Source organism: Homo sapiens, chromosome 8 (assembly GCF_000001405.40).
Source record: "Homo sapiens chromosome 8, GRCh38.p14 Primary Assembly".
Lineage (NCBI taxonomy): Eukaryota > Metazoa > Chordata > Mammalia > Primates > Hominidae > Homo > Homo sapiens.
The window spans coordinates 34482003-34554091 of NC_000008.11; the positions used below are offsets into that span (position 1 = coordinate 34482003).

General features: G+C 38.9%; 2 annotated features.

The window, feature by feature from the left end:
* Positions 26004-26173: an enhancer, noted in NCBI's record as "experimental_103270 CRE fragment used in MPRA reporter constructs". NCBI's record gives its function as "activates a minimal promoter by MPRAs in K562 erythroleukemia cells, with activity observed for both the introgressed and non-introgressed 8:34365609 variant alleles {active_cell/tissue: K562}" and the evidence as "EXISTENCE:reporter gene assay evidence [ECO:0000049][PMID:34662402]".
* Positions 26858-27027: an enhancer, noted in NCBI's record as "experimental_103276 CRE fragment used in MPRA reporter constructs". NCBI's record gives its function as "activates a minimal promoter by MPRAs in K562 erythroleukemia cells, with activity observed for the non-introgressed 8:34366463 variant allele {active_cell/tissue: K562}" and the evidence as "EXISTENCE:reporter gene assay evidence [ECO:0000049][PMID:34662402]".

Below are 72089 nucleotides of genomic sequence, written 5' to 3' on the forward strand. Positions count from 1 at the left end.
TTACCAATCTTTATTGTTTACCTTTTGAAGAAATATTTAGCTTGCTTTATTACTGTTTATTTTGGCTACTTAAGTAAAGACAACAGTGGCTGCTAAGAACTCACTGACGTATACACACATCAAGGCTGTGCTGATGACTTCTTTTATTTACTCCAGGAAGCCCCTACCCACACTCATCAGTTGAGGTATGTTGGTACAAAGTAAATTAATTTACAACAGTAGTCGCTAATTTTTTTTTATTTCTCAGAGCACAAGAATATAAACTGCACATACTTATACATACAGACATACGTATAGTTGTCCACTTTTAATTTCACTATGATTTTAAAATAAGCAAGCAGTGTTATTAGTTTTATAATTTTTATAGAACATTTTAATACAAAAGACGAAGGATATACTCAGAATAAATGGCAGCTATCTATTGAACAAATTTAATTACGAAAAATTCATTAAATTGACCTCATTTTCTCATGCCACACACATTTGAAAAATTAATTATGGATTGGCATCAATCCTTGGTTGGCATTTGTGATATTATGACCCGTGGCACAGATACTTGGCCCAGGGTAAATTTACCCTCTCTCTTCTCTTTCTGTTTCACTTTTTTATTTTATTCTGTCTGCTCCTCTTCTTCCATTTTTCCTCCTTTGTGTCTCCCATGACTTGGGATACAAGAGACACAATTCATATGTTCTCACATCAAGGTTGCTGACAGCTGTATTAGAAGCTTTTCCTGAGTTGTTAAAATATGTGCTATCTAGACAAGATCAGGTGAGTTCAGGTATTTTCAGCGAAATAACTCAGAAACAGAAAGTCAAATGCCATGTGTTCTCACTTACAAGTGGGAGCTAAATAATGTGTATACATGGACACAGAGTGTGGAAAAATAGACATTGGAGACTCTGAAGAATGGGATGGTGGCAGGGGTGAGGGATGAGAAATTACCTAATGGGTGCAATATACATTATTCAGGTGATGCTTACACTAAAACTCAAACTTCACTGCTACACCATATATCCATGGGACAAAACAACACTTGTGCCCCCTAAATATATACAAAGAAAAAATAAACCTAAAAAGTAAATTAGAAAATATGTCCTATCTATGTTGCTATTCAGTTAAACAATGAGACAAGCTTTCAGTCCTAGGCTAGGAATGACTAAGTGAAAACTCATTTGGGGTAGAGGGTGAGAAATGCTCAGTGCTGAGATAGGACTGAAGAGCTAAGTGTAAAGCTGGGGTGAGGGCATGGGACGTTTTGGAAAGTCAGCTATCTAGAAAACAGAACTGACACCAAAGTCCAGGCAAGACAGTATTAAAGGCAGACAAGAATCATAGAGCAGGTGTGGACACTAGGGCTGCAGTGAAAACAACTGGGAGTAACATACAAGAATAGGGATTGTTTGTGATTTGTACCTGCTATTTTTGAATTCTCAAGGTTTCCGACACTGTCTTCAAAATCACATTAAAAGGAAATGAGCCCCAAAACATTGGCTATATTTTTATTTTAATTGAGTTTAGTAACCTTTTATAATTTACAAAAATTCTGAGCAGCCTGAGAGTCTTCTTAAGTTAATTCTCTTCAAACGGTGATTATTTTCCACTGCCTTTGGAATGTTCCATTTGGTTATCATGTGAGCACAGTAACATCTGACTGTCTCAACCAGTTAACCCAGTCTACTCGGCACTCCTTCCTTATTTCCCTTTTCAACAAATACTATTCTTATTCTCTTAGTCAGCCATAGGTAAAAGTTCATGCTTCACTTGGACTCCTCACCCCACTTCACACCTGACCCACAATATTTGTTGCTATGTGTGCTTGATTCCATATTTTTGTATCATTATTAAAATCACCTTCCCTCTCAGCATGTCCACTTTGACTCTAACTTAGGGCATGATTCCCTCTTGCCTGCATTTTTAACAATACTGGTTTTATGTGTTGCTTTTTCTTCAGTCAACTGTTATATTAATCTTTCTGAAGTTCAATTTTAAACATATTATTTCAACTTCAGTGTCTCCTTATTGCCTATGAGACAAGACTCGAATTTATCAGCCTAATGCTTAATATCTTCACGATTGATTTTATCTTCTCATTCCAATCTTACTTTGACTAGAGGATTCTTATCACCATAGAAAAATGCTTTTATTTTTCATCTTACAAAAAAAACCTGCAAAAGAAAGGAAAATCATGTGTGGATCAACTATCTCCCTAACTCTATGCTTGTCTCTTTCTATCTGTTCTCAACACAGCAGATAGGCTGATCATTTAAAAATACAAATCTAATCAGTCTCCTCTTCTGGTCACACCCCTCCAGTGGCTTCCTATTTTTTTTTTTATGAAGTCTTGCTTTATTGCCCAGGATGGAGTGCAGTGGCGCAATCCTGGCTCACTGCAACCTTTGCCTCCCAGGTTCAAGCAATCCTCATGCCTCAGCCTCCTGAGTAGCTGCGACTGTAGACATACACTACTACATCCAATTAATTTTGTATTTTTTGTAGTGACAGGGCTTCGCCTTGTTGACCAGGCTGGTCTTGAACTCCTGACCTCAAGTGGTCTGTCCATCTCAGCCTCCCAAAGTGCTGGGATTACAGGCGTGAGCCACCGCCCCCAGCCCCTCTGATGGCTTCCTAATGGTCTCAGAGTAAAAGTCCCTCTCTTCCACAAGGCCCTCCATGAACTGGCCTCTGGTATCCTTGTTGCCCTCATTTACTGTCAGGTCTTATTACCCTCCTATTCCAGGCTTGCTTCCAGTTTTGGGCTTCTGCATTGGCTTTTTTTTCTTTTTTATTCAGATTAGGATGATTTTCACTCACACATCTATTAATACATGATTAGCTCAGGTTTTGATTCAAAAGTCACCTTCCTAGTCAACTTTTCTCCCAACATTTTGTTTCGTTTTTTGTGTTCCTATCTTTCTTTTTATAATCTTCTCCTATAATATGTATTTCAAACTGTAGACCTTGTGTAGTATCTGGCAACTCAGTAGACTCATGACAAGAGTTTTTGTCTGTGGTGTCCACTCCTATACCCTAGAACCTAGAATAGAGTCTAGCACATTGTGAGTATTCAACAGCTAACTGTTGAATAAATAAATATACTTTCTGCCAGGCATGGTGACTCATGCCTGTAATCCCAGCACTTTGGGAGGCCCAGGTGGGTGGATCACTTGAGGGCAGGAGTTTGAGACCAACCTGGCCAACTTAGCGAAACCCCATCTCTACTAAAAATACAAAAGTTAGCCGGGTGTGGTGGCAGGTGCCTGTAATCCCAACTAATGGGAGGCCGAGGCATGAGGCTAAGGCATGAGAATTGCTTGAACCTGGAGGCAGAGATTACAGTGAGCTGAGATCCTGTCACTGCACTCCAGCCTGGGTAACAGAGCAAGACTCTGTCTCAAAAAAAATAAGAAATAAAAAATAAATGTACTTTCTACTATTTACCCTTTGCTCCAGAAAAAGATAGACATGCTGTTCGCAGATGCACATTGTACCTTTTGCATGTTAGGTTTGGGTCTTTTATTTTCTTATATCACTTGTATGTATTTCTTCCTGATTTTTTTTATGATTCTTTTCATTTCTTTCATTTTTTGGCAACCTAAACATACAGAGAACGCCTCAAGAAGCTTTGTGTATTTCCATTTCTTTAGTTGCCCCTCTCCCCACCTCATTATGATAATTAAGCTACTGAAGTTGTGTGGCCTAAAGAGATAAAGGGGGTAGTTAAGACCATGGCATTCCCATAGCCTTTCACATCCACAGCCCCACCCCCACCTCGATTTCTACCACAGCTATCTAATATACTTGGATTACACACACATGTGTGTGCACACACAAACACACACACACACACACATACAGATAGACAACTTTTCTCTGGCAAAATTATTGTTCTTAAAGATATTTTAAAAAACTGAATACATGACTTAAATGAGTCCCCAAATTTTCAGTTTCCAGTTTTCTTTTGAACCAAATTCCAGAGCCCATCTATGATTCTTTTTTCAACTTGATGATTTCCAAGTTATGATCCCTGTCTAGGTTTAAGTTTTCCAAATAAAATTATAGATAACAGAGCTGCAAAGATGCTTTTTGAATTCCTGTCCAGTATCGTCTTTTCACAGATGATAAAAATAGGTCCTAAGAAGGACTGATTTGTTCACATTCACACACTTAGTAGGAAATTCAAAAGATCAAAAATCAGGTATTGGTTTCAAGAAAAATGCACATTCTGTACTCTATTTTGCCAAATTAATCAGTATTTTCTTTTACCTAAAATTTTAGTATGAAATGTACATTCCTCAGTCCATTGAGAAGCAGAACTTAACTCAAGTTCAATCAAGGATTTACCAATATGCTGCTTTTTACAGGTTAAGGTTCCTAGCAGCTATTTTAATAGCAGAAGATTTCTATTTGTGTTTGGTCTAGCCGAGATGCTGGTTTTAAAGTCTGTATTACAGTGATATAGTGGTAAAGAGATAATAAGAAAGCAATGGAAAACAAAGTCTGTGAAGGTGAATTGTATAGGAGATGTGTGAGAAAAAATTAGTTACCTATCAAGCCCAGAAGAATCAAAATGATGTAGAATGGTCAGTAGGGTTCAAAAGAAAGATCATGGACTTTAGAAACATCCATGTGACTTAACTTCCTTCTCTGTCATCTACAGTGTGTGACCTTGGACAAGCTACTTAATATTTCTCAGCTTTGGTTTCTCATCAAACATTAAAATGGCAACAACGATAGCTGTATAGATTAAATTAGATAAATTATGTAAGGGACGCCACTTCAGAGTACTCTTTTAATAAATGGTGGGTATTGGTAATTGAGTAACACAACTAGACTAATAATATAACATTAGCAGAGAATATATTCCATTATTAATATGACTTCTAATGTCAGACACACAGACCGAATAATCTTACCTGGCTTTGCTATAAAAGGTTGCATCAGTTGTATCTTTATGATGAAACTCTAATGGCCCTGAGACTTCCCATACCGGTATATCTGCCTCTGCCAGTCTTAATGAGGAGATGCCTAGCACATAACATAGACCACATTTTTGTTTTCCTATCTTTAAGTTGAAATATATGTGGCATCTATCATTTAATATTCCTCGCTTGCAACCTTGTAAGGCTCTTCTGAGGATGCATGACTGTGTTTTATTTTATTTGTTTAGTTTAGGCAGAAGGAACAAAGCAGACAAGTCTACCCATGCCATCAGTTTTCTGAGCCAAAATCAAATGCCTCAGCAAGATTAATGTGATTTATATGCAGATTCCTGAAAGGAAGAGGGAAATGCTGACCTCCTGTTCCACTCACTGGAATCTCCCTGGACTCTGGAATAGGGAGTTTAAAATATTAATGCCTTGAATAATAAATTACAGTACATAGTAAATGAGGTACGAGCACAACAATTTTAATTAGTTTTAGGCACATTTTAATGATTGTTTGGCCATTAACTTCAGTAAACATAAAAATGCACAGGAAAAGATGTATGAGCTCCTTATTACTTAGCTTTGTTTTAACTGAAGGCTTTGCAAAGATGTATATCATTTTAATTTTGGTTCCAGAGGCTTTTATGTAAATTAATTGCATTGGAGAATTGGCAAGAACATTTTATTCAATTTGGAACAGCAGTGATTATAAGCTTCACATTAATATAACAACAATTTAACAATGGCTGATAGATGGGCCACAGCCATGCAATTATCAAAAGTGAGCCACTCTCTTGATCTCTAATTAGGTCTATAAGCAAATAGAGTTTTGCCGGCACTAATTGCCATATTAAAGCTGGCAGTGAGGTAGTAAGTGCTCTCATGTTAAGGTAGTCAGCACAGGGTGCTGTTTATCCAAAGATTTTTCCATTTTCTGATTTAATCAGATACGTAATTCAATTATGTATGTTGTTGAAATAGATATTTAAGTGAATTGGAAAGCATTCTCCCCCTTGATCTACACAACCATGCATCTTGTTAACTGCAGACATCAGTGTTTTAAGTCTAAAACATAAGTGGTAGGCTACACTTTTTTTTTTCTCACTGTCATTACTACCTGTTCAGATGTCTGTCCTGTCATACCTCTGACTCAGTACCTAGGATGTCTGGTGCTATGTGCCAGACAGATGTGTGCATGGAAGAAGATGTACAATGCCTTGATTTGTTGCTCCATTTTAGCAGGCATTAAAAAGCACTCAAAAGGGATTTGGAAGGCATTTGAGCACCAGGCTAGATATTGTGGGACCAATTTTAAAGAACCCAGAAAATCCCTTTATTCCTTTCAGTCTTTGTCTAAAATCTTGGTCCATTGTGCAGCAAAGGCTATTTGTTTTATTTTCTACTTCAGCTTATTCCAATGTGTACATCAATAACATTAAAAAAAGAGATTTTCATTTAGGGATCTGTGTGAGTTTAAACTAAATCTGGAAAAGGCAATTTTCTAGGGAAGAGCCTAAAAGAAAAAGTCAACCCAGGGAGATTGCTAAGAAAGTAGATTTTAAGTGTTCTCACCACAGAAAAAATGATAAGTATGTGAGGGAATGCATATGTTAATTATCTCAATTTAGCCGTTTTATGGTGTATTACATACATAAAAACATCATGTTTTACACTATAAATATATACAACTTTTATTTGTCAATTTTTAAAAAAAGACCCTATAATGGTAGTTTTCTAAAAGGAAACCAACTTTTTAAAAAAATATGACTCTAATTGAAAAGAACAAATTATCCTACCCCCATCCAAAATAGCAATTGAGAGACATGAGTGTCTTTGGTAAATAACTTCATAGAATCCTATCGAGGAATAATTCCAAATCTTTGATCAGGACTTTTATGTCCATGGTAGTGGTCATGAAGAGAAATAAGCCACAAAGACCCCATAGGGTAAAATTTGAAAGCAGAAGATGAATATTTGTGCAAGAGTATGTGAACTATTCAAACCATTGTATAGAGAGACATCTTGAAACATATGAGACAGTTAGAAAGACATATATTCTTTTTACTTTTATTGGTTTGTGCTTTACTGTCACTGATAATTACTATTTATTACAGGAAATTGTGCATGTTTGTATTTGTGTGTATTTGCATTTGATTTAACTGTTAGTCACAGGACAATTAAGAGTATGAATTTATGTGCCTATAACTCACACAGGGAGGGAGATCTCAAAGGAGGCTCAGACTCAGCATTTCTGGGTCACGCATAGAATAGCTGTGCTACTTAAGAAGGCAAAGTCCTCCTCTGAGCTATTCTTGAGGCTTGAGGTAACAATGACCAGCTGTGACGAAGCTGACAAAAGCATTATGTCCTCCTGTTCACTACCTTGACTTACTGGCCCAGGCCTATGGAACCCACTGCTACCCTCCAGATAGTGGATAGAGTTCCCAGAAGACAGGTATCAATTTACACAGTACAGATTAGAAGAATGAAATCATCCCAGAAAGAGAAAGGAACCCTGATATGGTTTGGCTCTGTGTACCCACCCAAATCTCATCTTGTAGCTCCCATAATTCCCATGTGTTGTGGGAGGGACCCAGTGGGAGATAATGGAATCATGGGGAGCAGATCTTTCCCCTGCTGTTCTCATGATAGTGAATGAGTCTCATGAGATCTGATGGTTTTAAAAACGGGAATTTCCCTGCGCAAGCTCTCTCTCTTTGCCTGCTGCCATCCATGTAAGACGTGACTTGCTCCCCCTTGCCTTCTGCCATGATTGTAAGTTCCCCAGCCATGTGGAACTGTAAGTCCACTAAACCTCTTTCTTGTCTAAATTGCCTAGTCTTGGGTATGTCTTTTTCAGCAGTGTGAAAATGGAATAATACAAACCCTAAGGTGAGGGAAATGAGGTTAAGAAGATGAGTGTCTCCAGAAGAATATCCCAGCAAGGGATCAGCTTCTTAGCTGCTTTTCCAGAATGATGGGTAAAGCAATAGCAGGCACACAGTTTCAATTTTTCTCCTTGGTTGCAGTTCACCCAAATTATCCCAGTCCTTGGGTGAAATCATTAATACCCATATATCCTTGTAGAATTGTGTTGTGGGGAATGAGAAACAGCAAAGAGAACTATGGCCTGTCCTAAACCTGAGGTCTGGCCCTCATGAAAACATGTCATCCTGTTGAGGGCCTGTGTCCAGAAAACCTCCCAGATGCTAACTGGCAGCAGAGTGATCAGCTAGCCATGCAGCTGAGAGAGGGAGAGGGGCAGCTTCTTGCAGAATCATTCTGGAGGGTCTGCTGGAGTCAGGTAAGCCTTGCAGGTAGTTGGGGAGAAGCAGGATGCTATGCTTCTCTCCAGGTTACGTAATTTCAGGACTTAAAAATAAACATTCAACATGGGCACGTGTGTGTGTGTGTGTAGCAGAAAGGGCACCTAATTTGGGGCAAGCATCATTCCAAGTGTTATATTTGGAATAGGTCCAAATTTGATTGCTTTTTGCAGAGTATTATTATTTTCTTGTGATTGATGCCTGTGACCAAGAAAAGACCAGTACTTGTAGCTTGGTGACAATTCAGGCAACTTGGTCTTTACGATAACTAAGAAAGCCCTCCCTTTGTATTTTAATATAAATTTAAAAATTATTAACTTCTTTTTTGACTTCTTATTGCATGCCAGAATCTTTGTCAAATATGCATATATGTCTGGATGTGTGTATATGTAATAATTAATTTAATTCTTACACTATCTCTAAAATGTTAGTATTATTATCTCTGTAAATAAAGAAACTGAGGTGAAAGGAGGGTAAATTGCTGTTCAAGAACTCAGGGCTGGCTGATCCCCCAAACCATGCATCTTTTTTTCTAGCAGGTTGCTTTCCTGTTACATATCTGGTGTAGCTTGAGGCATATTACATTTTTAAGAAAACTGTGCCTGCGACCATTTATAAATGCCAATATCTTATCCTCCTGTCAGCTAGCCACAGAGTTGTTCTTACCCACAGGTAAACAGAGCCATACAGTTGTGACCTATGGGGCACTAAAATGCTTGTTATTCCCTCAAACCTACCAGGAAGTCTAAAAATCTAATACTTTAAAAGTCTAATATTATAACATGATGTCTTAGGAAGGTATCATTATGGATTACTGGAAACAACACTGTCTCACAAAGGTCAGAATAGCCAGGTTCTTGGGCTTCAGGCTCCTCATTGATAAAAGAGTTTCTAGAACCAATAGTCTTCAAATTTCCCTCTTGTTACAAAGTTCAATATGTGTTTGATGTTATTTGTATTAAGATTTTGTGTCTTTTTGGAAAGATGACATATTAACCACAGATTACAAGGACTGATATCTGCATATTAATTTCTTACCATCACCTAACAAAGAGCAATCCCTTAAGCAAAATGGTAGAAGGGTACGTAATCACCGTGAGCTTATATTGTAGGAAAAGAGTGAAAGAGTAGTCAGTTGTTGTAGGAGGGTAGTTAAGACATCATAGAATGCAACTCTGTGCTTCTTAGAAAATGTGTGATATCTGTGGGTGTCAAGAAGATGAAATACAAAGCAGCAGAAAAATATATGCCTGAGCAACAGTCTCCACTCATAGGAAAGAGAGGTGGGCAGTACAGGTTGCCTTATTTAGAAAACTGTACCTTGAAGTGGTCCTGACTAGGAATGATGCTCAGGAAGCCTAACAATGGAGAGTTTCAGCTCAGAGTCTTGATTCCAGTTTGTATTTAATTCTGCCTTGCTTGATGTCTGCTTTTTTATAAGTCCTTCACCTATGGGCCAGTAGTAACTTGCACAGCCAGAAATTCCTGATGCTGAGAACCAGCCAAGAAGTCAAGAAGCCACTGAAAGTTGGACTCTTGGCTTCATGCCTCCTGCTCTAGTCTTATGTTAGTACCTGAGAGGTCTAGCAAGGTCTCCATCCCCAAATCCTATTGCCAACTTACTTGGCAAGAGACATGCATCACTGGATTAAGGCTAAATGGTCATCTTTTTCATTTTAATGTTCTTGCCCTTAATTAATAGTTTAGTCTTTCAGGCCTTCATTTGTTACACTTAAATGAATTTTGTAATTAGCTTTGCATCTCAGGTTTGTTTCTCCATTTAAGTCTAGAAAAGCAGCCAATTAGTTCTATTTTCCCATTCTGTCTCACTTTTTTAGAACAATTTCCCAATGTCTAATTGCTTAAGTACAACTAATATAATCCAACGAGATCATAAACTGGGCACTGCTTAGTGCCCACGAAGTACTTAGTGCCTCACTAAGTAAGCTGGCACTTGGTTAAAAGATTATTGAATTTATCAAGCATTTGGCCCAGTACAGCTCCTAACAAATGCATTTTGAGGATATGACAGTCCTGGTGAGTGAGTTAAGACTCATTATTTGGGTTGCTACTGCCCTTGCATGAAAACTGTGATTGTTGTCAAGTCCATTAGCTGCTTTACAAAACAAGAGCTGTCATTTCATTAAGCTGCCTTACACATATCAACAGCTCCAGGGTGAATTCTGGTCACTTCTTGTCTATGTCACAATTCTTTCTGAAAGCTGACTTCCCCTGGTGTGTGCCGGCAGCCTACAAGTCTTCATTGTATAAGGAGATTCCATGAATCTAACAGAAGAAGAAGCAACTGGTTTAAAAATCACTGAAAGGCCAAGGCGGGCAGATTACGTGAGGTCAGGAGTTCAAGACCAGCCTGGCCAACATGGTGAAACCCTGTCTCTACTAAAAATACAAAAAATGAGCTGGGTGTGGTGGCACGCCTGTAGTCCCAGCTACTCGGGAGCCTGAGGTAGGAGAATCGCTTGAACCCAGGAGGCAGAGGTTGCAGTAAGCCGAGATCATGTCACTGCATTCCAGCCTGGACAACAGAGCAAGGCTCCATCACAAAACAAACAAACAAACAAAAAAAATCATAGAAAGTTTGATTTTAAAAATTTTGCCTTCTTAGTCAAGTATCAATTAGTAAAGAAAGAACAAAAAAATTGAAATTAGAGCATTACGTGATAAACTCAGTTCACTTTTTGGTTAAGAGTAGAGCAGGCAGTGTATTTCAGAAATCTACTTTGCAATCCAGTGTTCTTTCTGAGAAATCACACACTGTCCCTCTGATGGCCTTCATGTCTTAATTTCTTTAGATCTTCATTTACTTAATAAATATATACCGAGTCCTTCTTTTATGCCAGGTATTATTTCAGAGCTGGAGTTATGTCAGTGAACAAGACTGAGTTCCTGCCTTCACAGAACTTAAGTTCTAGCTAGATAGACCAATCAATATAAAGTATGATATTACATGATGTTAAGTAAAATAAACCAGGGTAATGGGGATAGAGTATAATGAAGTGCCCTTTAAGATAAGGGGTTAGAAAAGGCCTCTTTGAGGCTGCCTTGTGAGGGCAGTGCTTTAGCTGAACTGAGGGTAAACAACAAGCCACGCAGAGAGGAAAATTGCAAAGACCCCGAGGAAAAAATAAATTCTGTATGTTTGTGTTCACGAATTAGCAATGAGGCCAGTGTGTTCGGAACAGTGAAGGTTGCTTAGAATAGTAGGAGATAAGTGCATATTTATAGATAATGATTATTTCTGCTTCCTCTATGAGTAGAATTGCAATTCCACTGAATGCAGAAAGAGAACATTTATCCTATTAAGAAGACTGATAAGTGGCTTCATAATCTGGAAATATTAAATTTTCTCAATGATAAAAGACCAATTCAAACCCACATGACTACTGAGGCCAATATTGTCTTTTAATTTCAACCTAAATTGGCTGAGCGCCAACTGTGTGTGAGGCTCTGGAAGACACACAGTGAAGCAGAAACTAACATTCTTTCTTTACAAATGAGTGCCCAAAAAGTAAAAAAAAAAAAAATAGAACAAGTAGGAGAAAACATTAAAAAGACAGAATATGAGGTATCATCGAAGATGTCAAAAGTGCTGAGATGTTCAGTGGGAGGATGGAATGTAGCTTGCTGAAAGATGCAGACAGGTGTGATAAAGAAAGGTGCCATACCGACTGGGAGTAAATGAAGAGCAAGACATTGACCCGTAAGAGACAGGTTACCTGGGAACTGTTACAAGCTGAGGAAATAGTATTAGTAAAGGCAGGAATGTGGGTAAGAGAGATACTTGTCTTGGAACAGAGTCCAACTAGTTGGAACATAGGATAAGGGAATATGGTCGATAAAGTCAACAAATTAATGCAGAGCTTTAATACTTTAATTAGGAACTTGACCCTAATTAATTAGGCACTACAGAGCTATTAAAGGTTTTGCATCAGAGAGGCAATGATGACAAAGAGAATGAGTTACATTCCCTTTGTCCTTTATGCAGTTATCATTGAGGAATTTAGGCATATTGGTGCTTTTCTAACTTTTTTAAACTTTGAAACTTTCTTGCCCATTGAAATATTTCAAAAAGACTCAAATCTATAGACAGGTAAAAATAGAATTTATTTGTTTTGAAATAGGATACAAATTCCTGACTTCTTAACCCCTTTCTTTACATCTCAAGATGTCCCAAAGGCATTTTCAAGGAAACTTAGAACTATGAGAAAAACAGTTTGAAAACCATTGAACCAAAGCATCTTGAATCTACTTTCATTTTCTAACCACTTTTTAGGAGAGATTAACTTTCATTTGGTAAAATGTTGCATTAACTTTTCCTTCTCTTAAAAGGTATTTCTTTCAAAAATCAATGCGTTGTCAGCACACACACAACTTATACCCCATCCACTGTAATATCTGAGATTGGATCATGAAGCTCACAGCTACCTAGATAACCGAGGCCAAGTAGAAGATTCAAGTCAATCAGATTAATAGCTTATAAGAGGCTTCAGAACCTTAGGATAATATAATTTGAATTTTAAAAGTGGTTTCCCTGGCTCTAAAAAAACTTAAGGAAGTGTCAGCCAAGAGTTAATACGATCCATTCTTTTTAAAAGGTTATTTTCCCAGGAGGGGCTCACTTCTGTTTTTACAAACATGAATCTTCTGAGTACCTGAAAATGGAAGTGAGGATGAGGTCAGTAGAGATCTTATTTTGGTAGATGAGCCCATCAAAAAGAGCAGAAATGAATTTAGACTCACCTACTTCTCCACTATACACATCTTAACATAGAGCCTGGGTGTGAATTAACAGCAAAACATTTATTTGTGCATCAATCTGTTCAAATTTGTCGCTCTGGTTCAAAAAGAGAGAAAATTGAAGAATTTCTGCATTCTCACAAATGTTATTCTCTTCATTTTTCACAGTTGCTTCTGTACACTCTTCAACTGTGCTGACTTCCCCCAGAGAATTCAGACACCTCTCTAAAAAGATGCCTGTTGTGGGAGTCGGAGGGTTGCAGTGAGCTGCGATCACGCCACTGCACTCCAGCCTGGTAACAAAGCGAGACTCCATCTCAAACAAACAAACAAACAAAAAATGCCTGTTTTGGGAGTCGGAGGGTTGCAGTGAGCTGCGATCACGCCACTGCACTCCAGCCTGGTAACAAAGCGAGACTCCATCTCAAAAAAAAAAAAAAAAAATGCCTGTAGTGGTTGCTATCAATTCTGGGTGCCTGGCAGAACACCCCTTTACATACCAGCCTCCCCTGTGGAGTTGGTGTAAGATTGAAGAAGTACGATGAGAAGATGGCATAACTTCATGCTTGTGGAGCAACGGTGGGCTTCGATCTGCTCTGTCTCATTCTAACAATTATTTCTGCACATGAACACATGTCCTCTCCAGTGGGCTCTGCAGTTTGCTCTTCAAAACTTATTCTACCAGCCTCCAATTCTGAAGCAGAGAAATGGCTTGAAGAATAAATCTTAGGCTGAATCTTTATTGGCCTTTGTCTTTCCCATATCAAGAATGGTCCAATGAGTCCCAAAAGGGCAGACTTTGTGGTTTGTGTAGCTTTGACATGTTTATTCCAGGGCTCAACTTACACCTGACTTGAAGATTTATTTTTCTTTCTTTCCAAAAGCGAGGATGGCTGTTTAAATGAAAATGAGGTAGCCCAAGGAAGAAGATGTAAGTTAGAGACTGTGTTTTGCTTTGCCAGGACAGTAAAATATTAACAGATAAAATCAGGAATTCTAGGCTCAGGGCCAGGCATAATTACTTACTAATTCCATAATATTTTAGATAGCTTAAGTTTCTTGAACATCTACTGCTTTCTCAGTGAATTGGGAAAGAAAATAGTTTCTGCCTCACAGGATTATAGTGTACCTTATATGATTAAGCTGTTCTGAACCCACTTGGAAAAGTCTAAAATTTAAACAGCTAAGTAAAAACACATTTAAACATGGGAAATGTGTGGTGGTATCATTTTGAAACACCTTTCAACAAGACACCAGAGATTTAAATAGAATTGCCCATGCATCCACTTTTCTCACATCGAATTGGGAAAGGGGCCAGAAGAGAGGAGTATGTGAATGAAGTTGAACAAAATTAATGGATTCTCAATGAGCAGATCCAGATCTTATCAGTGTTTGCCACAGAAGCAGGAAACTGGCAGCACTTGTGTTATGGATGAAGCAAAACAGGGTGGAGAGGAAGAGGACATTGCCACTTGTTGATCCATGGAAAAGATCAGAAGATTAACCAAAAGCTACACTAGTGGTATTTGAACTGCTCTTGACTGACCCTTCTTAGAAACCTCCATGACATGTGGACATATGGCAGAAAGAAAGGGTGCAGAGATGTGGAGGATAAACCAGCAGAGCTCTGAGATCCTCCAGTGGGTAGCTCTACTTATCAATTTTACATATTAAGCTTCCAGTTTTGTTTGAAAAAATGGTAAACAATCCCCAAAGAAAAGCTCTCTATTCTTCAATGTCTGCCTAAATGACACCATTGACAACTATATCACCGCATCTTGGGAAAATTCCTTACATCTAGGGAATAGCCAAAGCTATTAGGGAATTTTCATTATATTGAAAGGACATCTCTTTTTTGTACATATTGATCTTATTTCCATCATTCAGGCATGACACCTGTATTAGTCCGTTTTCATACTGCTATAAAGAACTGCCTGAGACTGGGTAATTTATAAAGGAAAGATGTTTAATTGACTGGCAATTCAGCATGGCTGGGGAGGCCTCAGGAAACTTACAATCATGGTGGAAGGTGAAGGGGAAGCAAGTCACCTTCTTCACAGGGTGGCAGGAAGAAGTGCCAAATGAGAAGGGGAAGAGCCCTTAATAAAACCATCAGATCTCCTGAGAACTCACTCACTATCATGAGAACAGCATGGGGAAAACCCCCTCCATGATTCAATTACCTCCAACGGGTCTCTCCCTTGACACATGGGGATTATGGGGATTACAATTCAAGATGAGATTTGGGTGGTGACACAAAATCTAACCATCTAACACCTACAGAAATCATCTATTCCCTCTTTTCCATGATGGGTTTTCAACTATTTGAAGTCTGTTAACTTGCTGTTTCTGCATTTCTTCTTAATGCTAGGATTCCAGTAACCCCTTTTCAGATGACATTGTTTTGAATCTCCTCACGGCTCTGCTTTCTCTACTATAAAAGTTCCTGAGTTTGTGTACATGCCTATGCAGTGCACTTATTTTAAAACAAATTGATTGATATTGCCTATCTAAAATGAGACAAGCTAGAATATTGAATGCCTTGATTTGGGTGGACATTGGCAAACATTTGAAATCCAGAAATCTATTGCAATCAGTCTCTTTTTATGTTCTATGATTTACCACCCTCATTGTCTCAAATTCCAGTAAATTTTTGTAAGGATTAATATCCTTACTGACAATTCTGAAAAAAATTCAGTGCCTCTGCTTTCATGGTCACCAGGAGCCCTGAGCATCTATTAACTCTAAATTTTAATTGCATGATGATTGTCCTAATGTCCTTTGTTGCCTGTGCTTTCCTTCTAATATCTTATTAGCCCTGATGTGAACTTAGCACCTTTTCTATTCTTTCATCACACTTCTACATCAGAACACATTCACATAAAATGTTTTGTTTGTATCAGACTTTATGATTTTAGCAGATGGAGCGGCTTGCTTTAAACAATGTTGATTCCTTAAAAAAAAACTTTTTTTTTTTAAGTTAAACAACAGGCTCCTTGGCCATTTCTAAGAGACCTTCAGCTTTTGGACCTCGTGTTCGGATCCCTTTTCCTCCTCTGTCTTTGCCTTTCTCTTTCAGCAGCAAAGCCACATAGCCCTCATTTTCTTCTTTAGAGCAATTTTGTTCTCTTTATTTCTTATCCTCAAACTTAGCTGATGTCTCTGTTAAAGTTTTGAAATTTTTATTTGGAAGAACCCATCAAGTTATATTTCTGCTAAAGTGGTTTTTCCAGTTCTTATTTATGAGAAGGGCTGTTTTATTAAGCACAAATTTTATTAATATAGTTTAAGTGCCATCACACATTTGGGGGGTTACTTCTATTTAATATTTTCATCAGTCAAATTAAGTGTATAATTTAGCATGGAGATTTGTACCTATCGGGAGTGTCCTAAGAATAAACATGTTCAGGTAATGTAAAGCAATCACATTGGCTGATTTGAATTTTATTTTCTGGCCTCGGGCCACATGATGGTGAAAGGATTAAATGTAAGTTACACTAGCAAGCAACAGAAGAGAAAAACTGGATAATTCAGCTATAAAATCACTGATTCGAGCATACCACCTCCATGGTCTCTGAGGAGCTGCGGAAATACTGTTCACAGCACTTTCTTTCAGAAGCAGTTCTTCCAGACCTGCTACAACAGCTGATTGTGATGTTCAGCAGGGAAACTCAGGCAGATGTTGCATAAGGTCCTTTTTCTCACCTCCTACAGGAGTGCAATATGAATTAAAAGAACATTTATATTGTTAAACCCACCAAAAACGAAATACTGTCCCCAAGCCTCATGGTACAGAGCTACAGAGGCTAAACATAGCTTGATTTTTCAAGCGAAGGGTCTCTCAATATCTGTGTTTGAATATTAAGAGAGGGAGGAATAACAGAGGAAAGAGAGTTACTGTGAAAGAAAAGTATATTCAGGTAATTAAGTACATACAGAGAATGACAGTCAGAATTTTAAATTAACAAGCCCAACATTACTGGAAAGGAATGTGTCTCTTTCTGTGGCCTTGGCTTACTCCCAATGTAGAAGCACTATCTGCCTAAAATTATCAGCTACAGTGGAGTCTGTTCCGTGGTCTCCGTGTGCAGCACAATCATCCAAGGTCTATGCTTGATGGCCCCTGTAATACCATGTTACTGGAGGGAAACACTAAAATATCTATTTATATATACCTTTGATCTCATTATATTACTTTTCTTTTATAGCTTATTTAACGTACATATTCCACAGTGCATTTATATCACTTACAAATAAACGTGTGTAGATGTATACACACCCATGCACTTAATTTTTTTGCAATAAGGAATTTATAATAAAAGTAATTTTGAATACCACTATTTTAAAGGATTTATGGAGTCATCAGGTATCTGTTTACAAATGGGATTGAAAATACTCTGGTGAAAAAACTCAATCTCACTTTGGCTGTATCTGAAAGTTCAATGGAAACTACATGGCAAATCCTTTAGAACTGGCCTAGATTTTTTTTTTCTTGCTTAAGGACTTGTACAGATAGAGATCACTTTCCAGACACCTACTTAGGAATAAGCCCTTTTGTAACAGCTTGAGAAGAAAATGGTTTTCTGGGGTTCTTAGGAAATGGGACTGGTACAAAGGAAGGATGCTAACGTCTTTAAAAAGACAAGCTCTTTTTACATTGTAAATAAATGGGTGATTTTCATGATTTTTACCTTTGCTTTGTTAAGTTGTCACCTATTTGGACACTCTCAACCTACATATGGAGTTGAAACCGTGAGCATCAACCCATATTCCAAGGCTCCGCAGGAACTCCGTATATGATGGAAGATCAGACACGTCACGGTCAACTACAGAGGCATGCATTTTCCTAATAACCAGTTCTCACCAAAGAAGCTAAGTATATCTACAGGCAGAGCATGATGTGGTGACAACTAATGTTTTAGTTTTAAAACTATTCACGGCTGAGGCATCAAAGTCTGTTGTCATGAATAATGTAGTTCTGCAAATGATGTGAATTGATGGGACAGTTTTATTGTGAATGTCAGGTTTAGGCTTAGGTCAGAATTTCAGTTTTACTTTTTTTTTTTTTTGAACATAAATATTAGCATAGAAATTTGCTACATCCCTACCCCCTGAAACAAAAAGGAGAAAATAAAATTTTGCTGATTTCAGAAACCTGGCAAATATATTTTTTAAAGTTAGGGTGAAACTTGGTTTTTACTTGTAAGTCTGAGCATTCTTTAACTTGGTTTACCCTAAAATAAAACGGGCAATGACTCTAGGTTGGATGAGGCCAGATTCATGAAGACCTGGGCCTTCCCAAGGGATGACATTTTTACTTCCTACAACTGGGAAAATCAACAGAAATTTGAAATTGCTTCTCTGGGCCATAAAATAACAAGGGATCTGAGTTTATCTACCTTGATTACCACAGAATTAAATAAACTAAAAATAGCTTGGTTAGGAGACTGATAGAAAAATACCCTGGGAAGGTCTTTTTTTATGGGAATCTTTTGGGCATGAATGACAAGACTGTCATTGATTTATGACTCTTTGTTACTGAGATGAGCATGGCCAGGCCAGTTCTATCAGCAAGAAGGCAAACTACTTAATCATATTCATATCCTCTTGATTTATTTTCAATTGCCATCACTGCTTTTTTTTTTTTTTTTTGCATTTGGTTTGGTTTGGTTTGAATGTCAGCCATCCCTCATGACCTAGGTTACAAAGGAAAAACAAAAAGAGAGGCTTTATAGGAACTTGAACATGGAATAGCTCTTTCCCTGTACTCCAGTGGTGAGTAAAGTCAAAATAAATCAGGAATAAATTCTGACAGCCAATGAGCAGGCCTCAAATTGGCCCTGAGCCATTCCATAGTTGTTTTATAATTACATCTTCACATACAGCAGATTTACATGTGTTAAGATTCATTTAGAAATGGCACATGGGCACCTGCAATTTGGCATTCCAGTTAGAGCCCTAGTGTATCACACACTTGATTAATAAACTCTGAAGTGCTGAAATGATTCTGTGTCATTAATCATATTCTCTTCTACCTCTGTATTACCTGAAATCATTAGAGGAGAAAGCCTGAAGTGCAATCAGCTACCAGCATGTTAATGCAATGACTGGACTCTTAGCTCCAAACAGGCTAAAGAAAATAAGTGGGAAATTACACTATATCTGGTTTTCATGTCGGGAAGATTGTGCTGCAACCCTTCTTTAAAACATGGGACATCTTATGAAAATCACCTTTTAATAATACCTAACAGAATTTATGACTACAGACAGACAGACAGATAGACAGTTTCACCTACTAGAATAAACATCAGAAGAGCTCACTGCTTTGTGGAGAAGGAAGTCCCCAGTAAGAATTCAGTTTTTGCCTAACAGCTGAAAGGGATCATGAAAAAACAGTAAGTTCTTCAACATCATCAGTTACCTGATTCATATTTGCACATATGTAATTCACTCCATCAGTCAGTGCTTACCAGGAGATAACACAGGCTTTTGAGGTATAGATCCATGTGTCTATTTTTCATTTAGATCGATTAGACTTATAGTCTGGATGTTTAAAGAGATTGCAGCAAAATTCAGGACATATCTGGTACAAGACCACACAATGTACATCGGCTGGTCGATGGAGACTTCTTCCCTATCAGGAATGCACTGAATTATTGTATACCTAAGAATTGATGTCTACTTGAGAAACTATAAATGAGTATAGGCTTTTACAAGGCAAAGGCAAAGAATGAAGAAATCTTTCAAATAAGACAAGATAAATCACTATGAGTTCTGGATCATAATATTGAAAGGGATTTTAATATTCAGACTGAAGTTGGGTAGAGATATTTACTTTGAATCAAATAACTTTTCTGCACATTATTTCTTATAATCTAAATAGTAAATCTTTCTATGTCAAGGATCCTGAAAGAGCAACCCTATTCCCTAATTTTCAAGAAGATTTGTTAGTGGAATTATTCCTTAAATGTTCTCCTGGCTGAACAGATCACCCAGCCTGTGATGCATCGGGCTACAATTGCTTGGTATATATGTTGAATAATATGATGAAATATGCTATTTTCCCCTATTTTTCCTATATTATTGAATTGGCCCTGGAAATTACTCAGGCTAAGAATGGAAAAATGCCATATTAGATATATACATACCTGTATTAGTCTGTTCTCATTCTGCTAATAAAGACATACCCAAGACTCGGTAATTTATAAAGGAAAGTTTAATTCACAGTTCCACATGGGTGGGAAGGCCTCACAATTATGCAGAAGGTGAAAGGCACATGTTACATGGTGGCAGGCAAGAGAGAATGAGAATCAAGTGAAATGGGTTTCCCCTTATAAAACCATCGGATCTCATGAGACTTTATTCACTACCATGAGAACAGCATGTTGGAATCTGCCCCCATGATTCAATTATCTCCTACCGGGTCCCTCCTACAGCATGTGGGAATTATGGGAGGTACAGTTCAAAATGAGATTTGGGTGGGGACACAGCCAAACCATATCAACACCTCATGACAATACTCACAAAAACTCAGTAGTTCAATTCTGAGGTCTTCTCTCATTATTTGTAAAGTGAAGGACTTGGGCCAGGTGATCTCTGAGATTGTGTCCAGTTGACATGCCCCAGGAATCTTCACCGAATGCACAGAGATATAAATTCCATGAGGGCAAAGACTTTGGTAATCCTGTCCACCACAATTTTTCAAAGGAAATTTACATCCATTACTTTACCTGTTTCCCACATTAATCCTGTCAGGCAGTTGTATCAGAAACTGCTATATTTATTTTGCAGAAGGGAAACCTGAAACTAGGAAGTGAAGTGACTTTCCAAATCTCACACATCAGTGGCTAAGCCAGGACCTGAACCCATGTGTTTTATGCCCGGCTGTTGTCTAGTGGGCACCACCATCAAACACACTGAGTTGTATCTTTGGCCTAGAGCCACTGGTGTCCTGGGAAACGTTAAACAATCTGATTCCCAAGGGGGTTCAGAAATGAATACACATCTATGTACATAGATAGAGTTGTATGTATACATATATGCATACACATTTATTATCGGTTTTACTGACATGAAGGATGTATAACACATTTACAAATAATATAAAATTATATAATAATTTTTAAGCTATAGGTCATATAGCCATTGATTCCTGAAGAATGCCTTTATTGATCTCTATTAGAATTTTGCATTTGAAGCCAAGCTACGGTTGCAGTTCAACTCTGATTTGACAAATAGAGTTTCTTCCCAATCTACTAGCAATTTCCCAAAAAATGTATGGTCATTACATTTGATGTGCTGTACTGTTAAACAATTTCTAACCCTTATATAATTATATTGGTTAAACTGAAACCTTTTTCAGCTTCCACTAAGACAACTTCCTATTTGTTGTGTTTGTTGATTTCAGAGTTGGAAATACTCCATGGCCAAGATCAAGCCACCAATGTGACATTACCAAGTAGAGTCGGGATGAGATGCACAGTAATGCACTGTCATATAGTATTTCCATTCTAGAGATACAACAGACATAAATAAACTCAACACCATAGGTAATAATAAAATGTAATGAAATAATTAGGAAGTAATGAGTTTCAAACATTTATTATCTTTGACTTTAATATAAATTATTTTATTGTAAGCTTATATAACTTAAGTTTTAAAAATGACTGTTTAACAACCAGTTTGAGTTTGCAACATTTCTGAAAAGTTAATAATTGTCTTTGTTACAAACAGAGCCATAGATACGTGAACATTTTTCACTTCCCAAGTAATCCTATGCTTTTACAGCCCTAGGTATTGTAGAGTTCAAATGGAAATTTCTTTGCCCATTCTGAGGTATACTTAATCATAAGGTGCATATGATATTTCTATGTTTGTGGTTATCGTTGATGTGCAGCCAGATACTACGTGCAAATTTGGAAATGTTGAACTCTCTGACTGAGGTTCTATGAGAACACAATGGAAAATAATTGCGTTTGCTTCCCCATCCTGCCATCATTCTGACCTGGCATCCTCTCCTCTTACCATATAGATAGACTTCCTGGCTTAGCTAGCTTCCTCTTTCCTGGTTCACTCTCTAGGAATCTGAAGAGTGGCTTTCTGACTTTCTACCTAATACCATTCTAAGCACCAGTCCTTCCCACCTGTCCTTCTAAGACCCTGGCACGATACATTTATAAATGAAAGCTTATTAATCTCTACTCCTATTGCCATGCAAAATCACAAACCAAACCAACAAATATTAAAGTGAAATATTGCATCAGTTGCATCTAAGTGCAACATTTTGATTACATAATGAAGTTGAGGTCTGTGGATGACTGAGAATAGAACGATAATTACAAAGAACAGCAGTTTCTCCTTTCAGAGGCCTATAGGCCATCATCAGACAATAAGTCTCTTTCTATAACTAAAGACTTGCCCACCACATAATACTGTTCCCAAAGCTCTATCTTCAATTCCCTTCCCTTTCAGTAATATCCAAAACCAAGTGTGGTGAGGGGAGCTTACATCTGTTTCTGTTTAGAAATTTAATGCCTGCAGTGGGCAGGATTCTAAGATAGCCCTAAAATTCTCATCCCTTTTGTACATACCTTGTGGAATCCTCTCCCCTTGAGTGAGTGAGGAACCAATGACTATGACAGGATATTACTCCTGTGATTTGCTACTAATCAGGTGACTTGAGTTAATTCAAAGAGATTATTCTGGGTGAGACTGACCTGATCAGAAGGCCCTTTGAAAGAAGGTGATGTGGAGTAGATGGATGGTTACCAGAGGCTGCGAAGGGTAGTGGGGGAACTGGTGAGGGGTGAGGGGAGGTGGGGATGGTTAATGCATTCAAAATATAGAAAGAATGAATAATGCATACTGTTTGATGGCACAACATGGAGGCTATAGTCAATAATAACTTAATTGTACATTTTTAAATAACTGAAAGAGTGTAATTGGATTGTTCGTAACACAAAGGATAGATGCTTGAGGGGATGGATACCCCATTCTCCATGATGTGATTATTTCACATTGCATGCCTGTATCAAAACATCTCATGTACCTCATAAATGTATACATCTACTGTGTATCCACAAAATTTAAAGAATACAATTTTTTTAAAGAAAATGATATGTCAGGAAAACGTGTTCCTGTTAGCCTGGAAGAAAACAAATAGCCATGCTTTAAACTACCTCTGGGGTCCGTGTGGCATGACATAGTGGGTGGCTTCAGGAGCTGAGAGAAGCCTCTGGCTAAGAAAGAGCAAGAAAACAGGGATGTCAGTCACAGGGCTTCAAGGAAGTGAATTCTGCTAACTGTTGCTTGGAAAAGGATCTTTACCCTCACATGAGAATTCCAGCCTTGGCTAGAACCTTGATTTCAGTCTGGTGAAAACATGAGTAGAAGACTCAGCTAACAAGTGTTTGGACTCCTGACCCTGGAAACTATAAAATAATATATCTGTGTGATTTTAAACCTCTATGTTTTGTTATGCATCAATAGAAAACTAATAAATGGTCTGAGGCTCCCACGAACCTTAACTCCTTTAATCCACCCATAGGTCTCAGAAGTCCCAACTAGGCTTCAGTCTTGGCACTCTCTTTCAATGGACCTAGTATTGCTTAGGTCTTTTTGATTATATCATCCTTAAATCAATAATAAAATTAATTTTAACAAAATCTAAAATTATTTTTATGAGTGTATAATGCAATATAATCATGTGCAAGTATGTAATAGTTAGTGTAGCTTTAGTTCAAAACTAACTTTTGAAGGGGATAAAATATATTATAATATCTAACCACCATTGATCTGTGAAGGGCCTATATGTGTTGAACACAAGATACTTACCTGTGACTGTTTCTAATCCCACTATGGCGTCTCCAAATGACTCATGTGCTAGCTTCTCACATTTTGAATAAGTGTGCACTGAATGTCATCCCCTCTTTTTTAACTAGAGGGCATCGGTGCTGTGTCTAAATTCTCCCCTCTCTCATAATCATCATTTACTCCCTATCCTCTGCATACTTTTCATTAATATAGAAGCATATTATTTTTCTCCTGTCTTCATAACAATACCTCTCTTTTCAACCCCTTCAGCTACTACTCTTTTCCCATAAACTGAAACTGCCCAGAAGAGTTGGCTAAATTTTCTACAATTCTTCCTCTTTCATTCTTCTTCTTGCATATACATCAGTCAGACTTCCATCCCCAATATCTCACCCCATCTACTCTTAACAAGAGCTCCAGTCCTCAATCTGACTTAGTGGTATTTGACCAATTTAATTACTCCCTTCCCCTGGGAAAGTTTTCTTCACGTGGCTTCCTGCACACAACTCTCCCAGTGTTGCTCTTCTCATTGACTCTTATTTCTCAGCCTCCTATGCTGATTCCTCTTCATTTCCTTAACTTCTAAAATTAGGCTTGCTCAGAGTGTCAGATTTTGGGTCACTTCTTTTTACCTACATTTGGTGATCTTATCCAATCCTACTCTGATGACTCAAGTTCGTATCTTTATGGCTCTCACCTCTGAATTGTAGACTTGCATATTCTATTACTTATAGATACCACTACTGCAATGTTTAATAGTAACCTCAAACTTCGTGTACCTAAAATCACGCTTTTGCTTTTCCCTCTAAACCTAAATTTCCTGTGGTCTTTCCCATTTTGTCATATAGCATCTCAATCATTCTAGGTTCACAGGCAAAAAAAGAAAAAAAAGTCACCTTGGCTTCTTGACTCCTTTTTTTTAACGTCCACATAGAATCTGCTAGCGAATCCTGATTGCTACCTCCGAAATGTATCCAGAATCTGATCTCCTATTAACACGAACGCTGTCATCATTCTGTTTCAAGCGATGATCATTATCACAGTGGTCTTCAAGGTGATTTTCAGCTTCTGCCTTCATCTTCCTACAACTTGTTGTCAAACACAGTAGCCAAAAAAAATCTTTAAAAACATAATTTAGATTACTTTATAGTTAATGTTCTCCAACGTTTCTTATATCCATTAAGATAAAAGCCCAAATCATTAAAATGGGCCGTATTACAATAGCTCAAAAGGATTGCTTCCCACCCCCGTATTGCACTGTCTCAGACCTCCTCCTTTTCTGTTATTCTTCCCTCCTTTCTGGTCACTGAACTCTTCTCTCTGTCTTGCTGTTCCCTATGCCTGGAATGTTCTGTCTTCACATCTCTTTATCTCCTTCAGATCTTTGCTTTCTTCTCACTGAGGATTTTACTAACCATTCTTTTTAAAATCATAATCATTCACTACACCCTGACACCTCTTCTCCTATCTTGCTTTATTTTTTCCATATGTAACACAATCTGATATGCTAAAAATGTATTTCATTTATTTATTGACTGTCCCCTTACCCACATTAAATGAAAAGCTCCTTCAGAGCAGGCATTTTAGCCTATTCAGTTAACTGTATATCCCCAACATGGAAAAAGGAGTTGGCACATGGTAGGTGCTCAGCAAATATTTGGACTTTCCTTAATAGCTAGAAATTACAACATATCACAAATTATTGCAATTTAGAAACACTGAATTCTAATGAATTCATAATTTACAAATGATTTTTCAATTAACACTTAGCCTTTTAGTTAATAAATGGAGGTCATGTTGAAAACTGATCTCTGAAGACACCCCTGAATCTCGCCTTATCAACGTTGTTATTAGAAAATAAGATAGGCCAGGCGCGGTAGCTCACGAGTATAATCCCAGCACTTTGGGAGGCCGAGGTGGGCGGATCATGAGCTCAGGAGTTCAAGACCAGCCTGGCCAAGATGATGAAACCCGGTCTCAAAAAAAAAAAAAAAAGCTAAGTGTGGTGGCACTTGCCTGTAATCCCAGCTACCTGGGAGGCTGAGCCAGAGAATTGCTTGAACCCAGGAGGCAGAGTTGCAGTGAGCCAAGATCGTGCCACTCTACTCCAGCCAGAGCAACAGAGTGAGACATCATCTAAAAAAAAAGAAAAGAAAAGAAAATAGGATAAATACATAAAATTCAAAAATTATCTATCACACAAAACCGAAGAAGTTATCATGGTAAAAATTGTTGATGATTTATTCGTACTCCATTAATCTCTTCTTTCTTCCCAACATAGGCACCATTTTATTCAAAGAATGGTGACTCTATTCTTGCCTACAGATGTGGATATAATTAGTCTAAGAAAGATTCTATTTCTTTGCCAGAGATGTTCCAAAATGGGCACATCATCCTAATCTGATCAGTGAGACATTGGATGAGATTTGCTGGAAGCTTCTAGGAAAATCTTTAACTTCTAAAGGAGAGCCATAGAAAGCTTCTCTTGCCTTCCTGTATGTGATCAAGAAAGCAGTAGCTCTGATTTTACTTGGCAGCTGCCATAGAATCATGAGAGTACATTATTTCATGACTAATCTGTAGGAAGCACATCAGAGAGGAAGAACAAACCTGAAACTCTGATGACAGTGTTAAAGTCCTGCATCAATAAATTTTGAAGCTCACTCAATCTCTACCTTAATGAACTAAGTTTCCTTATTTTAGTAAGTTTTACAGAGGTAGTTGGTACCTGGAGCTAAAGGCATTCTAATTGTGAGAGCTAAAATATAAGCCATCAGAGAAAATTCTGAAAAATTTCTAACACACCAGTATTACAGGACAAAATTCACAGAAGCAAATTTAGCAAGAAATTTAAATTTCAACATATACATTACCAATCAGTTACCTAAAGGTAGGAGTGACCAGACTTAATAGCATTCACGTCAAAAGTATTTAACAGCTTTTATTGATGTAAACTGAATATAAACCAGCAAAGAGATGCAACTGTAATAAATTCAGCTATAATCTAAGGCCAAATTAATAGAAATATAATCAATACAGAATAATTTCTGGACCTTCATAATTCATGCACAGGGCAATACTTCATTGGAAAGTAAATTTTAAAAATAAAAATCATCAAGCAATTAAAAGTGATTTAAAGGAAGCCCAGTCCTCTCTTGTACCTTTGCATTTAAACATTGGAGGGGATTCATTTCAAATAAAGTACTTCCTAAAGTCATATTTTCTCATACCTGTCTTGCTAAACCTCTTTGAGTCTTCACCTGCTTAGAAGTCTCTATTCCTTTTCCCTCTTAGGCTTATTCTTATTTCTAATTTCCCTTCTACACTCCTCAATGTCTCTCTTAATTCTCACTCTCTCCTCTCCTACTCCTATATTATTATTCATATTTTCTATTTATTAGTAATTCAATCTTTTCAATAAAAAATCTGTCACCATTGAAAATGCTTAGGTTAGATTATGTCTCCTCCATCTCCTCTCTACTGATTAGTTTTATTAATACAATAAAATTATTTACTGACAAGAAAGAAGGAAATGTGGAAAAAAATTGTCAAAATAGATGGAATAACCAGCATGACTATTCAGAGCTAGATAGCTTTGGGAACTATTTCAATAATATCCAGTTTAAGGGATGGTAATTCCTTCATATCCTGAGACTCTAATGTTTCCTTTGGAGAATATAATATTCCATTTTCAGTATCATATCTTAACAGGGATATTAAAATATTAGTGAATATTCAAGAAAAAGTGATGTGATGCTGTATCAGTATGTTTAATAAGAAATGATGGAAGACACTGGAAAGGCTTGCTTTAGAAAAGTGCTTTGTGTTAGAGTTTTCTGCTATAATGAAAATCTTCTGTGGTGTTCAGCATTGTAGCCATTAGTATCAAGTGGGTATTGAATTCTTGAAATATGGCCACCGTAACTTTTAAATCTTATTTAATTTTATTTTATTTACATTTACATGGAAATAACCACTATATAACTCAAGAGTTTCACCAGAGAAACAATACAGTAGGATATGTAGCTCACTATCTATCTATCACCTATCTATCTATATCTATCTATCCACCTACGTATGTATGTATCTATGTATGTATGTATGCATGTATCTATATACCTATGCATCTATCTATGTATCTATCCATCTATATATGTATGTATGTATGTATGTATCTATGTATCTATCTAGAGCTTTACTGCAAGGAATTGGCTTATATTGGGGGCTGGCTAGGCAAGTTAAAAACCTATAAAGAAGGGCTGTTTGGAAACTCCTGGGCAGGAGTTAAAGCTGCATTCCACAGCACAATCTGTTCTTCTCCAGGGAAACCTCATTTCTGCTCTTCAAACCTTTCAACTGATTAGATGAGGCCTAAACATATTATCCCAAGATAATCTCCCTTACTTAACCATATTTGCAAAATACTTTCACAGTAACACCTAGATTAGTGTTTGATTGAATAAGTGATAGCTAAAGCCTAACTAAATTGACACATAAAACTAACCATCATAGCCATATAGGTTGGTGGCTACCATATTGGACAGTGTGGGTCTAGAAAAAAGGAAATTGAGGTTGGGCATGACAGATGACACTACATATTAAAATAACAGTGATAAAAATTGGGAACAGCTTTATATGTTCTGATAGTGGATTGGATGCACAAACCTAAAGGTTGAAACATCCTCTTCAAATTATTGAGAGAAAGAATTAATAGTCTTAAAATATCCAAAATTAGAATAGATCACCTGGCAAAATATTGAGCCCCTAGTTCCCAGAATTCAGAATGGGTGATTATAGGAAGAATTTTTTTACCCAGTATGGAATGGCTACCTGTCTTGGATGTTGAAGAAGGAATTATTTTAATGGGCTGGGCTTGAGCTATAACATTTTAAGACTCCATAATTTTCAGAGGTATAGAATCAAAAAGCTTAAATATATATAGGCAGACTTCCAATCAGGAAGTTATATGTAGGAAAAAGTTGAAATATGACTCTTTTTGGCATGCCTCCTTAGATGACAGGCTTGGGTTAAACATTTGTGAAACAAGGCAAGATATATAATAAAGAGATGATATGTTATTTCAAAGTTGAACATTGATAATGACTTACTTTCACTCTTACCTCAAAGCATGACACAGCACAATGAGACTGGTTAGTTTGGTAAGAAAGTAGATTTTGCAATCAAACTTAGACTAAGCTGAAATTAAAGGTATTATTTTTTCCTATAAATTGTAACAATAGCACACACAAAATGATGCTATAAAGTTTGCCTTAGTGCTCTGCGATTCTTTCACTTCTGCTTCTTGTAATTTTGTCACCATATTCCACATAAAACAAGCAAAATTCTAATTCTTCTTGTCTTGTTAAATCTTCTCTCAAGAAAGAACTTGAAACTCATTCATATACAAAACAGATGTGACTAATAATAGATTAAAATGTAATATTTTCTCTGCAATTTCAAGGTTTGATATACTGAAGTCTAATTATTGTATTTTGTAAATGATAATGTAGTGAGGTTCAGTAAAGAAAAATACATGGTGTATTTAAGATTAGGCAGTTGTTTACTAGTTGAGCCAGGGCTGGAACATAAGCCCCCCACTCACCATACCATATGCCCTTTCAACTACACTAGCTTTTAAGGTGATTATGTTGTATCAGAGATTAAAAAATACAAGTGAATAAATCCTCTTTCAAAAATGTATGTCTTTAGCAAGCAGGCAAGGGCTACATTTTAGGAAGGAAGTCTCTGGGCATTGAGTGAATCATCCTTTTGCTCCTGCCATCACACTATGCTGGATAGTTACTTCTTTCTTAAGATACATCTGTGAATCAAAATAGATGTACATACACAGGTTTTTCTTCCAATTTTCTGTGCTGCCTTAGTTGGTAGTTGGTAGGACAGGCTGGTTGGAAGAGTGAGGGTGGGGGAGCTCTTCAGTGGGGATTGAAGCATCCACAGTTAAGCAATGGTGGAAAGATCCATGAAATTGGCAATACTCAAGCCATTCTACAGAAATTCAAATTATGATACTTGGGGGATGGAGATTAGGTGATTTTTTTGTTTGTCCTTGCTCCAAATGAAGAGGTAAATCCAAATGCTGGAATATCAGCAGGGTTAGGCTTGTGTCCAGAAAACCCTGTTCAGGCCCGATTAGAATTCAAAGCCACAGGAATCTTGGGGAGTGTGTAAAGGGCTATTTAGTATGCAATGTTCACTAGAGTGTGTAAGACAGCCAAAGCTGTTCAGTTTATACTTCATCAGGAATTACCTCCTGTGTTCTCCTGCTCACAGCTGTAGAATATTTTCTTCTCCTTCTTTCTTTTTTTCTTTACCTCCCTCCCTCCCTTTCTGCCTCCCTCCCAACCCCCTTTCTTTCCTTCTGTTCTTCCCTACCTCCCACCCTTTCTTCCCTCCTTCCTTCTTTCCATCCTTCCTTTTGCTTTAAGGGTTTCTGTATCTACTATGGAATTATATAATTATACACACACACACACACACACATATCACACACACACATACACACACACAATCTTACAAGTGGAATAGAAGAATACAAGTAAAGACTAAAGAGAAGAGACTAAAATCTTACTTCATACCATTCATGCTTCCCACCTTAATTTAACTTATTTTAGAGCTCCTATTTTCATAGTAAATACTTTGTCTATGAAATTGATTATTGCCTATAGCTTGGGGTTCTCAGATTTTGTTCTATGACTTGTACCTGAAACCTGTGCAATCCTGGGACAAGTCTCTTGACATTCTGATGTCCTGTACTCTCTTGAGTTCATATTACGGGCAATCAAGAGAAGGTGTATAAAAGAATCTAGAAATATGCAGATATATTTCTGATAAACACATTGCTACTTTATGAAAACAAATTTCATTTTGCATTTGAGGAGGATACACTTATATATAGAATACTTTCTTTTCTCATTAATTGGCAGGTTAAAATATCACAGATATTTGATTTACATTTGGGAAATTAAAAATACATTAACATATTTAGAATCTATTTGTTTAACCTAGCATTTTCTAAACTTAATGCTCCATTTAACTTTTTTTTTTTTTTCGGAGTTACACTCATGTTGCCCAGGCTGGAGTGCAATGGTACGACCTCAGATCACTCCAACCTCCATCTCCCAGGTTCAAGCGATTCTCCTGCCTCAGCCTCTGGAGTAGCTGGGATTACAGGCACCAGCCACCATGCCCGCCTAATTTTCTGTATTTTTAGTAGAGATGGGGTTTCACCATGTTGCCCAGGCTGGTCTCCAATTCCTGACCTCAAGTGATCCACCTGCTTTGGCCTCCCAAAGTGTTGGGATTACAGGCATGAGCCACAGCGCCCAGCCTCCACTTAACTTTTTATTTCTATACCTTTTTTTTTTTTTTTTTTGAGATGGAGTCTCGCTCTGTCTCCCAGGCTGGAGTGCAGTGGCATGATATAGGTTCACTGCAATCTCTGCCTCCCGGTTTCAAGCATTTCTCCTGCCTCAGGCTCCCGAGTAGCTGGGATTACAGGTGCAAGCCAACACACCCTGAGAATTTTGTATTTTCAGTAGAGATGAAGTATCACCATGTTGGCCAGGCTGGTCTTGAACCCTTGGCATCAAGTGATCTGCCTGCCTCGGCCTCCCAAAGCACTGTAATTACAGGCTTGTGCTACCGGGTCCAGCATCTATAGCATCTTTTAATCCATAGCACTTACTTAAATTTCACAGGATATTAAATTAATGTAACTCACTTTTGGAAATTCTGGCCTACAAGAAAGATTTGAAGAAGCCTGTTGAATGGTGAGGTTATAGGTTAGTACCATTTTGTTGTTGTACTTTATAAATTATTTGCATTGAATACAAACCAGTTTTGCAACATGAGAAAATGGAGTAGAAATCTCTTGTTTTGCAACATGAGAAAATGGAATAGAAATCTCTCTTGTGATTCAAACTTGAGCTCATGTCCCTTAAGTCCTCCAAGGCCCATCATATCACCTTCCCTGGTTTTGCACAGCCTTTGATTTCCTTACATCCCCTAACCTCTTAGAGTTAAGATGCTAAGGGAATCCTGCACTTCAGCTTCCTTTGTCATGCGTCAAAAGGAAACTGTGATCTCAAGGTAAAACACACTGAAACTTAATCAGCCATTTATGCCTGGGACAGACTTATACATTAACATTTTTCTTTTAACTAGCTCTGGAAATGAAGAAAAAATATTTTGACCACAGGTGAAGAGGGTTGAATCAATTACTCCTCTCAGCTCATTGGCGCAGGGTTGTTACTGACCAGCCCCCTCTCATCCACATATCACCTTCTGTTTAGAACACTCTTGTGCAGGGTAACCTTTTGTAAGAATCCAGAGCCTTCTGTGGTCTCTCCACAATCCAGCTGTCAGATCCCAAGCTCCTCATTGATGACTATTCCAGCCCATGTAGGTTGGTTTACTAGATGGAGCTCCAACATCCTTTGTATTTTGTGGCATCTAAAACTTTCTCTTTTCCCCCTCCGTTTTGTTCATCTTTTCTTCTATCCTCTCCTCTTCTCCACCTATATTATCTGTTTATCTTATAATATCAAATTCAAGTCCCGCATTTATCCCACACATTATATCTCTTTGATCTGTCCAATTGTGCCAGTAGGAAAGGTCTACCTATAATGATCTGTGTTAAATAACTACACACACTCACACACACACACACAGACACACACTTGCACATGCAAATTATATGGGCTATTTTCCTCTGTCAAATAAACTGGCTTGCTCCTAATCCCAGGTGAGGGGGCAGGCACTCTCCCTATGATGGTTCAGCATGTGTTTGCTATGTGACATTTGCCCTGTATGTATTTGCTATATGACATTATCTCCTGTGCTTCTGTGAAATGTAATTTCAACTGCTGGAGTTTTGCCAGCTTATCGCTGCCACTAGCCAGTGGGGACACCTCACAGAAAGGACTATATATAAGCCGATCAAAGAACAAAGCACAGAAGACTTATAAATAGGAAGTTCTACATCCTGTAGAGGCCAAAGAGGTCAATCCTCACAAAAATCCTCTGGCATTAATCAATTGTCAGGCACTGCGTTGTAATCAAGAGTTGGCTTGCAAATAAAAATAAATAAAGTAATAGAACTTGTAAGAAGAATTGGCTTGGACTCAACAGGCTGCGACCTCAGAAGCCAGTAAGAACTTTGGACCAGGATATTCTCCAAATACAGCCAGAGTAACAGGTTGAAATACAGAAGTCCTTCCATTGATTCTGCCACATTTATCTCATTCTCATTGTTTAACCTAAAAGATATCTTCTACTATTAGACATCAAAGTTCGAGTGGTTACCTGTATGGGCAGGGTGGCAGTTTTCACACATCCTGGAAAGAGAATATTGAGATTTATTCTTTAGTCACTGTGTTTAATTGAGAGATTCTTGAACCCCGATTTAAGAAAAAACAGAAGCTGGCCAGGCATAGTGGCTCACACCTGTAATACCAGCACTTTGGGAGGCCGAGGCAGATGGATCACAAAGTCAAGAGATTGAGACCATCCTGGCCAACATGGTGAAACCCTGTCTCTACTAAAATACAAAAATTAGCTGGGCATAGTGGCACACACCTGTAGTCCCAGCTACTCGAGAGGCTGAGGCAGGAGAATTGCTTGAACCCAGGAGGCGGAGGTTGCCGTGAGCTGAGATCGCGCCACTGCACTCCAGCCTGGAAACAGAGTGAGGCTTCGGAGAAAAAAAAAACAAAAAAACAAAAACAGAAGCTAAGAGGGAGTCGCATGTACATTTGCATATTTTAGAGACCTAAGTCAGTAACACAACTACAAGAGCTAAATAACCGGGCAGCCTCTAAAAAGAGTCCTTAGAAAGTATGGCCTAGGAAGAGAACTCCAGACCTTTTGCATCCCTTGAACAAATATCCTGTATGTATTGGAAACATATGTTCGACATCAGATTTAGAATTTGTTATACTGTCAACAGCCCTGGGAAAGGAACTCTGAATTTTATCAAGAAAAGTCAGAGAGAGAAACCTCATGGTCCTCAAAATGGTTAACAGACAAGAAATCAGACCTGGTCACTTCCAATCCCTTATGTATTTTCTGTGTTTAGCCATTTCTATTATGAACTTAGTTTCCTGGAATTCATTATCCATTTGTCTTGTGGACACACTCAGTCTGTGATCCCCAAACCTAGGTAAACCCAACTTCTATGTACTTTCTTTTAACCTCAAATACTATGTCCAAACAGAATGAATCACTCTGGCCCATTCTGGCCCATTCTGCTCCTCCTAGAGACTTCCTTATTATTCTAAATGGTGCTACCATCCTCACTCTTGACTTTGTATAGCTCAGCATCCTGCCTAACCCCCTCCTTCATTCAGAAAAACTTAAACTTACACGGGAATAGGCTGGGAGCAGTGGCTCACACCTGTAATCCCAGCACTTTGGGAGGCCGAGAAGAGCAGATTGCCCAAGGTCAAGGGGTTGGAGACCAGCCTGGGCAACATGGCAAAACCCCATCTCTATGAAAAAATACAAAAAAACAACAAAAAATAGCCAGAGTGGTGGTGCGTGCCTGTAGTCCCAGCTACTCAGGAGGCTGAGGCATGAGAATCGCTTGAACCCGGGAGGCAGAGGTTGCAGTAAGCCAAGATTATGCCACTGCACTCCAGCCTGGGTGACAGAGAGAGACTTTGTCTCCAAAAACAAAAAACAAAAAAATAAAAGAAAAAAAACTTATATTGGAATAAAAATCATTGTCTAAGTGTAATAATATTAAACAAGTCCTCTCCATGAGGAACCTTTCATGAGGGTCTTGTTCTTCCATGCTTTTACTACACTGATCACTGTTGAAATTTCCAAGCCTTCAGATGAGTGTAAAAGGGAGTAATTTTAAAAAGACATACTGCCATGCAAATAAATCACAATATTTAGACCTTCCTTCTACACAATGATGGCAGGGGCTGAAGCAGGTGCAAAGGAGAGCGATTATCTTCGCTTACAGCCTGACTGACAGTCATAGAATTCATTGATTCTTTTGTATGACAAGTTACAAAGAGGATGGCTGTACTGAATATTTGCTCCTTGCAAATGTACAACATGGAATCTTGAAATGAGGCTTTGGCAGAACCATGGTGCAGAATCTTGTGCATTAATCAAACATAGCAGTTTCCTTGTTGCACCTAGCTCTCTGCTATTCTCCCAGAAAGTCAAAGTGCAAGCTGCCACAAAGCTATAGCCATCCCACCAACTTGACAAAAAGAGTGAATACATTTCAGTTACAAGGCAGCAGGGGCTACCTTCCTAGCAAGTCAGAAGTTTGGGAGCTGTTGAGCCCTCCTCATCTTAGAGTCTGTGCCCAGAGAGGACCCTTGGGTCAGACTCTTTTCTGCTGTAGTTGTTGTTTATCTTCCTGTGTGTTTATGCAAAGACAGGTGGGCTTGACTCGTGCACCACTGCAATTAATCTGGAAAAAGGACAAAATCAAATTTCAGGCTGTGCAGCTGGTTACATAATCTTCTGGAGCCCATAATCAGTTTTCTTTCTTTTCTTTTTTTTTTTTTTTTCCAAATTTCCCAGGGTTAAGGTAAGACCCAGGCACAGAGCAGCAAATCCAAGGCACTACTCAGTGATATCACTGAATCTTAGAGATGGAAGGAAGCTCAAGAAATTGAACAGACAACTCCAGCCCCCAAACGTTCCCTGGACTGGCATGCTAAACCAGAACCTACTATGACGATTTGGAATTCTGAAAAGCCTCACCTCTGATTCTCTAAACCTGCAATGATTTAACTAAAGCCCCAGACTATTCTGCAGAAAAGTATCTGCTAGAGTTTCATTCCCATAAATCTTGAACTCTTCCCACGGTAGCTGGAGAATTAGTAGTCCATCAGAAGAGGTAAAATTTATGAACCTCTTCGAGCTCACCCCAAGTACCAAAGAGAGGGGAAGTAATTCAATGAATAGCAAACTCCTTCTCAAAATTTGCCCTGAGGTTGGGAATTCTTCTGGGTGAAGGGACAGGGGTTCCCTTTGGGATTGAGCTGAGAAGATGGAGTTCTTACCCAGTTAGGCTGAGTGTAAGTTGGTAGCACAGAAATGAGTGTCTCATTGCTCATGCAGAAAAGTGCTGCCTGTGATACTGTTTATTCTAATGACCTTCACACTGAAGGGCTGTTAGTCTGCAAATGTGATACTTTCTTATCCAAAATGTGGCAAAATACTGGTGTGGAGCAAGAACTGGAACTCATTCTCCTTTGAAAAGTAATCAAATTCACAACATCCTTTAAAATAAATACACAGAAGAAACCAAGTTTTAAATAGGCATATGTTTGCCTAGAAGCAAAATAAAACATTTGAGTTTTCCCTCTCTCTGTGCCTAATTCAAATTTTGCTTGGCAGTGTTCAGATCCCACGGAGGTAACCTCCAAAGATTTTAATGTACTAGAAAGGAAGCTTTAAGAGTAATGATCCAGTTTCTCAGCTGGCAAATATTTTCTGACTCTGGACAGACCTCCCCTGATTCAGACCCTTCTGCTCACTGAAACAGAAGCATGATGGGTTCCAGTTTTGCGCTTTGGTCTGGGGAGGTGGCAGCCACACTGTTGCTCCAAGGCAGCTGTTAGCTCTTGAATTTACTTGGCAAGTGGCTGCCAACACAAGGTGCTGGGATAGATTTCATAGTACCCGCCACCACTTTATTCAATGCACAGCAGGCAAAGCTGAAGCATGCAGAGTCTCTGTAAAATGAGGCTTGCCAATCCCCACGTGTCTTTTGGCTCCTAGAAGCAAGCTGATTGATCATTAAGAGGACTGTCTGCTTTTTCCCATTTCACTCCCTGCTTTGGGATGTCTCCCCACAAAACTGCCTACAGTAAAAGTTCCTAAAAATATTTCAAACACATGCATCAAATTTGGCAGAATTGGGGAAGTCAGTAATGACCCCTATTTTCCCAGCACTTATAAGCTCCCCTCCACATACACACACATGCATACACATGCAACACACACACTCCCCCAGGAACAGTTGTAATGCACTCTTTTATAGACCATCATACTCATTGAGCTTTTGTTCGGGAATATTAGTGCAGATGCCAGTAGGAAGCTCCAGGAAGGAAAGACAAATAAAAGATTCCATCCTAAGCAACAAAAGTAAACCAGGCGTGGTGGCTCAGGCCTGTAATCCCAGCAATTTGGGAGACTGAGGCAGGTGGATCACTTGAGGCCGGGAGTTCGAGACCAGCTTGGCCAACATGGTGAAACCCCATCTCTACTTAAAATACAAAAAAGTTAGCCAGATGTGGTGGCAAGCACCTGTAATTCCAGTTACTTGGGAGGCTGAGGCAGGAGAATTGCTTGAAACCAGGAGGCAGAGGTTGCAGTGAGCCGAGATCACGCCACTGTATTCCAGTCTAGGCAAGAGAGTGAGATTCCATCTCAAAAAAAAAAAGTCTGCAATATAGAATTCAGATACTGAAAGAATTAAAATAAATTTCCAAAATATGTATTACCATTTTAGATCTAAATTTTACAAACTTTTGTGTGTGCATGTGAGTGTGTGTGTGTGTATACATCGATACACACATATATAAATAAGCTCCTTGACTTACAAGGGGAGTTCTTACATCCTGATAAACTCAACATACATTGAAAATGTTGTAAGTTGAAAAGGCATTTAATACACCTAATATACCAAACATCATAGCTTAGCCTAACCTATCTTAAATGTGCTCAGAACACTTATATTAGCATACAGTTGGGCAAAATCATCTAACATAAAACCTGTTTTATGCTAAAGTTTTGAACATCTTATGTAATTCATTGAATACTGAAAAAGAAAAACAGAATAGGTGTATGGGTACTCACCATTAATGTACACAGTTGAAAGCACATTGGGCCTGAAGAATGATTGAAGCATTGGGCTAAAATTAATTGCTGGATGGTGGGGGCGCTACAACAACAGAGTCATCAATTTCTGTCTGTTCTGATAAAGTTCAAGAATCCTTCGTAGAAGGCATGGGGGCATCAACACTTGTTGATGGTTTAGCAGGTATAGCATCCTTTAGAAAGATGCCAAGTATTAGTTGTTCACCCTCCTGATCGCGTGATTGACTGGAATGTGTGGCTCACAGCAGCTGCCCAGCATTAAAAGAGAGTATCCTACTACTAGTCTGGGAAAAGACTAAAATCCAAAACTCTAAGTATGGTTTCTACCGAAGGCATTTTTTTTTTTTGCATCATCATAGAGTAGAAAAATTGTAAGTCAAGCCATCGTAAGTCAAGACCATCTGTATATATATTTTAAATAATGTTATACAGTGGTAATACATATTCAATGCCATAAAAATTAAGAGGACCAAAATGAAGAAAAATCCCCCTACTGTCTAGAAATTACCACTAGACATATGTGTATGATTATGACAGCAGTTAGACCAATCATCCCCAATTTTTTGTCTATAAAATTTTGTTTCCACTTTTTTTATTAAAATATGTCATGAAATTTTCTCCTGTCACACAGAATAGTTTTCATTGTATTTGGAATTACTACACAGCTTTTGATAATATGGATGTGTCATAAGCCACTTTAGTCACACCTACTGTTGGATATTTAGTAGCTTCCAAATTTTTACCATCATAATTTATACTGTGATAATTTTTCTTCTCTCTCTCTGTCTGTGTGTGTGTTTATGTGTGTGTATACATACATATATATGTATACACTATATATATGATGAATACCATAGAACCATACATATATATATATGTATACACACCCATATACACACACACTTATGAACTGTAGTACATAAAATGCTCATTTCTCAGTACTCTTAGAAACACATAATATTATAATATAGCATAATCTTTTTCAGATTCCTAAGTGAAAAGTATAAATTTTGAGGTCAGTGTATATTTCTTATTAGGAGTAAGTTTGAATGGTTTTTCAGGTCCCTAACATACATGTTTCTGTGTTTATATATTTCCTTTTTGGTTTATAGCACATTTCTCTATTACCAGTTTTTTTCTTCAAATTATATGTAAGAACTTGATATATATTAAGAATATACATTTTTCTTTTACATATTTTGCTGTTTTTTCAAGCTTACCATTTGTCATTTAACATTTTAATGTACACTTGACAATGCATCATTTTTAATTAGACAGTGATAGAGTGAAGAATATTGACCTTTACCTTTACATCTCCAATCTTTGATATTGTGCTTAGAAAATCCTTTCCAATCTCCAGGCCTGGTGGCTCACGCCTGTAATCTCAGCACTTTGGGAGGCAAGAAGGGTGGATCACGAGGTCAGGAGTTCGAGACCAGCCTGACCAACACAGTGAAACCCCATCTCTATGGAAAATACAGAAATTAGCCGGGCATGGTGGCACATACCTGTAATCCCACCTAGTCAGGAGGCTGAGGCAGGAGAATCGCTTGAACCTGGGAGGCAGAGGTTGCAGTAGGCCGAGATTGTGCCCACTGCACTCCAGCCTGGGCCACAGAGCAAGACTCCATCTCAAAAAAAAAAAAAAAAGAAAAAAGAAAACCCTTCCTAATCACATTTTACAACCATTTCCTAGACTTTTAGATACTTTAATGTGTTTTAATTTTAAATATTTTGAACAACTAAAATATTCTTGAGTATAAGATAAGCTTATAATAAAACAAATAGTTACTGAGGACTTATTAAGTGGCTAATGATATAGTGAGTCAGTTAGAGAAGTGAATGGATTCAGTAATGTGGCTTTGTTAATTGTCAGTTAGCATGTATTGCAATATAATGTGGAAATATTCTGTTTTCACCTTTAAAAGTGAGGATAACCACTATTCCACCAGAGCAGGCTAAAAATATTTTATCACTATGCATTTTACTATAAAACACTTCTTGATAAGGCTGAATGACACTAAAGCCACAGTCATTGTTCTTATTTACCCATTAATAAAACATTTGATTCTCTGTCCTCCATTTAATATTAATATGTATGTAGTTATGTGGAGAAAGCATTACTCACCAAAATTTTTTTTTTAGGAAAGCCTAGTTATAGACTGAAGAAATGCTTCCCTCTATAAACAAATATAAACCTGGACAAAGTGTGTGAGGCACCTGTCTGCATGCATTGAATAACAGGCAGTCCAGAATTGTGTTCCTTGAGAGATGGTGTACAGATATTCTGAGCCCAAAATATTTCCAGGCTTTCAACCCTGGAGCATGTTTCCTATCCTGGGGCAGGAATGGTAGAGTCAAAGGAGTGTTGAAGTCTCACTGAGCTTAGGAAGCGGAGTTTGAAGTGCTGAATTTTCAAGTGAAGTGGCTGGAACTTGCAGAGCAGAATGTTAGAAAGAAGGAATTTTCACCAGTTGGAAGGTAGCTGGCCAAGGAGTTCACATGAAGGTTTATCATGGATCCTTCATGGCAAATAGCTGGCTGTTCATAAGCAGGGAGGAATTCTGTAAGATGTCAAAAATCAGTATCTGCAGGTCTAAGACATAAAATGACACACCAGAAATAGCACAGGCCTTGGAGATGTTTGCATTCTGGCTCAGTGAAAGTAAAGAGACGTTGCTGAACCCCTGAGTTATTTAGCAGGGACATCATAATGACCACAGGACAAAGACTTAGGATTGAAGATAAATTTAAGTGAGCCCTCTCTAACAAAGAATTAAACTAAGTGAAAAAATTACTTAGTAAAACAAAACTTATAACCTTTTGACAGAAGACCGCAGAATCATAAATCCTTACAGCACATTATTCACAATGTTCATGTGCAATTCAAAATCAACACACATGTGAAGAAACTGGAAGATAGCATCCCTTCCCCAAAAAGCAGTCCATAGAAACAAAACATAAGATAAGCCAGATGTTGGGATTAGCAGCCAAGGACTAAAAAGTCACTGTTATAAAGATTTTCAAAGGCATAAAGGAAAACATAATCATGATGATAATAATAGATGGAGAATTTTGGCAGATAAATAGGAAGTATAAAGGAAAATTTATATCTGAAATTATTATATGTGAAAAGAAACATTCATGGATTCTCTTAGAATGGAAGACAGTAAACTTGATGACAGATCAATAGAAATAATCCACTTTGACATTTATAAAGCACCACATTTATCAACTGAAGAAGTCATATTCATTTTGATTCTAAATGGAACCAAGAAATATACTATATAATAACCCCCCCAAATATCGACGCATTTCAAAATATTAGAATCTTACAGAATATTTGTATAGTCTAGAGTGACAGTAATTTAGAAATCAAGAGCATTAAGAGATTTAGAAAATTCCCCCACATATTTTGAAGGCAAATGATACACTTCAGTGCAGGAATTGATTTCTCTGTCGTATGACGTTTCCATAATTTTTTAAGAATGTCCTGATTTTGTGGTACCATGAATTGTTCCAGATTTTTCTTATACTTTCCTTGCCCATATACAGGAATCAGAATTTTTTTCCAAGGACTCCTCATTCGTTTACTTATAGAATGGCGTTTAGAAGTCAAGCCCATTAGCACTAGAATGCCATTACTCTTTGAGCCTCTCAGCAGAGAGAATTACATATGCCTGTACATACATATAAACATTCATTTTTATATCCATCCATCTGTATTCACCTTAAAAAACATTGGTGTAGTTCTAACTTTTTTAATGATGTCAGAGACATCTTTCTTAAGTTCTAATTGCCTTCATTGTCGCCAACAATTAGACGGGAAGACCAGCTTTGCTCTTAATTTTAAGTTTGGGAAGGCAGCCCTTACTCTAATTTTGTTCCTTATTCTTTTCTTTTAGGCTCATCAGAAATATCCATACATTAAGCCAACCATTCAGATCTTTACAAAAGTGGATGGAATGTTGACGTACACACTGCATTAGGGTAGGTAAGTAAGTGATAAATAGCACAATGTGAAGTTCTACACTTTCCATATTCAAGCCATCCTCTTACCTACTTCCCAAGATAACTGATTTTTATTTGTACTTTTATTCTACTTCCTATTTCAAAAAAATAGAGGGTCTTTTGGCTGAACATCTATGTGTATATATCCCTGCTCCAGAAGAAGGTGTAAACCAGGCTGTCATCATTACTGATTATTCCATGTGGTCAGTTTTTTCCCTTGTCACTATTGTCATCACCTCGCCTCACACTCTCTCTTCATGCAACCATAAACCTCTTCTGCTCACATGCCTTAGCAAAATTATCGGTGGCCAACTAGTTGCTATCATGAGAATATTTCAGTTCTCCTCTTGCCCCACGTCTCTGCGGTATTTGATCGTGCTCTCCTTCAGAGCTGTTGCATGCATAGATTTTGTGCACATGGCTGTTATGAACTGCAGCACACCCTCCTTATTAAGATCCTCCTACCCCCACACCTCACACACCATAATCTTTTTAAACTATTCTATTCTTCCTTTGAGATTTCCTAGCTTTTCAAGTTGAAGGCTTTGTCTGACACAAACTTGAGAAGCACCCTGAATCGCTGAAGCTTGCATACTTTTCACATCTACCCTATGTCTAAATTCTGATAATCCTATCTATGGTTTCAAATTCATTCTCTCTTCTGTATCTGCATAGTCACTATCCTGAGGCAGGCAGTCATCACCTCTAGACTGGATTAGGGACTCCTCAATGTTCTCACTATCTTTCATTTCCCCCTAAATCCTATCCTTTACCCTGCCATCAATGTGATTTTATACTACATACATCTGATCAATTCACCCTACTGCTCAAAAAGTTTTCATGGCATTTCTTTGCTTACAAAATTTATATCTAAACTTTTCTGCAAGTTTTCTAATATTTTTGAGACTTGTCTGTTTTTTGCCTACTCCTTTTGACTGTTTAGAACCTCCTTGCTCTTCCTACTCCTCACTCGTTAGTTAGTGCTCTTAATACTCTCATTTTTGACTTCCATGACTCTGTCAATCTTTTTTGCCATGGGGTGAAATTCCTTAGGTTTAGGTCAATCACTTACCTGTGATGAGCCTACATTTACAAACATGTACATATATATTTCTAATCTGCATATGATGATCTTTGTATATTCTGAAAGGGATAAGAATGAACAGTTAGATGGGGAAGAGATTCCTTCTCTAAAAGAGAATGACCCTTTCAGCAAAGAAGAAAACTATATAGGGAAGTGGTTTCAGAGGCTTGGTATAGATGTAAAAGGGAGATTAGGGAAGGATATTAAAATCTGAGATTAGTTTCCAGTTGAATTTGAAAAAAATTGATAAATTTTCTTTGATTTGTCTTTGTCACCTAAAATTCACTTTGCAATTCTGAACAACAAGACACTGACCTCAGTCAACATTGGCTCTCTCTCTTAGGTTTTGCAGCAAAATTTCTTCCCCAACCCCCTTCACGCCACCAGGGTGGGATCTGTGGCTTGGTGTAATCCTAGCTATCGTCAGTTAATCATACCTCCTTAATTCATTTCATGGGCAAAGCATTAAGCACAACTGAACCTGTGATCACTTACATGCCGTTAGGCTATTTCTGCTTATTCAGCTCATCTTTTGGTTTTGCAGCCTTTCTCTTGAATACATTTCCTCTGAGTAGTTCTGGTTAAAACAAAACTTAAGGCAAACTAAAACAAGAGTAAAGCAAACTGAAGAGATTACGATTTAAAAACAGAGGAGAGGGTGATATGCCATATGGCCAGCTCAGCATGGCCTTATTGTACACACAAAAGCATTTTATAGTGGCTTCTATAGCATACAAACAGCCTTGTCCATGACTCCAGCTGCCTATTCCCCCAAATAGCTCCAGAGGGCATCCCTGTGAGACGGTATGGCATGTAGGGAGTTTGGCATTTGCTGGCGGGAGACAACCCCACACCAGAGTCTGAATCCCATAGTTTTCCAGGCTGTAGGGGGAAAGCAGTAAGTACTGAGAACCGTAGTTGTGATAGAGTCTGTAGCTTGGGGATTGAAGACTCTCCCAAAGTCTTCAATACACACATCACTGGGCCTGGTCTGAGGAAACAGCTGTGCTGTTAAAAGAGTAAGTGCATACTGCTGTGGGGCTTTTAATTGAAGAGGCATAACATTAGACCAGATGAGGACCCACCATAATTAGAAGACAGACTACTTAACGGCCAGTAGCCATGGCCTTGAATGGGGAATGGGAATTCAGCTACTTGGCATTTCTCTCACTATAGATCATAATGGATTAATTAGAAATGCACAAAGACAAAAACATGCCCAAGGTAAACATAAAGCCACATGGAATTGCACTGAACAGCATTATGAGCACTGCAGCCCAGAGTTTGCAGCACTCCCATCTGAGTGTTGGAATGAAGGCCATAACAAGCACACCCAGCTCTGTTCTGCCCTTTTACTGAGCCTTAAATTTGAAGAGGGGCAGCAGCTTCACAACCCAATCACGTTAGACTTCTACAGAAAGAAGATGCAGAACATATTCTTCCTCTTCGGTGCCTACGTCAACGATAGTTGTTTTATTTTCTTTCACCTTTCTTTCCTGCCACATCATTTCCTGGGCTTATTCTGCCTCCTGAAATAGCTAAATTTTTCACCTTGCCCACCCACAAAAGCAAGTTGATGGTTTGCAGATAGTTTTACACCATGCAGAAGAAAACACAGCCATTCTTTGCAACATCTCATTTAGTCTCAGGCATAGCAAAAATCATGTAATAGAAAGAGCAGGACTTGTGGTCAGGTTTCCCTGGATTCACATTCAAATACTGCAATGTACCAGCATAAATTATGTATTACTTATCTTCTGTTAAAATGGAGTTAAGGGACAACATACTGTGCAGGGTTGTTATGAGAAATAAAGAAAGCAACACCATCTAAAACACCCAACACAAAAGCACCTTACACATGGCCTGATACCTAATGAAAGTTCGGTGTCAGTTTCCTTTCTACTCAGTTTTTGGTATGAAGTGGTCAAAAGTGATAGGATTATCTGTCCATAATTGAAAAGCTGAAACATATTGTAAATCCTTCCTCTTAGTATAGCCCCAATTGCATATTTTACAACTGCCCTCAAGGAGCTCAACAGATGGATTTTAGCAGTTTCTTTCTGTCATTTATTGGAGAGGGAAGAGGTTAAGGAACACAAGATGACTGAAAAGCAAAGAGAATGAATTGATCTGCACACCTGATTGTTAATGCCTCAGTAAATGGTGGGCTTGGTTCTACCCTGTAGAGATATAAATGGCTACCTCCAGAAGTCACAGGTGTTTGTCACCCTAATGGCACTCAAGCAGAGGCCCAACAGACTCTTGGAAGACATTGTAGAAAGGATGTGTTTGTAGATGGAACATGATCTAAATGTGGACCTACAAGGTTTCTTGTGACTGGAAATTTGGTGCTTTTATCACTTGAGTCAAGCAATAAATAGAAGCATAGTCTTAGGAACTGAAGAATCAGAGGTCACTCTCTGATTATTTAGTGTTTTGTATGTAACACAGAGAGTAGAAGACTTCACACAAACTGACTTTGAATGATTTTTACCAAGTGTCTAAGTTATTTATAGTGGAAGAAGTCAAGTCACAAAGGCTCTGAATTACAATATGGAAGGATCATTTCTGGCTTCCAATTGCCTTGGAAATATCAGAGCGAATATTAAGAGCCATGTACATAAAGATTCTTGCAAAGATAGGACTTCATTTATGTTCTTGGTGGGGTCGGCTATGTCCCTTTAAGGTGTCTCATTAAGCGGAAATTTGACAAAACATCAAAGTCCAAAACTTGGGGCCAGAAATTTGTACTTTGTGAGTCTTGCATTGGGATGACTGTGATTTATCTCCAGGAGGTACTAGTTAAATTCAAATATGATAATTGGGAAAAAGAGAAATCAATACCTAGACATCTGTTTTTTAATATAGACTTTTTGAGATGAGAAGGCATGTACTGGTGCCAAAAAAATGTGCTGAAATTTAACACATTAGAACAGCCAGAAGAATATAAACTCAAATGTGTAGCAATTCAGGCCTACTGCCTTGGAGAGTGGAGAGGTTTAATCATGTCACTAGCAATATTTCTTTGGAGGATTTATATCACATTGGCTTTCTATTGTACCAGATAGATACCACTGTATATGTTTATTTGGCTTTTTTTGTTTATTTGAGACATGGGTAGATGCACAAGATAAACTATATAAAAAATGGATGATTTCTATCATTTCTTTTATTTATTTATTTATTTATTTATTTATTTATTTATTTATTTTTACTTGATCATTCTTGGGTGTTTCTCGCAGAGGGGGAGTTGGCAGGGTCATAGGACAATAGTGGAGGGAAGGTCAGCAGATAAACAAGTGAACAAAGGTCTCTGGTTTTCCTAGGCAGAGGACCCTGCAGCCTTCCGCAGTGTTTGTATCCCTGGGTACTTGAGATTAGGGAGTGGCGATGATTCTTAACGAGCATGCTGCCTTCAAGCATCTGTTTAACAAAGCACATCTTGCACCACCCTTAATCCATTTAACCCTGAGTGGACACAGCACATGTTTCAGAGAGCACAGGGTTGGGGGTAAGGTCACCGATCAACAGGATCCCAAGGCAGAAGAATTTTTCTTGGTACAGAACAAAATGAAAAGTCTCCCATGTCTACTTCTTTCTACACAGACACGGCAACCATCCGATTTCCCAATCTTTTCCCCACCTTTCCCCCCTTTCTATTCCACAAAACCGCCATTGTCATCCCAGCCCGTTCTCAATGAGCTGTTGGGTACACCTCCCAGACGGGGCGGCTGGCCGGGCAGAGGGGCTCCTCACTTCCCAGGAGGGGCGGCCTGGCAGAGGCGCCCCTCACCTCCCGGACGGGGTGGCTGGCCGGGTGGGCTGACCCCCCCACCTCCCTCCCGGACGGGGCAGCTGGCCGGGCAGAGGGGCTCCTCACTTCCCAGTACCTCACTTCCCAGTAGGGGCAGCTGGGCAGAGGCGCCCCTCACTTCCCGGATTGGGCGGCTGGCCAGGCAGAGGGGCTCCTCACTTCCCAGTAGGGGCGGCTGGGCAGAGGCCCCCCTCACCTCCCGGACGGGGCGGCTGGCCGGGCGGGGGGGCTGACCCCCCACCTCCCTCCCAGATGGGGCGCCTGGCCGGGCAGAGGGGCTCCTCACTTCCCAGTAGGGGCGGCTGGGCAGAGGCCCCCCTCACCTCCCAGACGGGGCGGCTGGCCGGGTGGGGGGCTGACCCCCCCCCACCTCCCTCCCGGATGGGGTGGCTGGCTGGGCAGAGGGGCTCCTCACTTCCCAGTAGAAGCGGCCGGGCAGAGGCCCCCTCACCTCCCGGACGGGGCAGCTGGCCGGTGGCTGACCCCCCCCCACCTCCCTCCCAGATGGGGTGGCTGGCCGGGCAGAGGGGCTCCTCACTTCCCAGTAGGGGCGGCTGGGCAGAGGCACCCCTCACCTCCCGGACGGGGTGGCTGGCCGGGCGGGGGGCTGACCCCCCCACCTCCCTCCCAGACGGGGCGGCTGGCCTGGCGGGGGCTGACCCCCACCTCCCTCCCGGACGGGGTGGCTGCCGGGCAGAGACGCTCCTCACTTCCCAGACAGGGTGGCTGCCGGGTGTAGGGGCTCCTCACTTCTCAGATGGGGCGGCTGCCGGGCGGAGGGGCTCCTCACTTCTCAGATGGGGCGGTTGCCAGGCGGAGGGTCTCCTCACTTCTCAGATGGGGCGGCCGGGCAGAGACACTCCTCACCTCCCAGACGGGGCCGCGGCCGGGCGCTCTCACATCCCAGATGGGGCGGCGGGGCAGAGGCGCTCCCCACATCTCAGGCGATGGGTGGCCGGGCAGAGACACTCCTTACTTCCTAGGTGGGATGGCGGCTGGGAAGAGGTGCTCCTCACTTCCTAGATGGGATGGCGGCCGGGCAGAGACGCTCCTCACTTCCTAGACGGGATGGTGGCCGGGAAGAGGCGCTCCTCACTTTCCAGACTGGGCAGCCAGGCAGAGGGGCTCCTCACGTCCCAGACGATGGGCGGCCAGGCAGAGACGCTCCTCACTTCCCAGACGGGGTGGCGGCCGGGCAGAGGCTGCAATCTCGGCACTTTGGGAGGCCAAGGCAGGCAGCTGGGAGGTGGAGGTTGTAGCGAGCCGAGATCACGCCACTGCACTCCAGCCTGGGCACCATTGAGCACTGAGTGAACCAGACTCCGTCTGCAATCCCGGCACCTCGGGAGTCCGAGGCTGGCGGATCACTCGCGGTTAGGAGCTGGAGACCAGCCCAGCCAACACAGTGAAACCCCGTCTCCACCAAAAAAGTACGAAAACCAGTCAGGCGTGGCGGCGCACGCCTGTAATCGCAGGCACTCGGCAGGCTGAGGCAGGAGAATCAGGCAGGGAGGTTGCAGTGAGCCGAGATGGCAGCAGTACAGTCCAGCTTCGGCTCGGCATCAGAGGGAGACAGTGGAAAGAGAGGGAGAGGGAGGCCGTGGGCCGTGGGCCATGGGGAGAGGGAGAGGGAGAGGGAGAGGATTTCTATCATTTCTTATTTGAAAAGAAGCTAGATGGACTAATATATTCCAGATCTATGTATCAAGTATCAGTAGCATTTCATGTTAGCAATTTAATAAGGTACCAGGAAACTCCTCTCCTGTATCTCTGGATATATGTCTATTTTCGGTAATAAAGACTGGGATACAAATTGAAATTTACATGGAAGAGTTTAAACATTAAGTCAGCATTAGTTCTTCAAAGTTTGTGTACGCTTATTCAAAATAAAAATTGTACTAAACCACTAGATAATGAGTCCCAATGAGAAAGTAGGCACTTGAATTGAATATACACAGAATGGAAAATTTTAGAATTCAGGAACTTGAAGGAGCTGGTACTGTGGGTATTATTTGCACAATCTGGGTAGAGTTTTAATAAACCAGTGGTATCATGTGTGCTTTAGCTCAGAATATTCCTAGGGCAAAGGTGAGAAGACAGGATATCCAGGTTCAGTAGGATGTCAGAGGAGGGACAGAAAAGAGGAAATAGGAAGGCCTAGAAAACACATCTTAACCATTTTAATGAACTTTGTATCTTGACTCTGAACTGTGCAAAGAAAATCATCTTCTCTATTTTCTCTGGCTTTCCAGAGAGTGGCTATTTTGATTACAGATTTTTTAAGTGTGGCTGCTACACACAGAGATGAAGATTTTGAGTCTACAGTCACGCGTGGCCCACTGCCCAGCTCCTACTCTACACTCTCAATGTTCCACAGGAGCTCTCCAGCACACACACACTCCCTAATAAGTGCAGATGGACAGCAACTCCCTTTAACGCTGCTTGACATATTGTATTTATACAGGTGGAGACAGCAGTTAAATAAAATATGTGAGTTTCATAATCCTTAAATGTCTTCTCTCTTCCTCTCCCCCAGTGTGCTCTGTGTGTTGGACACAAGACTGTTTTCCATAGAAAATAACCACACTGTCCTTTTTAATGTTTTTATACCACAATACCTCTAGGCACTAGTCCACCTTCTAGAAGAAAAACCTAATAAAACCTCAGGAAGTGATTTAATTAGAGCAGAGGAAAAGAGTACTGAGTGAGATAGGGCCAAGGCTGAAATAGCAGAGGGGTGGGGGGATAGCAGGGAAGGAGTTGGGCACTCAGAAAGGCAGTGGAAGACAAACACACTGGCTGATTTAGTAGATGAGGGCAGGGCCCTCTAAGCTACAAACAGAGCAAGGATGATGCAAGAACGTGAGGAAGAGACATTATCAATACGTGGTACCAAGGGTTCCCTAACTGGCATTGTCCCTCTAATTCGAGGCATCTGGACTTCTTTCCTTACCAAAGAACTCCATTATAATTTATAACATGTTATTTTCTTTATTCCAGTAAAAGAGGCATTAATAATCACTCTCTGGTCCATGTTAGAGAGTATCTTTTTTTTAAACAAAGACATAAGCCCAATCTAATAAGAGCAGAATCTCAGTAATTGCTACCATGGTGTTCTATGCAAATGCTGCCTACTAGACTTATCTATCTGGCTTATGACACAGCAATATATAACATTTTTTCAAGTATTCTTTCATGTAACAGAAATTTATAAGCACCTACTCTGTGTAAAAGACATGATACTGCCCTTGAGGAAGTTACAGTCTGTTGTGAGAAATTGAAATGGGAATTACTATAATAAAAAGATGGCAAAGCAACACTGACTTTTTTACCGGGTTAAGGACAGGAAGGAGGGACCACATTCATTTTTTATGTCTGAAAGCAGAGGAAAAGTCACCAAATCCATCTCAGAAGAGGTAACTCATAAGATGGGTTTCAAAGGACACAAAGGATTTTGCTAGATTAAAAAATAAAATAAAAATAAAATACTTTCCTTGAGACAGAAATGTGTATGACCAATGGCATAGATGTGTTGGAGAAATACGAGTGGATTGATGTGGCTAAGCATAGGATGTGATATAAAGAGGGATGAGGTCTGTCAGGAGATATGCCTTGAATGGTATATTGAAACCAGATTGCAAATAAACCTATGGCTAAATATTGTGAACTACATCCTTTAGCAACAAGCAGTCAAAGAAGGGCTGGGAGCAGGCATAGAATCACCAGAACTGGGTGTTAGAAAGTGCACAGGCAGCTGGTAGAGGACCATGAGGGTGTGGCTGGAAGCAGGGAGAACAGTTGAGGCAGAAGTGGTGTCCCAGGAAAAAGACTGGACACTGAAACAGGAAAGTTGGCAGAGGCAGTTGGACACATGAAAGTCCATCTAATTCAACTCAGAAGTTTGACTTTGGAGTCCTGTTGGAATACTCTGAGTCATGGTAAAGAAATATATAACTGGATGGGAGAAAACAAGAACATGTCTTACAAAAGAGAGGAGAAACATGCATGAGCTTCAGGTGAAAGCTGTGAAAAAGTTGGCTTGCTCTGTTTGAGAATATGCATCTTTCTGACTCTGGCCTTTGGAGTCAAAACACATGGTTTGCAATCCATTTCTATCACTGGGCAACTTGGGCAAGTGACTTAACATTTCTATGCTTTATGTTGCTCATCTGTAAAGCGAAAATTACCCCAGTACTTTTCATCAAAAGTGAGAATGTTATGAGGATTAAATGAAATAATACACATAAAGTGCTGAGAAGAGCGTCTGGTTCATCTCAAAAAATCAGTTGTTAAAAGCAGCAGTAGGCATTATTAATCACAAAGACACATTGATAGTCAGTTCATCTTATCCTAAAACATTCAGATAATCTGTTTTTCTTTTTCCAGCCGACATGCAATCCCAAGAGGATCAATTAAAGATAGAAGCAGCTTTTTTTAAAAAAGAGAGTCACTTTTTTGGACCCAGAAATGTTATATTCCAAAAGTTTATTTCATCAGTGGAAGGGGAAGAGATCAATGCCCTCAGAAACTTGTGCAGTTGGGCATCATCTAAATCCCCAGCCTCAATACCCCTGAGGACATAGAGATTCTTGACACCCAGGCAAACACTAATCACATTAGCAAAAAAGCAATGCTTATTATGGCTGACAGCATTGTCCCAAATTATAGGGAAGCAGGGAGGGAGATAAAGATAAAGAAAGGAAAGTAGAAGGAGAAATTCTTTGTTAAAACTCTAATCAGCAGGAAGACCTTCTGAGCAACTAAAAAGAAATTAATATGAGAGAAGAATCTTGATGTGCAGCTACAGCCTCAAAAACAGGATGCAATTAAGTGCTTCTAACAAGGCTCCAGTAGTCTGATGGTAAATGTGGAAAGACCAGCTAATGAAATGTCATGGGGACATTGCTTATAATAATCATATGCCCTGGATGCCAAATGGCACTTTACCTGCTGGAGAAACAGTTACAGAGGAAAAGAACAAAAGCCTACCAGCTGTTAGGAAATAGAACAGAATGAGCTCAAGGCCCTAGGGGAAGGTGGAAAATTAACCCAGCCTCTGTCTTGTTATATTTTCTTTACCACTGTGCTTTTCTCTTCTGGATTTAAAATTGTGTATTTCCAACCAGATAGGGGGGTCTTTTAGAAAAATAGTATTGGACTTGGTGTCTGGACACCAAAATTGGAAATCAGGTGGAGGTAAGATTGTATAGAGCCAGGGAAGTCGTTTATCTTTCAAGACTTTAAAATAACTACCCTTATTATTTGCTTTGTTATTTCCCTTGAATATACAATTTACATTCCCTAGTGGCCAGTTAACTTACTTTAGGCTTCTGACTTATTCAGATCTTTCGTCAAATGAAACCATGTCAGAGAGCTCTTCACTGAATACCTTTATTCAAAATAGTCCTTACACAATCCCCCAGGGACTCTCTAGCCCATTACCCTGCTTCATTTTCTTCACAACATTTTTCAAATCATAAAAATATTATGTTTGTTATTTACTAATACATTATTTTTCTGCCCACTGTGATACAACCTCCATGAGAACAGAAAACATGCACCTCTATTTTGTACACCACAATATCCTCAGTCAGTTGTGCAGTAACAGAATGTATTCAATGGTCTAGATACACTTTGAATGAATTTTTTATCCATAAATGTACATAATTTCTTAATGCTTTCTAGCACTGCTACTCTACTTTCCACTCCCAGATTATTGGATTATCACATACCTTCTCCTCTCTCCTCATCAAGTCTACATGCCTCTTGGTTTTGTTTCTTTAAATTCAACTTCCTTTTCTTTTACAATGACCCTCTTTTAAGTCAAAACATTTTGACTTTTCTGTTCAAAATCTTCACACAAACGCTTCATTCTCCTGCTCTGTTCATTTTTCCTTCTCTACATCATCATTCCCATCAATATATAAATGTGCTGTTACTCCCAGCCATAAAAACAAAGAAAACCACACCCTCTCCAACAACCACCCCATTACAGCACTTGTCAGGGTTACAGAAAATCATTTTCTATAGTGGGCCTTACTCACTGTTTTACTTTATGTCCAATTTTCCTAAAAACTATATCAACCAGGACTTACTCTTCCCCTCTTTTATGAAACACATCACCAAGACCATCAGTGTCCTCCATGCTGTAGAATCCAACAGGCTGTCCTAGGTCCTCATCTTACTTGGCCACCCAGTGACGCCTGACAATTGAACAATTCCTCCTTTTTAAAAAAATCAATGTATTGAGATATAATTAATGTACCATAAAATGCATCCAACTTGATGAATTTTGACAAATGAATGCTCACATGTAATCTGCATTAACTACCAACACAATCAAGGTATTGTCCTCCCCCAAAGTTTTTGTCTGTCCCAGTTAATTTTTCCCCACACTCAAGGCAGTCATTTATCTGTTTTCTGTCACTGTAAATTAGATGTGTTTTTACATATTTTATATAAGTGGGAGTTACACAGTATGTACTTTTTTGCATCTGCCTGTGCTCATCAGCATATTCATTCATTTTATTGCATTAATCAGTAGTTCATTACTTTTTAATGCTGAAGAGCATTTTATTGCTTGAATACACCACTTTTTAAAATTAATTGTACTGCTGATGAACATTTGGATTATTTTTATTGTGGGATTATCAGGAATGAACAGAATGCACATGTATGCATAAACATTTTCAGATGGACAGAGGTACTAGTTTCTATTGGATAAATACCTAGGAATTGAATTCTGGGTCATCAGGTAGGTTCATGTTTACCTGTAAAAGAAATTGTTGGAGGGTCGCTTCCAAGACGGCTGAATATGAACAGCTCCAGTCTACAGCTCCCAGTGAGATTGACACAGAAGATGGGTGATTTCTGCATTTCCAACTGAGGTACCTGGTTTATCTCAGTGGGACTGGTTGGACAGTGGGTGCAGCCCATGGAGGGTGAGCTGAAGCAGGGTGGGGCATCACTTCACCTGGGAAGTGCAAGGGGTCAGGGGATTTCCCTTTCCTAGCCAAGGAAAGCCATGAGTGACTGTACCTGGAGTAGCGGTACACTTCTGTCCAAATACTGCACTTTTCCCACAGTCTTCACAACTGGCAGACCAGGAGATTCCCTCCCGTGCCTGGCTCAGCAGGTCCCACACCCACAGAGTTTTGTTCGCTGCTAGCACAGCAGTCTGAGATTGACCTGGGACTCTGAAGTTTGGTGGGGGGAGGGGCATCTGCCATTGCTGAGGCTTGAGTAGGCAGTTCTATGCTCACAGTGTAAACAAAGTGGCAGGGAAGCTCGAACTGGGCGGAGCTCACCACAGCTCAGCAAAGCCTACTGCCTCTTCAGATTCCACCTCTGGGGGCAGGGTATATCTGAACAAAAGGCAGCAGACAGCTTCTCCAGACTTAAACATCCCTGCCTGACATCTCTGAAGTGGGCAGTGGTTCTCCCAGCATGGTGTTCAAGTTCTGATAATGGACAGACTGCCTCCTCAAGTGGGTCCCTGACCCCAGTGTAGCCTGACTGAGAGACACCTCCCAGTAAGGGCCAACAGACAGCTCAAAAAGATGGGTGCCCCTCTGGGACGAAGCTGCCAGAGGAAGGATCAGGCAGCAATATTTGCTGTTCTGCAGCCTCCACTGGAGATACCCAGGAAAATGGGGTCTGGAGTGGACCTCCAGCAAACTCCAACAGGCCTACAGCTGAGGGGCCAGTCTGTTAGAAGGAAAACTAACAAACAGAAAGGAATAGCATTAACATCAACAAAAAGGACATCCACACCAAAACCCCATCTGTAGGTCACCAACATCAAAGACCAAAAGTAGATAAAGCCACAAAAATGGGGTGAAGCCAGAGCAGAAAGGATGAAAATTCCAAAAATCAGAACTCCTCTTCTCCTCCAAAGGAACACAAGTCCTCGCCAGCAAGGGAACAAAACTGGGTGAAGAATGAGTTTGACGAGTTGACAGAAGTAGGCTTCAGAAGGGCAGTAATAACAAACTTCTCTGAGCTAAAGGAGCATGTTCTAACCCATCTCAAGGAAGCTAAAAACTTTGAAAAAAGGTTAGATGAATGGCAAACTAGAATAACCAGTGTAGAGAAGAGCTCAAATGACCTGATGGAGCTGAAAACCACAGTACGAGAAATTTGAAAAGCACACATATCGGCTTCAATAGCTGACTCGATCAAGTAGAAGAAAGGATATCAGTGATCAAAGATCAAATTAATGAAATAAAGCAAGAAGACAAGATTAGAGAAAAAACAGTAACAAGAAATGAACAAAGCCTCCAAGAAACATGGGACTATGTGAAAAGACCAAATCTACATTTGACTGGTGTGCCTGAGAGAGATGGGGAGAATGGAACCAAGTTGGCAAACACTCTTCAGGATATTATCCAGGAGAACTTCCCCAACCTAGCAAGGCAGGCCAACATTTAAATTCAGGAAATACAGAGAACAACACAAAGATACTCCTTGAGAAAAGCAACCCCAAGACACATAATTGTCAGATTCACCAAGGTTGAAATGAAGGAAAACGTGCTAAGTGCAGCCAGAGAAAAAGATTGGGTCACCCACAAAGGGAAGCCCATCAGACTACCAATGTATCTCTTGGCAGAAACCCTACAAGCCAGAAGAGAGTGGGGGCCAATATTCAACATTCTTAAAGAAAAGAATTTTCAACTCAAATGTCATATCCAGCCAAACTAAGCTTCATAAGTGAATGAGAAATAAAATCCTTTACAGACAAGAAAATGCTGAGAAATTTGTCACCACCAGGCTTGCTTTTCAAGAGCTCCTGAAGGAAGCACCATGGAAAGGAACAACCAGTACCAGCCACTGCAAAAACATGCCAAATCTTAAAGACCATTGACACTATGAGGAAACTGCATCAATTAATGGGTGAAACAACCAGCTAACATCATAATGACAGGATCAAATTCACAAATAACAATATTAACCTTAAATATAAATGGGTTAAATGCCCTATTTAAAAGACACAGACTGGCAAATTGGATACAGAGTCAAGACCCATTGGTATGCTGTATTCAGGAGACCCACCTTATGTGCAAAGAAACATATAGGCTCAAAATAAAGAGATGGAGAAAGATCTATCAAGCAAATGGAAAGAAAAAAAAAGAAAGCAGGGGTTGCAATCCTGGTCTCTGATAAAACAGACTTCAAACCAGCAAAGATCAAAAGAGACAAAGAAGGCCATTACATAATGGTAAAGGGATCAATTCAACAACAAGAGCTGACTATCCTAAATATATATGCACCCAATACAGAAGCACCCAGATTCATAAAGCAAGTTCTCAGAGATCTACAAAGAGACCTAGATTACCACACAATAATAATGGGAGACTTTAACACCCCACTGTCAATATTAGACAGATCATTGAGACAGAAAACTAACAAGGATATCCAGGACTTGAACTCAGCTCTGGACCAAGTGGACCTAATAGACATCTACAGAACTCTCCACCCCAAATCAACAGAATATATGTTCTTCTCAGCACTACATCACACTTATTCTAAAATTGACCACATAATTGGAAATAAAACACTCCTCAGAAAATGTAAAAGAACAGACATCACAACAAACTGTCTCTCAGACCACAGTGCAATAAAATTAGAACTCAGGATAAAGAAACTCACTCAAAACCGCACAACTACATGGAAACTGAACAACCTGCTCCTGAATGACTACTGGGTACATAATGAAATGAAGGCAGAAATAAAAATGTTCTTTGAAACCAATGAGAACAAAGACGCAACGTACCAGAATCTCTGGGACACATTTAAAGCAGTGTGTAGAGGGAAATTTATAGCACTAAACACCCACAAGAGAAAGCAGGAGAGATCTAAAATTGACATTCTAACATGACAATTAAAAAAACTAGAGAAACGAGAGCAAACAAATTCAAAAGCTAGTAGAAGACAAGAAATAACTAAGATCAGAGAAGAACTGAAGGAGATATAGACACAAAAAATCCTTCAAAAAATCAATGAATCCAGGAGCTATTTTTTGAAAAGATCAACAAAATAGATCACTAGCAAGACTAATAAAGAAGAAAAGAGAGAAGAATCAAATAGACACAATAAAACATGATAAAGGGGATATCACCACTGATCCCACAGAAATACAAACTACCATCAGAGAATACTATAAACACCTCTATGCAAATAAACTAAAAAATCTAGAAGAAATGGATAAATTCCTGGAAACATACACCCTCCCAAGACTAAATCAGGAAGAAGTTGAATCTCTCAATAGACCAATAACAGGCTCTGAAATTGAGGCAATAATTAATAGCCTACCAACCAAAAAAAGTCCAGGACCAGAAGGATTCACAGCCGAATACTACCAGAGGTACAAATAGGAGCTGGTACTATTCCTTCTGAAACTTTTCCAATCAATAGAAAATAGAGAATCCTCTCAAACTCATTTTATAAGGCCAGCATCATCCTGATACCACATCCTAGCAGAGACACAACAAAAAGAATTTTAGGCCAATATCCCCTATGAACTTTGATGCAAAAATCTTCAATAAAATACTGGCAAAATGAATCCAGCACACATCAAAAAGCTTATCCACCATGATCAAGTTGGCTTCATCCCTGGGATGCAAGGCTGGTTCAACATATGCAAATCAATAAACATAATCCATCACATAAACAGAACCAACAACAAAAACCTGATGATTATCTCAATAGATGCAGAAAAGGCCTTTGACAAAAATCAACAGCCTTTCATGCTAAAAACTCTCAATAAACTAGGTATCAAAGGAATGTTCCAATGTTCCCAAAATAATAAGAGCTATTTATGACAAACCCACAGCCAATATCATATTGAAAGGGCAAAAACTGGAAAGATTCCCTTTGAAAACCAGCACAAGACAAGGATGCCCTCTCTCACCACTCCTATTCAACATAGTATTGGAAGTTCTGGTAAGGGCAATCAGGCAAGAGAAAGCAATAAAGGATTATCAAATAGGAAGAGAGGAAGTCAAATTGTCTCTGTTTGCAGATGACATGATTGTATATTTAGAAAACCCCATTGTCTCAGATCAAAATCTCCTTAAGCTGATAAGCAACTTCAGCGAAGTCTCAGGATACAAAATCAATGTGCAAAAAATCACATGCATTCCTATACACAAATAATACACAAACAGAGAGCCAAATCATGAGGGAATTCTCATTCACAATTGCTACTAAGAGAATAAAATACCTAGGAATATATCTTACAAGGGATGTGAAGGACCTCTTCAAGGAGAAGTACAAACCAATGCTCAACGAAATAAAAGAGGATACAAACAAATGGAAAAACATTCCATTCTCATGGATAGGAAGAAGCAATATCATGAAAATGGTCTTACTGCCCAAAGTAACGTACAGATTCAATGCTATCTCCATCAAGCTACCTTCACAGAACTGGTAAAAACTACTTTAAACCTCATATGGAACCAAAAAGGAGCCTGCATAGACAAGACAATCTGGAAAAGAAGAACAAAGCTGCAGGCATCACACTGCCTGACTTCAAACTATACTAGAAGGTGACAGTAAGGAAAACAGCATGATCCTGGGGCCAAAACAGATATATAGACCAATGGAACCAGAGGCCTCAGAAATAACACCACACATCTACCACCATCTGATCTTTGACAAACCTGACACACACAATCAAAGGGGAAAATATTTCCTATTTAATAAATGATGTTGGAAAAACTGGCTAGCCATATATAGAAAACTGAAAATGTTGGTGTGCTGCACCCATTAACTCATCATTTACATTAGGTATATCTCCTAATGCTATCCCTCCCCCCTCCCTCACCCAGGAAGTGCAAAGGGTCAGGGAATTCCCTTTCCTAGCCAAGCAAAGCTGTGACAGATGGCATCTGGAAAATCCGGTCACTCCCACCCTAATACTGCCCTTTTCCAATGGTCTTAGCAAACGGCACACCAGGATATTATATCCTGCGCGTGGCTCAGAGGGTCCCATGCCCATGGAACCTTGCTCATTGCTAGCACAGCAGTCTGAGATCCAACAGCAAGGCAGCAGCGAGGCTGGGGGATGGGTGCCCGCCATTGCTGAGGCTTGAGTAGGTAAACACAGCAGCCAGGAAGCTTGAACTGGGTGGGCCCACTGCAGCTCAAGGAGGCCTGCCTGCCTCTGTAGACTCCACCTCTAGGAGTAGGGCATAGCTGAACAAAAGGCAGCAGAAACCTCTGCAGACTTAAATATTCCTGCCTGACAGCTTTCAAGAGAGTAGTGGTTCTCCCAGCACGGAGTTTGAGATCTGAGGAGAGACAGACAGCCTCCTCAAGTGGGTCCCTAACCCCCGAGTAGCCTAACTGGGAGGCACCCCCCAGTAGGGGCAGACTGACACCTCACACGGCCGGGTGCCCCTCCGAGACGAAACTTCCAGAGGAATGATCAGGCAGCAACATTTGCTGTTCAGCAGTATTCGCTGTTCTGTAGCCTCTGCTGCTGATACCCAGGGAAACAGCGTCTGGAGTGGTCCTCCAGCAAACTCCAACAGACCTGCAGCTGAGGGTCCTGACTGTTAGAAGGAAAACTAACAAACAGAAAGGACATCCACACCAAAACCCCATCTGTATGTCACCATCATCAAAGACCAAAGGTAGATAAAGACACAAAGATGGGGAAAAAACAGAGCAGAAAAACTGAAAATTCTAAAAATCAGAGTGCCTCTCCTCCTCCAAAGGAATGCAGCTCCTCACCAGCAATGGAACAAAGCTGGACGGAGAATGACTTTGATGAGCTGAGAGAAGAAGGCTTCAGGTGACCAAACTTCTCTGAGCTAAAGGAGGAAGTTTGAACCCATCGCAAAGAAGTTAAAAACCTTGAAAAAAGATTAGACGAATGGCTAACTAGAATAACCAATGTAGAGAAGTCCTAAAATGACCTCATGGAGCTGAAAACCAAGGCATGAGAACTACGTGATGAATGCACAAGCTTCAGTAGCTGATTCAATCAACTGGAAGAAAAGGTATCAGTGATGGAAGATCAAATGAATGAAATGAAGTGAGAAGACAAGATTAGAGAAAAAAGAATAAAAAGAAACAAAACAAAGCCTCCAAGAAATATGAGACTATGTGAAAAGACCAAATCTATGTCTGATTGGTGTACCTGAAAGTGACGGGGAGAATGGAACCAAATTGGCAAACACTCTTCAGGATATTATCCAGGAGAACTTCCCCAACCTAGCAAGGCAGGCCAACATTCAAATTCAGGAAATACAGAGAACACCTCAAAGATACTCCTTGAGAAGAGCAACTCCAAGACACATAATTGTCAGATTCACCAAAGTTGAAATGAAGGAAAATATGTTAAGGGCAGCCAGAGAGAAAGGTCGGGTTACACACAAAGGGAAGCCCATCAGACTACCAGTGGATATCTTGGCAGAAACCCTACAAGCCAGAAGAGAGTGGGGGCCAATATTTAACATTCTTAAAGAAAAGAATTTTCAACCCAGAATTTCATATCCAGCCAAACTAAGCTTCATAAGTGAAGGAGAAATAAAATCCTTTACAGACAAGCAAATGCTGAGAGATTTTGTCACCACCAGGCCTGCCCTAAAAGAGCTCCTGAAGGAAGCACTAAACGTGGAAAGGAACAACCGGTACCAGCCACTGCAAAAACATGCCAAATTATAAAGACCATTGATGCTAGGAAGAAACTGCATCAATTAACGAGCAAAATAACCAGCTAACATCATAATGACAGTATCAAATTCACACATAACAATATTAACCATCAATGTCAATGGGATAAATGCTCCAATTTAAGGACACAGAATGGTAAATTGGATAGAGAGTCAAGACCCATCAGTGTGCTGTATTCAGGAGACCCATCTCAAGTGCAGAGACACACATAGGCTCAAAATAAAGGAATAGAGGAAGACGTACCAAGCAAATGGAAAATAAAAAAAAGCAGGGGTTGCAATCCTAGTCTCTGATAAAACAGACTTTAAACCAACAAAGATCAAAAGAGACAAAGAAGGCCATTACATAATGGTAAAGGGATAAATTCAACAAGAAGAACTAACTATCCTAAATATATATGCACCTAATACAGGAGCACCCTGATTCATAAGAAAAAGTCCTTATAGACCTACAAAGAGACTTAGACTCCCACACAATAATAATGGGAAACTTTAACACCCCACTGTCAACATTAGATAGATCCACGAGACAGAAAGTTAACAAGGATATCCAGGAATTGAACTCAGCTCTGCATCAAGCAGACCTAATAGACATCTACAGAATGCTTCACCCCAAATCAACAGAATATACATTCTTCTCAGCACCACATCGCACTTATTCCAAAATTGACCACCTAGTTGGAAGTAAAGCACTCCTCAGCAAATGTAAAAGAACAAAAACTATAACAAACTGTCTCTCAGACCACAGTGCAAGCAAACAAGAACTCAGGATTAAGAAACCCACTCAAAACCGCTCAATGACATGGAAACTGAACAACCTGCTCCTGAATGACTATTGGGTACATAATGAAATGAAGGCAGAAATAAAGATGTTTTGAAACCAATGAGAACAAAGACAAAACATACCAGAATCTCTGGGACACATTTAAAGCAGTGTGTAGAGAGAAATTTATAGCGCTAAATGCCCACAAGAGAAGGCAGGAAAGATCTAAAATTGAAACCCTAACATCACAATTAAAAGAACTAGAGAAGCAAGAGCAAACACATTCAAAAGCTAGCAGAAGGCAAGAAATAACTAAGATCAGAGAAGAACTGAAGAAGATAGAGACACAATAAATCCTTCAAAAAATCAATGAATCCAGGAGCTGGTTTTTTTAAAAGATCAACAAAATTGATAGACTGCTAGCAAGACTAATAAAGAAGAAAAGAGAGAAGAATCAGATAGATGCAATAAAAAATGATAAAGGGGATATCACCACCGATCCCACAGAAATACAAACTACCATCAGAGAATACTATAAACACCTCTACGCAAAGAAACTAGAAAATTTAGAAGAAATGGATAAATTCCTTGACACATACACCCTCCCAAGACTAAACCAGGAAGAAGTTGAATCTCTGAATAGACCAATAACAGGCTTGAAATTGAGGCAATAATTAATAGCTTACCAACCAAAAAAAAGTCCAGGACCAGATGGATTCACAGCCGAATTCTACCAGAGGTACAAGGAGGAGCTTGTACCATTCCTTCTGAAACTATTCCAATCAATAGAAAAAGAGGGAATCCTCCCTAACTCATTTTATGAGGCCAGCATCATCCTGATACCAAAGCCTGGCAGAGACACAACAAAAAAAGAGAATTTTAGGCCAATATCCCTTATCAACATTGATGCAAAAATCCTCAGTAAAATACTGGCAAACAGAATCCAGCAGCACATCAAAAAGCTTATCCACCATGAACAAGTGGGCTTCATCCCTGGGATGCAAGGCTGGTTCAACATACACAAATCAATAAACATAATCCAGCATATAAACAGAACCAAAGGCAAAAACCACATGATTATCTCAATAGATGCAGAAAAGGCCTTTGACCAAATTGAACAGCCCTTCATGCTAAAAACTCTCAATAATTTAGGTATTGATGGGACGTATCTCAAAATAATAAGAGCTATTTATGACAAACTCACAGCCAATGGGGTTTGTCATACAGAAGGGGCAAAAACTGGAAGCATTCCCTTTGAAAACTGGCACAAGACAGGGTTGCCCTCTCTCACCACTCCTATTCAACATACTGTTGGAAGTTCTGGCCAGGGCAATCAGGCAGGAGAAAGAAAGAAAGGGTATTCAACTAGGAAAAGAGGAAGTCAAATTTTCCCCATTTGCAGATGACATGATTGTATATCTAGAAAACCCCATCATCTCAGCCCAAAATCTCCTTAAGCTGATAGGCAACTTCAGCAAAGTCTCAGGATACAAAATCAATGTGCAAAAATCACAAGCATTCTTATACACCAATAACAGACAAACAGAGAGCCAAATCATGAGTGAACTCCCATTCACAATTGCTTCAAAGAGAATAAAATACCTAGGAATCCAACTTACAAGGGATGTGAAGGACCTCTTCAAGGAGAACTACAAACCACTGCTCAAGGAAATAAAAGAGGATACAAACAAATGGAAGAACATTCCATGTTCATGGATAGGAGGAATCAATATTGTGAAAATGGCCATCCTGCCCAAGGTAATTTATAGATTCAATGCCATCCCCATCAAACTACCAATGACTTTCTTCACAGAATAGGAAAAAGCTACTTTAAAGTTCATATGGAACCAAAAAAGAGCCCGCATTGCCAAGTGAATCCTAAGCCAAAAGAACAAAGCTGGAGGCATCATGCTACCTGACTTCAAACTATACTACAAGGCTACAGTAACTAAAACAGCATGGTACTGGTACCAAAACAGAGGTATACACCAATGGAACAGAACAGAGCCCTCAGAAATAATACCACACATCTACAACCATCCAGTCTTTGACAAACCGGACAAAAACAAGAAATGGGGAAATGATTCCCTATTTAACAAATAGTGCTGGGAAAACTGGCTAGCCATATGTAGAAAGCTGAAACTGGATCCCTTCCTTACACCTTGTACAAAAATCAATTCAAGGTGGATTAAAGACTTAAATGTTAGACCTAAAACCATAAAAACCCTAGAAGAAAACCTAGGCAATACCATTCAGGACATAGGCATCGGCAAGGCCTTCAAGTCTAAAACATCAAAAGCAATGGCAACAAAAGCCAAAATTGACAAATGGGATCTAGTTAAACTAAAGAGCTTCTGCACAGCAAAAGAAACTAGCATCAGAGTGAACAGGCAACCTACAGAATGGGAGAAAATTTTTGCAATCTACTCATCTGACAAAGGGCTAATATCCAGAATCTACAATGAACTCAAACAAATTTACAAGAAAAAATCAAACAACCCCATCAACAAGTGGGTGAAGGATATGAACAGACACTTCTCAAAAGAAGACATTTATGCAGCCAACAGACACATGAAAAAATGCTCATCATCACTGGCCATCAGAGAAATGCAAATCAAAACCACCATGAGATACCATCTCGCACCAGTTAGAATGGCAATCATTAAAAAGTCAGGAAACAACAGGTGCTGGAGAGGATGTGGAGAAATAGGAACACTTTTGCACCGTTGGTGGGACTGTAAACTAGTTCAACCATTGTGGAAGACAGTGTGGCGATTCCTCAGGGATCTAGAACTAGAAATACCATTTGACCCAGCCATCCCATTACTGGATATATACCCAAAGGATTATAAGTCATGCTGCTATAAAGACACATGCACACGTATGTTTATTGCGACACTATTCACAATAGCAAAGACTTGGAACAAACCCAAATGTCCATCAATGATAGACTGGATTAAGAAAATGTGGCACACATATACCATGGAATACTATGCAGCCATAAAAAATGATGAGTTCATGTCCTCTGTAGGGACATGGATGAAGCTGGAAACCATCATTCTCAGCAAACTATCACAAGGACAAAAAACCAAACACTGCATGTTGTCACTCATAGGTGGGAATTGAACAATGAGAACACTTGGACCCAGGAAGGGGAACATCACACACCAGGGCCTGTTGTGGGATGGGGGGAGGGATAGCATTAGGAGATATACCTAATGTAATGGACGAGTTAATGGGTTCAGCACACCAACATGGCACATGTATACATATGTAACAAACGTGCACATTGTGCCCATGTACCCTAGAACTTAAAGTATAATTTAAAAAAAAAAGAATAGGCATTATTTATTCCTTAAGTGTTTTGTAGAATTAATTAAGCTATCTCATTCTACAGTTTTCATCGTGCAAACATTTTAGCTATGAGACTTCTTTATTTAATAGATACATGGCTCTCTAGATTAGTTTATCTTGCTTGCTCTTGAGCAAATTTTATTTCTATCTTTCCGGAATGTGTCAATTTTATCTAAGTTGTCGAATTTATTTTATCAGATTACTGTCAATGGTTCCTTATTGGCTTCTTTAAGCTCTGCTGTGATTTTACTTCTCATATTCCTGATATTTGGCAATTTTTGAATTTACGTATTTGTTTTTCTTGACCTGAGTCAAGGTTTACCAATACTGATGATTTTTTCAAAGAATCAGCTTTTAGTTTAATTGTTTTTCTCTATTGTTGGTATAGTTTATATTTCATTGATTTTAGCTCTTTATTTTTTTTCTGCTATATGTGAAAATAATTTGTTCTTTTCTTAACTTACTTTTATGGAAAATAAGTCATTGATTTGTGCTTTTCTTCTTTTCCAATAAAACTGTTTAATACTTTAGATTTCCAGCTGCTTTTCACCGTTTATGTACATTGTATTTTTAAGTCAATTCAAAATATTTTCAAATTTTTAAATAACTTTTTGACCTATATCTTATATAAAATGTAATATTAGCTTCTAAAAATGGTAATTTTTTTCACATGACATTCCTTGAAGTAGCTTTGTAACAGAATAATATAAAATTGTAATTTTAAGGGTACAATTATATGATTTTTGTAAATTGACATAATTGTGCTACCATCTCCACCATCCAACTTTAATCATCCCCAAATATCCCTTATGATCATGTTTTCTATTGTGGTTAAAAAAAAGCCACATAACACAATGTCTACGTTATAAACAAATTTTTTAGTGTATGGCACAGAACTGTTAAGTATATGCATTGTTATACAGCAGATCTGTAGAACACTTTTATCTTGTGTGGTTGAAACTCTATACCCATTTCACAGATGACAGTTTACCCCTCAACCCAGCCCCTGCAACCATCATTTTTCTTTCTGTTTCTATGAGTTTGAACACTCCAAACAGCTCACCACTATTTTTCTTTCTGTTTCTATGAGTTTGAACACTCCAGACAGATCAAGTAAGTAGAAACATGCAGTATTTGTCTTTCAGTAGCTGGCTTACTGGGCTTAGATAATGTCCTCAAGTTTTATCTACGTTGTAGCATATGAAGATTTCATTTTTTTTATGATTGAATAATATTCCAATGTGTATTATGCCACATTTTTTCATCCATTTGTCCATTGATGAATACTAAGAATGAGTCTATTTTGGCACATGAGTCACAATAATGAGTCACAACTTGGGCAATTGTGAATACTACTACTACAATAACCATGGAAATTCAGATATATCATCAATATATTGATTTCCTTTCTTTTGAATATATACCCAGTAGTGGGATTGCTGGATTGTATGGCTGTTCTATTTTTAATTTTTAAAGGAATCTCCACTCTGTTTGCTGTAGCTGCTGCACCATTTTTCAGCGATCAACAGCATGCAAGAGTTCTAATTTTTCCACATCCTTGCCACATTTGTTATTATCTTGGTTTTGTTTGTGTGTGTGTTTGTATGTCTGTGTTTTTGATAATGGCCATCCTCACAGGCAAGAGGTAAAACGTCATTGTGATTTTGATTTGCATTTCCCTAATGAGTGGTGACATTGAGCATATTTTCATATACCCGTTGGCTATTTGTATGCCTTCTTTGGAGAAATGTCTATCTAATGCAGGCCCTTTGCCCATGTTTTATAAGTGGATGTTAATTACTGAGTAGATCCTTTGCCCAGGTCTTGTAAGCAGATGTTAGCCATTTATTTATTTATTTGTTTTGTTATTGAATTGTAGGAGTTCCATGTATATTTTGGATGTTAACCACTTATATAGTTTGCAGCTATTTTCTCCCATTCTGTAGGTTGTCATTCACTCTACTTAGTGTTTCCTCGCCTCACAGAAGATTGGTAGTTTGATTTAGTCTCACTTGTCTATTTTTGCTTTTGATCCCTGTCCTTTTGGTGTCATGTCCAGGAAATCACTGCCAATATCAATGTCATGAAGTATTACCCTTATTTTTAATTCCAGGAGTGTTACGGTTTCAGGTCTCACATTTAAATCTTTCATCCAGTTTAAGTTGATTTAATGTATAGTGTAAGATGGGCCCAATTTCATTTAATTGCATGTGGATAATCCAGTTTTCTCAACACTATTTGTTGAAGAGACTATCCTTTTTCCTAGTATGTATTCTTGACACTCATGTTGAAGATTAGTTGACCACATATATATTGGTTTATTTCTGGGCTCTCTAGTCTGTCCCATTGGTCTGTGTCTGTTTTTATTACTGTACTGATGACAAAAGCTTTGTGATATGTTTTCAAATCAGGAAGTATGAGGCTTCTATCTTTGTTCTTTGTCTAGATTGTTTGGCTATTGGGGGTCTTTGGTGATTTTATATGAATTTTTGGATTGTTTTTCTATATTTGCAAAACAATACCATAGGGATTTTGAAAAATATTGCATTGGAATCTGTAGATTTTTTATTTCCATAAACACAAGATGTATTTCCATTTGTTTCTTCCTTAATGTCTCTTAGCAATGTTTTGTAGTTTTTGCGTACAAGTCTTTTACTTCCTTGATTAAGTTTATTCCTAAATATTTGATTCTTTATTAATTATCTTTCAGATTTTTATTTTTATTATCTTTTCACATTGTTCATTGTTAGCTTATAGAAACACAACTAACGTTTGCATGTCAATTTTTGTATCCTGCAGTTTTGCTGAATTCATTTATTACATCTGACAGTTTTCTTGTGGATTCCTTGGAGTTTTCTGTATATAAGATCTTCCCATCTGTAAACAGAGAAAATTTTACTTCTTTCTTTTCACTTTGGATGCCTTTTGTTTGTTTATTAATTTTTTTGCCTAATTGCTCTAGCTAGGATTTTCAGTGTTATGTTGAACAGAAGTGGCTAAAGTAGGCATCACTGCATTATTCCTGATCTTAGCAGAAAAGCTCTCAGCTCTCAGTTTTTCACCATTACTGTAAAGTTAGCTGTGGGATTTTCTTTGTTGGCCTTTTTTTTTTTTTTTGAGACGGAGTCTGGCCCAGGCTGGAGTGCAGTGGCACGATCTCCGCTCACTGCAAGCTCCGCCCCCCCAGGTTCATGCCATTCTCCTGCCCCAGCCTCCCGAGTAGCTGGGACTACAGGCGCCCGCCACCACGTCCGGCTAATTTTTTTGTATTTTTAGTAGAGACGGGGTTTCACTGTGTTTGCCAGGATGGTCTTGATCTCCTGACCTCGTGATCCGCCTGCCTCAGCCTCCCAAAGCACTGGGATTGCAGGTGTGAGCCACCTCGCCCGGTCCATTTGTTGGCCTTTATTATGACTTTTATTATGTAGAGGTAATTTCCTTCTATTCCTAGTTTGTTGAGTGTTTTTATTGTGAAACTGTCTTGAGTTTTATAAAGCACATTTTCTACATCTACTCAGATGATCATGTTATTTTTATCCTTTTTTTCTAATAATGTGCTGTATCATTTTCATTGACTGATGTTGATTTATCCTTGCATCCCATGGACAAATCCAATTTGGTCATGGTATAAGATTCTTTTAATGTACTGTTGAATTTGACTTGCTAGTTTTTTCTTGGGGATTTTTGCATCTATGTTCATCAGAGATATTTATTTGCAGTTTACTTTTCTTCGAGTGTATTTGTCTGTCTTTGGTATAAGAGTAATGATGGTTTCATTAAATGAGTCTGAGTATTTATTACTTTTCAATTTTTTGGAAGAATTTGAAACAGATTTGCATTATTTATCCTTTAAAGTTTTGGTAGAATTCTTCAGTGAAGTCATCTGGTCATCAGCTTTTGTTTATTGGAGGGTTTTCAATTACTAACTCACATTTACTAGTTACAGATCTGTTCAGGTTTCCTATTTCTCCATGATTCATCTGTATTAAGTTGTATGTTTCTAGAAGTTTATCCATTATTTTAGGTTATCCAATTTGTTTACCTGCAATTATTCATGAGATTCTCTTAGAATCTTTTTCATTTCTGTGACATTAGTTGTAATTTGTCCTCCTTCATTTCTCATTTTATTCATTTAAATCTTTTCTCATTTTTTTCAGTCTAGCTAAGATGTGTTAATTTTGTTGATCTTTTCAAAAACCAAATCTTAGTTTTATTGATTTTTTCTATTGCTTTTCTATTCTTTATTTTGCCTAGTTTTCCTCTAATCTTTGTTATCTTCTTTCTTCTGCTAACTTTGAGCTCAGTGTGTTTTTCTTTTCCTTTTTCATTGAGGTATAAAGCTAGGTTGTTTTTTTCTAAGAAAACTTTCGTGTAGTTTTCTATGAAAACTTTTAGTATAGGCACATACTGCTATAAACTTCCCTCTTTTTACTGCTTTAGCTGAATCTCAGTTCTGGTATACTGTATTTTCATTTTCATTTATCTCAGTATATTGTCTAATGTACTTTTTGATTTCTTCTTTGAAAGATTGGTTGTTTGGAAGTGTGTTAATTTCTACAAATTTGTACATTTTTGAGTTTTTGTTCTGCCACTGATTTCTGGATTCATTTCATTGTGTCAGAAAATATACTTGTTGTGATTCCAATTTTTACTTTGTTAAGGCTTGTTTTGTTACCTAACATGTGATCTATCCTGGAGAATGTTTCATGTGCCATTGGGAATAATATGCATTCTCTTCCTTTTGGGTAAAATACTCTTTATATATGTTAGGTTCATTTGTTCCATAGTGTTGCTTAAGTTTTCTATTTCCTTATTACTGATCTTCTATCTGATTATTCTATTTATTATTGAAAATGGATATTAAAATCTCAAACTGTTACTGTATTTCTATTTGTCCCTTCGGTTCTGTCAATGCTTGCTTCACATGTTTGCTCTGATATTTAGTGCGTATATAATATTGTTCTGTCTTCCTGGTGAATTCATCCTTTTATCATTATATGATATCATTATCCTTTTCTCTTGTGATAGTTTTTGGCCTAAAGTCTATTTTGTCTGATATAAGTATGGCTACACCTACTCACTTTTTGTTATCATTTATATGTAAAATCTTTTCTCTTCCTTTTACTGTCACTCTATGTGTCCTTAAATCCAAAGTAAGTCTCATTTAGACAGCATATAATTGGATCCTTTTTATTTTGCACAGTCAGACACTCTATAACTTCTGATTGGAGAGTTTAATCCATTTACATTGGAAGTAGTTATTGATAGGAAAGGACTTACTGCCATTTAGTTCATTATTTTATATCTTATAAATTTTGTTTTTTTCTCTATTTCTGTCTCCAAAATTTCTGTTTGTTTCTTTTAAATACTTTTTATCTTCTTGTTGATATTCTCATTTTGTTCATGCCTTATTTTCCTGAATATATTGCATACTTTATGATGGTTATTTTGAATGCTTTGTCAGTTTCTTTAAATGTCTTGTTACTTTGTGTTGTTATCTGGGCATTCGAAAAACAGTCACCTTTTCCATCTTTATTGACTGGCTTTGTACTGGAAAACACCTTCACCAATCAGCCTGGCTAGAGATTCTAGGGACCTCTCAAAACTTTTCTACAGGTGCATCTTCTCTGGACTTGTGCTTATGAAGTCCAGATTAGAAAGGTTTTGCTGGTTTCTTTATTCAGGAGCTTGAAATCTCTTGCTCCTTCTGGTGCCTACCTGTGGTACTGAGGATTCTCTGGGGCTGCTCTCATTCACCCAGCTCTTTTGTGTTCTCAGTGCTTCCCCCTCATACACCACACCCCAGACATGTAGAGTATGTGGGTTCTCTCTGAGTCGGATGAGACAAAAACCAAGTTTTTCAGGTAGGCCCCTGAAGAATCTGAATATTAGATATATGTTTACTTTCCTTCCTGAGGGAGAAGCCAGATGTTACGTGTCTCCTTCTAATTGATCACACTATGCTCTGGCAAGTGAGTGACACAGATTTTCCCACAAGTTTCAATGCTGCCGGTTTTGTGCTTATCTGATATACTGAAGCCTTTTATCTAGATTCTGGATTTTTCACAAGTGGAAGTGGTTTACTTATTGCTGTAGAATTGTCGTTTCCATGGGAGAAGGAGGGTGTGGAGCCCCACACACCATGGAATTCTCTGTTGTTCATTAGTTCTAATCAATTGCCCTTCTCAGAAACTCAATCTCCTTCTCTGGGACTGGGGCTCAAGTTGGTATCAGATAAAGCTCATGTATCTTCTTCTTCCAAGGGTCCATATGTTGGAAGATTTTTTCTTGATATGGACAAATTCTCTAAACAAAAAATTATGCCTGATAAAAGTACCAAGAAATGCCTATTGTTTAGAATTCCCGAAGCCTTGACCTGAAAACCTGGTCGTATTTGTGTCCAAAGTAAAAGTAAGAAATTTCCACGTATTTATGCCGTTTACCCCATTCATGTATTAAAAACAACCCCCAATGTGATAATATTAGAAGATGGGGTCATTGGGAAGTAATTAGGTCAAGAGATGGAAGTCCTCATGAATGGGGATAGTGCCTTTATAAAAAGACACTGGAGAACTTCCTTTTCACTCTGTTTTGGGCTGCATGAGAGGACACAATGAGACATTGGCCATTTGCATCCCAGAAAAATTTCCTCATCAGAATGCAACCATACTGAGACACCTGAGCTCAGGTTTCCAGCCTTCTGAACTATGAGAATTAAATTTCTATTATTTTTAAGCTACCCAGTCTATGGTTATTTCTTATAGCATCCTGAAATGATGAAAACAGAAATAGATATAGAGAAATGGGATGCTGCTACAGCAAATACCTAAAAATTTGGAGGCAGCTTTGAACTGAGTAATTGCAGGCTGGAAGAGTTTTGAAGTGCATACTAGAAGAACTGAAGTGGTCATAAAAAGATTTTTAAAGAGGATTCTAGCAAAAGTTCAGAAAAGAAAGAAGAAGGCTGTAGAGTTTCCATCTTCACACAGAATACATGAATAATCATATACAAAATGTTGGTAGAAACATAGACAGTAAAGGCCATTCTGATGGGGTCTCAGATGGAAATGAGGAACATATTATTGGACAACAGAGCAAAGGCAATCCCTGTTATAAAGTAGCAAAAAACCTGTCTGGACTGTATTCATGTTCTAGTGTTTCGTGAGAATAGAATTTCAAGAGTGCAATTGGATATTTCCAATTAGTAGAGGAGATGTCTAAGCAAAACATTAAAGCAGTGGCTTCATTCCTTGACAGCTTATAGTAAAATGTAAGAAGAGAGAAATATCTTGAAGATAAAATTATTAAGCAAAAAGGAACTGAAACAAAGGTGTGGAAAATTATCAGCTTATTCATATTGCAAAAATAAAAAATCAAAAGGGGGAAAGCATGTTTGGAAAAGAACACGAAGGGTGTGGCCAAGCAACTGTTTGATAAGGAAAAAGTACAGATGTGAACTAGAGACTTAATCAGCCACTCCAGCAGATATTGCTAGTTTGAATTGAAGAAGGGTAAAAATATGATAAGGAATGAAGAAAAGTTGTCAGACTTTTTTGATTTTATAGGATGAGACCATAGAGCTATTCAGTGTCAATTCTATTCTTTAAGATAAGGGAAGAAGGACCCCAAAGATAATGAACAGATAATCAGGGCTCCCTCTTTTCTTTCCAAAGGGAGAACAGGGGCAT